Here is a 72,089-nt window from a genome sequence, read left to right as displayed (position 1 = left end):
TATGACATCATTATTAAACTACCATCATTAAACTATGACGTCATCATTAAACTACCACCGGTCTTAAACTGTCATTAAACTATGGCGTCATTATTAAACTACCATTGTCATTAAACTATGACGTCATTATTACACTACTGTCATCAAACTATGATGTCATTATTAAACTACCATTGTCATTAAATGTCATTAGACTAAGATGTCATTATTAAACTACCATCGTCATTAAACTACGACATCATTATTCAACTATGACATCATTATTAAACTACCGCCATTAAACTCCCATCAATGACCAATGTGTTGATTTATTTAGTTGGTATTTCTAGCACAGCAAAGTGGTGAGTGTTAATGAATGATGTAATGAGTGTTAATTAATGATGTAATGAGTGAGGTGAAAGTTCATTAGCTGTATTGAGTAGTTGTCTGTGAGGACGTGAAAGTCAGACATTGTGTCTTACCTCACGTTCAAACCAAGGAAGTTAGTCCAGGAGAAGATGTAGTCCCCGCCCAGGACCATCCCCACGTAGGTGACCAGAACATTCTGCAACAGGTGTTACCTGCGGTCAGTGGCAGGTCTTGAGGGGGCGGAGTCAACACCTCACCTTGACGCAGCCCACGATGGAGGTGGTGAGAGCAGAGTTGTGGTGCGTGCACGTCATCACAGACAGCATCAACACAAACCTGGACACACCAGACTGTTGGTTGCTGAAGGTGAGGACAAGATGGAGGAGACCAGGACTTACCCCATGACACACGAGAGGAAGAACTGTGTAGCAAACATCCAGTCAGACCATCCAGGGAAGTCCAGACCCTGAACACACCACACTTTTATTAGCACATTGACTCTGAAGCATTATTAGCACATTGACTCCACCATGAAGCATTATTAGCACATTGACTCCACAATGAAGCATTATTAGCACATTGACTCCACAGTGAAGCATTATTAGCACATTGACTCCACAATGAAGCATTATTAGCACATTGACTCCACAATGAAGCATTATTAGCACATTGACTCCACAATGAAGCATTATTAGCACATTGACTCCACAGTGAAGCATTATTAGCACATTGACTCCACAGTGAAGCATTATTAGCACATTGACTCCACAATGAAGCATTATTAGCACATTGACTCTGAAGCATTATTAGCACATTGACTCCACAGTGAAGCATTATTAGCACATTGACTCCACCATGAAGCATTATTAGCACATTGACTCCACAATGAAGCATTATTAGCACATTGACTCCACAATGAAGCATTATTAGCACATTGACTCCACAATGAAGCATTATTAGCACATTGACTCCACAATGAAGCATTATTAGCACATTGACTCCACAATGAAGCATTATTAGCACATTGACTCCACAATGAAGCATTATTAGCACATTGACTCCACCGTGAAGCATTATTAGCACATTGACTCCACAATGAAGCATTATTAGCACATTGACTCCACAGTGAAGCATTATTAGCAGTGATTTAGTTTGAACAGTAACACTGTGTGATTCTTAGGTGTACCACCAGATGGAGCCAGAGTTGGAGGACAACTGTGGTGTGACAAGAGCACCAACCTTGGCCAGGTCTCCTGTGTACCAGGAGTAGACCAGCGTGGGCGGGACCATGAAGACAGCGTTGTAGTACAGCAGTCCAAAGGTGTTCAAGTCCTGGGAGAGCACATGACTTTAAGAGGAGTGACTAGTGCAGGTGTGCTCACCTGTGAGTTGACTTCCTTCTTGACATAGTCAGCAGGTAGTTGTGCAGGTGTGCTCACCTGTGAGTTGAGTTTCTTCTTGACATAAACACCAGTGGCTGCAGTCAGCAGGTTGTTGATCATGATGAAGGTGTATCCTTGCGTGTCAAAGGTCAGGTCGGTGCTGCACGCACACACACACACACACACACACACACACACACACACACACACACACACACACACACACACACACACACACACACACACACACACACACACACACACACACCAGGTGAGTGCAGCAGGACATGATGATGTCATCACAGACAGGTTGACTCACCTGGCAGCAATCCCAGCTCCCAGGATCATAATCACCACGCTGACTTGGATGCACCGCGAGTACCACTTCCTGTTGGAGGTGACACAACCTGATGACTCACCATTATTACTCCATTAATATTACTTTGATATTATTACTCCATTAGTACTAGTATTACTCCATTAGTATTATTAATATATTACTCCATTAGTACTAGTATTACTCCATTAGTATTATTATTAATATATTACTCCATTAGTACTAGTATTACTCATTAGCATTATTATTAATATATTACTCCATTAGTACTAGTATTACTCCATTATTATTACTTTGATATTATTACTCCATTGGTACTAGTATTACTCCATTATTATTACTTTGATATTATTACTCCATTAGTACTAGTATTACTCCATTATTATTACTTTGATATTATTACTTTGGTATCCATTATTGGAGCACTGTGAATACCACTTCCTGTAGGAGATTTAACCTTCTGATGACTCAGCATTATTACTCCATTAGTATTAGCATTATTATTACTCCATTACATACAGTAGTAGTATTACTAGCATTACTCATTATTATTATAATTATTACTTTGATATTACTCCATTATTGCTGGCATTACTCCATTGTTATTATTATTATTATAATTACTTTGATATTACTCCATTATTACTCGCATTACCCCATTATAATTATTACTTTGATATTATTACTCCATTATTACTAGCATTACCCCATTATAATTATTACTTTGATATTATTACTCCATTATTACTAGCATTACTCCATTATTATTACTACTTTGATATTACTCCATTATTACTAGCATATCTCCATTATAATTTTTTTACTTTGATATTAATACTCCATTATTACTGTCATTACTCCATTATTATTATTATTATAATTATTACTTTATTGCTATTACGCCATTATTATTAGAATTACTCCATTGTTATTATTTTTATTACTACTTTGATATTACTCCATTATTACTAGCATTATTCGATTATTATCATTATAATTATTACTTTGATATTACGCCATTATTACTAGCATTATTCCATTATTATTACTATTGTAATTATTACTTTGATATTACTCCATTATTACTAGCATTACTCATTATAATTATTACTTTGGTATTATTACTCCATTATTACTGGCATTGCTCCATTATTATTACTTTGATATTACTCCATTATTACGGTCATTACTCCATTATTATTATTATTATTACTTTGATATTATGACTCCATTACTAGCATTACTCCATTATAATTATTACTTTGATATTATTACTCCATTATTACCAGCACTACTCCATTATAATTATTATAATCATTACTTTAATATTACTCCATTATTACCAGCATTACCCCATTATAATTATTACTTTGATATTACTCCATTATTACTAGCATTACTCCATTATAATTATTACTTTGATATTATTACTCCATTATTACTAGCATTACTCCATTATTATTATTACTTTGATATTACTCCATTATAATAATAATTATTATTACTACTACTTTGATATTGCTCCATTATTAATAGCATTACTCCATTATTATTATTACTTTGATATTACTCCATTATAATAATAATTATTATTACTACTACTTTGATATTACTCCATTATTACTAGCATTACTCCATTATTATTATTATTACTACTTTGATACTACTCCATTACTACTAGCATTATTCCATTATTATTATAATTATTACTCCATTATTACCAGCATTACTCCATTATTATTATTATTACTTTGATATTATTACTCCATTATTACTGGCATTATTCCATTATTATTATTACTTTGATATTACTCCATTATTACTAGCATTACTCCATTATTATTATTATTATTACTACTTTGATATTACTCCATTACTACTAGCATTATTCAATCATTATTATTATTATAACTTTGATATTACTCCATTACTACGAGCATTATTCAATCATTATTATTATTATAATTATTACTTTGATATTACTCCATTATTACTAGCATTACTCCATTATTATTATTATTATTACTTTGATATTATTACTCCATTATTGCTGGCATTACTCCATTATTATTATTATTATTATTATTATTATAATTATTACTTTGATATTACTCCATTATTACTAGCATTACTACATTATAATTATTATTATTACTACTTTTGATATTACTCCATATATATTAGTATTATTACTCCATTATTAGCATCATTACTCCATTATTAGTATTATTACTCCATTATTAACATTACGCCATTATTATTACTCCATTAGTATGATTACTACTACTTCATTAGTAGTATGCCGTTACTCCATTGTTATCAGTATTCGTACTGTATTATCATCGGTATCAGTATTACTTCACTAGCATTACTCCATTATCAGTATTATTACTACTACATTATATTATCATTACTCCATGATTTCTATCAATCCATTATTAGTACATTCAATCCATTTCAACTATTACTCCATTATTATTCTTACTCAATTATTTGTATTACTCCATTGTTATTATGCTCATATTTTGTCATTATTCTATTAATACTACTCCATTATTGTTACTTCTTTTTAGTGTTATTACTCCATTATTATTACTACATAATTTATATTATTAGTATTATTACTCCAATATTATTAGTCCATTTTAATTATTACGGCGTGGCGCAGTGGAAGAGTGGCTGTGCGCGACCCGAGGGTCCCTGGTTCAATCCCCACCTAGTACCAACCTCGTCATGTCCGTTGTGTCCTGAGCAAGACACTTCACCCTTGCTCCTGATGGGTGCTGGTTAGCGCCTTGCATGGCAGCTCCCTCCATCAGTGTGTGAATGTGTGTGTGAATGGGTAAATGTGGAAGTAGTGTCAAAGCGCTTTGAGTACCTTGAAGGTAGAAAAGCGCTATACAAGTACAACCCATTTATCATTTATTACTCAATTGTTATTACTCTATTTTTATTATGACTTCAGTATTGGTATTGTTACTCCATTATTGGTATTATCATAACTCCATTATTAGTATTGTTACTCCATTATTACGCCATTATTGGTATTATCATAACTCCATTATTAGTATTGTTACTCCATTATTACGCCATTATTGGTATTATCATAACTCCATTATTAGTATTGTTACTCCATTATTAGTATTATTGCTCCATTATTGGTATTATTATTATAACTCCATAATAGTATTGTCACTCCACTATTAGTATTATTAGTCCATTATTGGTATTATTATAACTCCATTAATAGTATTATGCCAATATTATTCCAGTATTACTCCATTAGTATTATTACTCCATTATTATTATTAAATTATATTACTTCATTATTATTAGTCCAGTTTAATCATTACTCAATTATTATCTTATGACGACTTCATTATTGGTTTTGTTATTACTCCATTAATAGTATTGTCACTCCATTATTAGTATTATTACTCCATTATTGGTATTATTATAACTCCATTAATAGTATTATGCCATTATTATTCCAGTATTACTCCATTAGTATTATTACTCCAATGTTAGTGTTACACCATTATACATTTTCCAGTATTTGTAGTATAACTCCATTATTATATTATTACTCCATTAATATCAGTTTTTTTACGTCATTATTATTCAATTATTACTCCATTATTAGTATGATTACACCTTCATTACTACATGATTATTATTCTATTAGTATTATTCTATTACTCAACTATTATCAGTATTTTATTCCATTATTATCATCATCAGTATTATTACTTCATTATTATACCATTAGTATTATTCTATTACTCAATTTCAGTATTCCATCATTATTATTACTCTGTTATTATTACTCCATTATTATTATTACTCTATCATCATCAGTATTATTACTACTAGTGAGTGTACTTACCTGAGCAAGATGACTTCACACACCATGGTGAACAAGATGCTGAACCTCCGCAGGACTGTGAACATAGGTAAGCTGACACACACACACACACACACACACACACACACACACACACACACACACACACACACACACACACACACACACACACACACACACACACACACACACACACACACACACACACAGACAGAGTAAACAGTTGAGTGCAAGATGTGAAAGTTTGACAACACACACACACACACACACACACACACACACACACACACACACACACACACACACACACACACACACACACACACACACACACACACACACACACACACACACACACACACACACACACACACACACACACACACACACACAGACAGAAAAGACCTACAGCATTGTTGACAAATGTGTGTTAGTGAGCATTACCACCTGCATGGTGACTAAACAGCAGGATTATTGCACACCTTGATTATTCTATGACTTAGCAGGTGTGAGGTTTAGAGTGTGTGTGCACATGATGATGATGTAGTTACTTGATTATTCTATGACTTAGCGGGTGTGACAGAAGAGAAGAGGTGTGGACAGGGTGATGTAGTTACTTGATTATTCTATGACTTAGCAGGTGTGACAGAAGAGAAGAGGTGTGGACAAGGTGATGTAGTTACTTGATTATTCTATGACTTAGCAGGTGTGACAGAAGAGAAGAGGTGTGGACAAGGTGATGTAGTTTCTTGATTATTCTATGACTTAGCAGGTGTGACAGAAGAGAAGAGGTGTGGACAAGGTGATGTAGTTACTTGATTATTCTATGACTTAGCAGGTGTGACAGAAGAGAAGAGGTGTGGACAAGGTGATGTAGTTACTTGATTATTCTATGACTTAGCAGGTGTGACAGAAGAGAAGAGGTGTGGACAAGGTGATGTAGTTACTTGATTATTCTATGACTTAGCAGGTGTGACAGAAGAGAAGAGGTGTGGACAAGGTGATGTAGTTTCTTGATTATTCTATGACTTAGCAGGTGTGACAGAAGAGAAGAGGTGTGGACAAGGTGATGTAGTTACTTGATTATTCTATGACTTAGCAGGTGTGACAGAAGAGAAGAGGTGTGGACAAGGTGATGTAGTTACTTGATTATTCTATGACTTAGCAGGTGTGACAGAAGAGAAGAGGTGTGGACAAGGTGATGTAGTTACTTGATTATTCTATGACTTAGCAGGTGTGACAGAAGAGAAGAGGTGTGGACAAGGTGATGTAGTTACTTGATTATTCTATGACTTAGCAGGTGTGACAGGTAGAGAAGAGGTGTGGACAAGGTGATGTAGTTACTTGATTATTCTATGACTTAGCAGGTGTGACAGAAGAGAAGAGGTGTGGACAAGGTGATGTAGTTACTTGAGACGTTGTGTTCCCAACAGTCCAGACATCTGATTGCCCACATGGAGCAGTGGCACTGGAAACACCTGCACAGACATAGATACACTACTACATTATCATTGTTATTACTACTACATTATTATTACTACTACATTATCATTATTACTACTACATTATTATTACTACTACATTATCATTGTTATTACTACTACAATATTATTACTACTACATTATCATTGTTATTACTACTACATTATTATTACTACTACATTATCATTGTTATTACTACTACATTATTATTACTACTACATTATCATTGTTATTACTACTACATTATTATTACTACTACATTACTAGTCTTACTCCCATTATTACTTTTATTACTACTACATTATTACTACTACATTATCATTGTTATTACTACTACATTATTATCACTACTACATTACTAGTCTTACTCCCATTATTACTTTTATTACTAATATATTATTATTACTACTACATTATCATTATTACTACTACTACATTATCATTGTTATTACTACTACATTATTATTACAACTACATTACTAGTCTTACTCCCATTATTACTTGTATTACTAATACATTATTATTACTACTACACAATTATTACTACTACATTACTAGTCTTACTCCCATTATTACTACAACATTATTATTACTACTACTACTACTACATTACTAGTCTTACTCCCACTATTACTTTTATTACTAATACATTATTATTACTACTACATTATCAGTATTAGTACTACTACATTATCATTGTTATTACTACTACATTATTATTACTACTGCATTACTAGTCTTACTCCCATTATTACTACTACATTACTAGTCTTACCCCCATTATTACTTTTATTACTACTACATTATTACTACTACTACATTATCATTGTTATTACTACTACATTATCATTACTACTACATTACTAGTCTTACTCCCATTATTACTTTTATTACTACCACATTATTATTACTCCTTTAATAGTGTTATTACTACATTATTATTACTACTCCATTATTATTGTTACTCCTTTATTACTGTTATTACTCCATTATTATAATTAGTCCATTTGAGTTATTATTCAATTGTTATCACTCCTGCATTATTGGCATTAATACTCCATTAGTATTATTACTCCACTATTGGTATGATTACTCCATTATAATTAGTCTATTTTAATTATTACTCAATTACTGGTAGTATTACTCCATTATTATTATTAAATTATTACTCCACTATTAGTATTATTACACCATTATTAGTGTTCCAGTATTTGTATTATCATTCTATTATTACTCCATTATTATAAATATTTTTTATTCCTTTATTACTACATTACTAGTATTACTACACCATTGCTAATCCAGTATTTGCAGTACTACTCCACTATTATTATTATTCTACTATTACTCCATTATTATCAGTATGTTTACTCCATTGCTATTTAATTATTACGCCATTATTATTACTCCAGTATTTGTAGTATTACGCCATGATTATTATTATTATCATCATCATTATTACTAAGCCATTATTATTATTACTCTATTAGTATTATTCTATTACTCCATTATCATCATCATCATCAGTATTACTACTCCTTTATTATCATCAGTATTATTACTCCATTATCATCATCAATATTGTTACTCCTTTATCATCATCATCAGTATTATTACTTCTTTATTATCATTATCATCATCACCAACAGTATTATTATCATCATCATCATCATCAGTATTATTACTCCTTTGTTATCATCATCATCATCATCAGTATTATTAGTGCAGCTGACCTTGCGTGGAATAGTCAGGTCCATGTCAGGAAAGGAGATGATTCCCAGCACTTTGCCAGTCCTCAGCACCACCACAGTGGCCAGCATCTGCACAACACCACAGTGGAGGTCACATGACCACACCTGGTTGACCACAGTGGAGGTCACATGACCACACCTGGTTGACCACAGTCGAGGTCACATGACCCAGCCAGGTTAAGGAGCAGGACTCACCTGGCCCAGTCCCAGGCACACGGACGAGGGGAACCTGCAGAGAACATCCATGGTCAGCATCTAACTTCAATTACAACACAAACTATCTTCATTTTTTATTTCATGGCAAAAAGCTGCCATGGAGAACGTTTTATATTCCAAATCTGTCACTGCTCACAACATAATAATGAAGCAAAAATAAATAGTATGAATTATTCACATATTCAAGACTTCAATTGTGGGGAAAATCTGGCATATTTTGTGTTTGCCATTAAAAAAAATAGAAAAAGGCCATAAAACAAACACAAAAAATAATAAAAACATAGTACCGGTAGACAGATAGATTTGAAATTGAGATAGAGATTAATGGGTAGAAAGTAACATACATGTTAAATAATGTATGATTTATTTTAGCATGTAGAAATGTTTTTTTGTTAAACTGTCGTTGCTCCAAAAATAATGAATTCAAATCCAAGATTTTGACTTATAGACCCATTTAAAGCTCCAATTTAAATTAATAACCTTATTGTGCGGTGTTCCTTGGAGACGCCCAACTTTTTATTTGTGCTCATTTTTATGGCTTTTAGCTCCCACGCGGCCACTTGAGGCCTCCAGAAAGCTCTTAAAAATCCGGCCTGCATTTATTCTGAATTGATTTTGAAGTTACGTCTCAAGAAAGTGAATCACACCTCGGGATGATGTTCGAAACCGGTTCTCCCGGTTGTTCGATAAGAAAAGAACTGATTCCATGGACAAGAATCCCTTTTTAAGAACCGGTTCCCGTTATCGAGGCCACTATAGTAAAGAAAAATAGTTGGTTCTTTATTCGAATCCCTGGGAACGAATCCCTTCCCACAGGAAATGCCCTGTGGGATGGCAATGTTATGCCCATTTGATTGTAGACTCTTACTGACACCTTGTGGCGATCTGAAAATACTACGCGTCGTTAGTTTGGGCACTTCTGGGTTGGCGACGTCAGTTCAGTTCATGAGACAATTGAGAAGTAGACAAGTTGTGTTAGCTCTTACAAGCCTTGGAAAAGATAAGTCTGTAAGTAAACTGTTAAACTTGTTTATGTAACTCAATATTCAGGTGGAAAGTGGTTAAATTTGATACTAAGATGTTTATTGAAAAACGATTTTTGTGCACTGTTTCAATGGATGTTTTGAGGACTTAAAATGGCTGCCAGTCGTGTATTTCCACCATCGAAATAGTTTCAACACTCAGAAGTATTTGTTTGATGATAGTACTGTATACTTGTGTGAAGTTAATATTTACATATTGTGTATTAAATTTCAGTATGTTAATTGAATCACATAGCTTATACATTTGTCATTGTGTGTATTTCAGTTTAAAAAAAAAAAAAATAACAGTCCAGTGCAAGACAAAAGTAAAGATAGGAAAAGACAAAGCAAGAACAACAGAGCCTAAATGGATTAATCTGCTTTGGAACTTTATTAGACGTCTTGGATTGTTTGTTAGCTGTCTGCCTGTGTGTGTAGTTAGTATGTTCCAATAGCAGCAGAAGTGCACTTTTTGGAGAGCTGTATTATTTTCAGTTTTGTGCCCAAGGGACTGATTTTATTGAACACTATATTATTATTTATACACCTATAGTGATCACAGAGACAGGTTGTTTTTGTGTTACTGTATATATTTGTTTTTTCTGAAAAATCCCACTTAATATACTTTGGGTAACAACAGTCAATATTTATTTATTTACTTAATTTTATTATTTTCTTATAAAATAAAAGCGAGCTTTTGTTAAACCAAATATTGTGTTTTTTCCCCCATATACAACAACCTATTTGTATTCGATAAGAGAATCGGTTCGATAAGAGGATTCGATAATGGGCTCGAACTCGATAATTTCTTATCAAACATCATCCCTAATCACACCCATAAAAAAAATGTTTTTGTTTTTTTTGTGCGCTTGCATCCTTTTTAAAATGTTGCAGCCTGCTGATTCATGCAAGTGTGACATTCCCCCTCCCAATCAACATACTTTTTATTTTAAAGAGGGATGCGGTTTTATTTGAAAAGATCTCTGGATGCCATGAATTGATTAACGTGGACCCCAACTTGAACAAGTTGAAAAACTTATTGGGGTGTTACCATTTAGTGGTCAATTGTACGGAATATGTACTGTACTGTGTAATCTACTAATAAAAGTTTCAATCAATCAATCAATCAATCAATCAATCAAAGCAATATGTTAGGCACGCTTTGTGTGTGCAGGTTATTGTATAGAACTGTAGTGAAATGTTTCTTGTTTTTTTTGTACAAAATTATAGGTTCAAAAAGAATTAAAGCTGCAAGCAGCATTGGTCGGGCCCGCGTATTTAGCAGGTGCTAGTCTTAACTGTCCCAATACTTTTGTCCAGTGATAGTCATAAGTGTCCCAATACTTTTGTCTACTTTTAGTCTGAAGTGTCCCAAGACTTTTGTCTACTTTTAGTCTGAAGTGTCCCAAGACTTTTGTCTAGTGTACCTACCTTGTCTGCATTGTGTGGGCACGTTGGTGCTTCCTGCTTTTAAGCAGCCATCTTAAAAAAACAGCAGCGCAGCAGCATCAGCGCAGCGGGTCTTTGAAGGGTCATAAAATCAAAACCGGAGCAGTTATAAAAAAAAAGCGCTTCTGTCATTGTAATCACAAGGGTTCAATCTCTCTCCTGTGTTAGTTTGAAGGCGAAACGACAAACGCGCTCAGAGGAGTTCGTTTTTGAAGGAAGGTGACCGGTTTTTACAAAAAATTTGTTTTGAAGGGGGAATAGCAAACTTCCTGTAGATTTTTGCTGGGGGTTGTCAATTTATGAAATGTAGGTCTAAGTGAGACCTACATAGAGGTTTTTGTTTCATGTCTCTCCAACCTTCCCAGTGGGAGTTACAGGCAGTTTTGCAATTTTTTCTTCCGAGGAGCAGTTTTTTCTGTGTTTTATTCAAAAATTGCGGTAGAGCGCAATTTCGAGAGTTGGGGTTAGGTTTTTTTATTAGATCGCAATTTCTGCTAGTCCTGATATGTGCGTTCAGTTTGGTGAGTTTTGAAGCATGTTAAGGGGGTCAAATTACAGCTCAAAGAGGCAAAAGTGACTGTTTTTAGTACTTTTTTGTCTTGAAGGGGGAATAGCCAACTTCCTGTTGATTTCTGCCCGATGATGTACAATTATGAAATGTAGGTCTAAGTCAGACCTACATAAAGAATTTTGTTTCATGTCTCTCCGACCTTCCTAGTGGGAGTTACAGGCAGTCTAGTTTTTTTTTCCCTAGGGGGCGCTAGAGCGCAATTTTGAGTTTTGGGGTTCGTTTTTTTTTAAATAAAAGACAATTTTCGCAGGTCCTGATGTGTGGGTCAAATATGGTGAGTTTTTAAGCATGTTAAGTGGGTCAAATTAGTGCTCGAAGAGGCGGCGGAATAATAATAATAATAAAACCTTAGAAAAACAATAGGTCCTTATGTCCCATTGCATAAGGACTCCCTTCGGAAGTCCTTTTGCAATGGGCCATGCGGGCCCTAATAAATTAGGTATGTTTTAGTGGGAAAAAAACAAAAACAAACAGTTCTTCTTCGGAAAGCAGACTGAGCGAGACTGCGTCACTAGCGCCCCCACTGGTTGCCTCTAGTAGTGCACGTCCACTTTGCCTCAGCTGCCTTTAATAAACAATTGGCGGGTGATTTAATTTCGCAAACGGGAGCTAAATTACTGAAGCAGACCCTGAAAAGAGGGGAAACGTTGACTTGGACGTTCATATTGTATCATATTTCATAGATATATATCACTATTACGTACAATAATTGGACTTTGTACTCTTACCTGTAGCTGCTGAGGACACTTTTGTTGACAACCACGATGAGGAAGGAACTAAGGCCGTAAAAAGCGGCCGCCAGCAGCTTGCGAAACACCGTCGACTCGTCGCTAAAAGTCTCATTTTGGGCTCCGAGAGACGCTCCTCTTTCAGGCGACGAGTTTGTGGCGCCGCGACGTTTGTATGCGTCCGTCATCGCGGGTGGAGGCTCGGACAGGAAGTGCGCCAGTGTTCGTCGTCGAAACCGGAAATGAGGAGAGAGGAGTCATCTTGCCAAAATGTGAATCGACTATAGACTTGACGGACTATCATCTTTGAGTTTATTTCAAGGGTTTACCATGGAGCAACTTTGTACCACGAAAATAAATTTTAATTATTAGATTTCAGTGAATTAAAATGTTTAATTGCATATGTATTTGTACAGTATTTACTTTTATAAAGATGTCGGTGTTCACTCTTTGCGAGCTGAGGCTGGCGGTGGTCGTTGACGAAACCGGAAATGATGAGACGGGAATCGTCTTACCAAAATGCAAATTGACAAAACATTTGACAGAATGGATTGTTATCTTTATCTTGATTTTTTTTTTTTTTTTTTTAAAGATTTATCATTTAGCAACGTTAAAACATTTTAATACAAAAACTAAAATTAAAAAAAATACAATATCAGTAAATTAAAAATATATATATTTTCACTGCTTTTTACTCACTTATTCTAAATGTAATCAAGTCAGTACATACAGTATTTTTGAATTATATATATAATATACAAAAATACAATAAATATACATGTAGATAAACATACATATAGTTTTATAATGATGCTCTGTTTAATATTTTACATGTTTTGTATGTTTAACCTGCATCTGTTTATCAACGTTATAACATTTTAGTACAAAAAATTAAATACAAAATACGATATCAGTAAATTAAAAAAAAACAAACATTTTTTCACACCGCTTTTTACTCATTAATTCATTCTAAATTTAATTAAGTATCTACATACAGTATTTTGGATTTATTTTATACAAATATATATGTAAAAAAATACAATAAATAAATATATATGAAAATAAGCATACATATGTAGCTTTATAATGCTGTTTAATCTTTTACGTTTTTATTGTATGTAAATGATTTTAACCTGCATCTACTTATCAACCTTATAACATTTTAGTACAAAAACTAAAATAAAATAAAAATACGATATCAGTGAATAAAAAAAACACACATTTTTTTTCACCGTTTTTTACTCATGTATTTATTCTAAATTTAATCAAGTCACTACATATACAGTATTATGGATTTATTTTACATATATATATATAATATAAAACAATACAATAAATAAATATATATGAAAATAAACATACATATGTAGTTTTATAATGATGCTGTTTAATCTTTTACATGTTTTTATTGTATGTAAATGATTTTAACCTGCATCTACTTATCAACGTTATAACATTTTAGTACAACAATTAAAATAAAATAAGAATACGATATCAGTAAATAAAAAAATGTTCACCGTTTTTTACTCATGTATTTATTCTAAATTTAATCAAGTCACTACATACAGTATTTTGGATTTATTTTATATATATATATATATATATATATATATATATAATATACAACAATACAATAAATAAATATATATGAAAATAAACATACATATAGTCTTATAATGAAGCTGTTTAATCTTTTACATGTTTTTATTGTATGTAAATGATTTTAACCTGCTTAACACGCCACATTAGTAACACACACTTTAATAATACAACTTCTTGAAATGTTTACTTCAAGAGATTGTGCGTTTTTATTGCAGTTTAAAATGAGAGAAGTCTAAAAGTAGTGTCATAATTGACCTTTAATATATAACAACACAGCAGGAACTCTTCTCTCACTGCATCGAGGACTTTGACCATTAGAGAGTACATGGAACACCTCTAAAGCAATTTATTAGAACAGGGATGTTTGCAGAGAGTTTTATCGTCAGGGGCCTCCAACGGCCCTAGGAGGAAAATCTGCACCGGTGCATCAGCGGCACGTCTTTTTAAAGCTTTAAAAAGTACTCTTAACTTTGTACTTGTAACTTAGTACTTAACTTTGCTACAGTCGACTCCCCGACTTCATTAAAACTGGATTCCGTAGCTCTCGGTTGCTCCGGCGGACGTTTTTTTTTTTTTTTTTAAACACCTTATGCTGCAAAAAATACAAAAAATACACAGCAAATATGAGAAATGAATGTGGAGCAGGATGATCTTTGAGATGTGCTGGACGTTACACAAGATATGCCACGAGTACATCTCAAGAAATGCTTTCAATGACTTCATCTGCCACTTGGGAGTGTTTGTAGCAGACAGTCTTCTAACACACACACACACACACACACACACACACACTCTCTCAACACATGTCTTCAGTGGTCCAGAAGTAGTCTGTTAGCGCTAAAAGGACCAGCCTAAAGATACACACCCTGCAGACCTCCATCAGGGAATACAAAGCATTACTAAAACCACTGGTCCACCAAAAAAGGCAAACTAGCCCCCCCCCCCCCCCCCCCCCCCCCCCCCCAAAAAAAAAAAAAGGAAAAGAGGCGTTTACTTTCACTGCACAACAAGCAGAAAAATACCAAGCTTTTTTTGTGTGTTTGAAGTAGGATGGCGCTCTGTGCCTCTCAAACATAACCATTGTAATGTCATAAAACATGTTCCATATGTAGTGTGGTGCTACCAAGAACCTTCCGGGGCGCCGTAATACTGAGCTGTAGGAAGAGATTGGCCTGAAACTGAAAAGCAGCACAATGAAAACATCCCTGCTTCCATGGTCCAAAATAGAAAAAAAAGGTCAGTAACAAGAAGTCCTTCCCCACCTCAGGTCAAATGTGAGTCTTGTTGGTTTTGGGATGAAGTCCTGGGTTTTGTCGTGAAAATCTTTCTTTTTGTGGGATGTTCGGAATATTGGACAAAGTAGTACGCATGCAGGCCTGGTGAAGGAGGGGGTTTAGGCCAGGGCAGGGAAGGCCTCGGGGTCGTCCACGTTGGGGACGGACACGCCGCCGACCTGATGGAAGAACATGGAGATACATTCAAGATCACTTTTTGCTGAGTCCACAAATCAGGTTATGACACTTATTATGTTAAATAATTGACTAATATGTCCCATATTATGTAACATAATTGACTAATATGTCAATTATCATGTGAACAAATGTACTAACATTATGTCAATTATGTAAAATAATAGGCTAATATGTCAATTATGTTAAATAATTGACTAACATTATGTCAAGTATTATGTAAAATAATTGACTAACATTGTCAATTATGTAAAATAATTGACTAATATTATGTCAAGTGTTATGTAAAATAATTGACTAATATTATGTCAAGTGTTATGTAAAATAATTGACTAACATTATGTCAGTTATTATGTAAGATAAGGCTGACATGTCAATTATTATGTAAACTAAATGGCTAATATGGCAATTATTATGTAAACTAATTGGCTAATATGTCAATTATTATGTAAAATACCGTATTTTCCGCACTATAAGGCGCACCTAAAAACCACAAATTTTCTCAAAAGCTGACAGTGCGCCTTATAACCCGGTGCGCTTTATATATGGATAAATATTAAGATTCATTTTCATAAAGTTTCGGTCTCGCAACTACGGTAAACAGCCGCCATCTTTTTTCCCCGTAGAAGAGGAAGTGCTTCTTCTTCTACGCAAGCAACCGCCAAGGTAAGCACCCGCCCCCATAGAACAGGAAGCGCTTCTTCTTCTACTGTAAGCAACCACCCGCCCGCGTAGAAGAAGAAAAAGCGCGTGGATATTACCGTACGTTTCATTTCCTTTGTGTGTTTACATCTGTAAAGACCACAAAATGGCTCCTACTAAGCGACAGGGATCCGGTTCATGAAAAGACGCAATCTCTCCATCCGCACACGGATTACTATTTCACAGCAACTGCCTAAAGACTTTCAAGAAAAGCTGGCTACTTTCCGTGCATATTGTAAAAACAAGATAGCTGAAAAAAAGATCCGGCCAGAGAACATTATCAACATGGACGGACGAGGTTCCACTGACTTTTGATATTCCTGTGAACCGCACTGTGGATACAACGGGAGCACGTACGGTGAATATTCGCACCACAGGGAATGAGAAGTCATCCTTCACTGTGGTTCTAGCTTGCCATGCTAATGGCCAGAAACTTCCACCCATGGTGATATTCAAAAGGAAGACCTTGCCAAAAGAGACCTTTCCAGCCGGCGTCATCATAAAAGCTAACTCGAAGGGATGGATGAAGAAAAGATGAGCGAGTGGTTAAGGTAAGTTTACGCGAAGAGGCCGGGTGGCTTTTTTCACGCAGCTCCGTCCATGTTGATATACGACTCCGTGCGCGCCCACATCACGCTGGTTTTTAATATATTATTAAAGTTTGACTGACCTATCTGACTGTTTTTTTGACATTCCTTTAGCGCAGTTAGATGCGGCTTATAACACGGGGCGTCTTATAGGTGGACAAAGTTTTGAAATATGCCGTTCATTGAAGGCGCGGCTTATAACCCAGGGCGCCTTATGGTGCGGAAAATACGGTAATTGGCTAACATGACGTCAATTATTATGTAAAATAATTGACTAACATTATGTCAGTTATTATGTAAAATAAATGGCTAATGTCAGTTTTTATGTAGAAATAATTGACTAATATTATGTCAAGTATTATGTAAAATAATTGACTAACATTATGTCAGTTATTATGTAAAATAATAGGCTAATATGTCAGTTTTAATGTAAAATAATTGACTAATATTATGTCAAGTATTATGTAAAATAATTGACTAACACATACCTGCCAACTTTTGAAATCAGAAAAACCTAGTAGCCAGGGTCCAAGCCCCCCGACGCAAAATGATTGATTGCATTCAGACAGGTTAAAATGTTGCTAAAACCATCACTTTTCTATCAGTCACAGTGACTTTTCAAAACAAAAATATTACAGCAAAAATCATATGGGTTGATTGACATGTTTATTCTGTAAGCTAACTTCAATAGTTTGAAATTATTTTGACAGTTAATGCCAGTTATCCTGTCAACCTTTCACAAGACTTCAATTTGTTAATTGAAAGTATAAACAGTATAAACACTTTTTACAGTAAACAAATGGTAAAACAGTACTAAACAATTCCATTAAGAAAAAATTGGTGTCATTATTAACTTTCTGTCCAAGCTTGTATAATCTACTGCCTTGTTCAATTGTATAAAATATTCTGTGCCTAAAATTCACATTTCTATCACAATTATCATACTGTGAACATGGTAAGCTAACTTCATTAAAATTAATAGTCCTGTCAATAGCATGGAATTACAATTCAAATGTAGTTTTTTTGTAAGCCTTTCAAAAGAATTCAAAATATGAAAAATTAATGAAAATTAATTTAAGCCATCAGACACTTGAAAAGTGGCACATCACATCTCTAATGTAATCATTTTAACTTTTCAACAGAAATAGCACTGCAAAAATATTAAGGACATACTTCTGTATTTTGGTAGTTATGCTGTCAACATTTAACAAGATTTCTTCAACTTGGACTTGAAAGCATAAATAGTATAAACACTTTTAACAGTATAACAGTACTAAACAATTCCAATAGATAACATTGGTGTCATTACCTTTTTGTGGCTAAAACGTTGAAAGTTTTCCACTTGTATCGCTAGCAACGGCATTAGACTTGTGTTTTTTTGTCCCAACGTGGTCTTTTACATCGCTAATTCCTCCGTGTCCGATCGAAAAATCTTGTCTGCACAAGGTGCAATTCGCGTAGTTTTCACCCTTTTTGGAACGGATAATTATTCCCGGATAGGCTTTTGAATATTCTTCACGGAATGACTGCAGTTTTCTTTTCGGTTTAAGACTCGTTTGCGATTTTTCTCCGGCTGATTCCATGATCGTTCGCTCGTTTGGAAACAATGGCAACTGGTGCCTCGTGCTTGGCAGCGGTGCTATAAATAGCTGCGCGCATGGCATTCGGAATGGCTCGATAGGAAGTTACGGGAAGCAGTGTCGATTGTCATTGTTGTTACGCGATTTCGTGAATAAAACTTTTTTTTTTTTTAATTGTTTTTTTAATTAATGAAAAACCATATTTTTTATCACTGCAACCGTAACCCGGAATAGGTTGATGAAAACCGTACTAATTACGGGAAAACCGGAGTAGTTGGCAGGTATGCTAACATTATGTCAAGTATTATGTAAAATAATTGACCAACATTATGTCAGTTATTATGTAACATAATTGGTTAATATGTCAGTTATTATGTAAAATAATTGGCTAACATGTCAATTATTATGTAAAATTGGCTAACATGTCAAATATTATTCAAAATAATTGACTAATATGTCAGTTATTTTGTTAATTGACTAACATTATGGCAGTTATTTAAAATAATTGGCTAATATGTCAATTATTATGTCAAATAATTGACTAACATTATGTCAGTTATTATGTCAAACAATTGGCTAATATGTCAAATATTATGTAAAATAATTGGCTACCATGTCAATTATTATGTATAATTGGCTAACATGTCAATTATTATGTAAAATAATTGACTAACATGTCAGTTATTTTGTAAAACAATTGACTAACATTATGTCAGTTTTTATGTAAAAAATAATTGACTAATATGTCAAGTATTATGTAAAATAATTGACTAATATTATGTCAGTTATTATGTAAAATAATTGGCTAATATGATGTCAATTATTAAGTAAAATAATTGGCTAACATGATGTCAATTATTAAGTAAAATAATTGGCTAACATGTCAATTATTATGTAAAATAATTGGTTAAAATTATGTGGATTATTATGTAAAACCCATCCATCCATTTCCTACCGCTTGTCCCAAAATAATTGGCTAAAATGATGTCAATTATTATGTAAAATAATTGGCTAACATGATGTCAGTTATTATGTAAAATAATTGGCTAATGTCAGTTTTTATGTAAAAATAATTGACTAATATTATGTCAAGTATTATGTAAAATAATTGACTAACATTATGTCAGTTATTATGTAAAATAATAGGCTAATATGTCAGTTTTAATGTAAAATAATTGACTACGGTAATATTATGTCAAGTATTATGTAAAATAATTGACTAACATTATGTCAGTTATTATGTAACATACTTGGTTAATTCGTCAGTTCTGATGTAAAATAATTGACTAATATGTCAAGTATTATGTAAAATAATTGACTAACATTATGTCAGTTATTATGTAACATACTTGGTTAATATGTCAGTTATTATGTAAAATAATTGGCTAACATGATGTCAATTATTATGTAAAATTGGCTAACATGTACATTATTATTCAAAATAATTGACTAATATGTCAGTTATTTTGTTAAGTAATTGACTAACATTATGGCAGTTATTTAAAATAATTGGCTAATATGTCAATTATTATGCCAAATAATTGACTAACATTATGTCAGTTATTATGTCAAACAATTGGCTAATATGTCAAATATTATGTAAAATAATTGGCTACCATGATGTCAATTATTATGTATAATTGGCTAACATGTCAATTATTATGTAAAATAATTGACTAACATGTCAGTTATTTTGTAAAACAATTGACTAACATTATGTCAGTTTTTATGTAAAAAATAATTGACTACCGTATTTTCCGCACTATAAGGCGCACCTAAAAACCACAAATTTTCTCAAAAGCTAACAGTGCGCCTTATAACCCGGTGCGCTTTATTACGATTAATTTTCATAAAGTTTCGATCTCGCAACTTCGGTAAACAGCCGCCATCTTTTTTCCCGGTAGAACAGGAAGCGCTTCTTCTTCTACGCAAGCAACCGCCAAGGAAAGCACCCGCCCCCATAGAACAGGAAGCGCTTCACCCGCCCCCGGAAGAAGAAGAAAAAACGCGCGGATATCACCGTACGTTTCATTTCCTGTTTACATCTGTAAAGACCACAAAATGGCTCCTACTACGCGACAAGGATCCGGTTCATAAAAAGACGCAATCTCTCCATCCGCACACGGATTACTACCGTATTTCACAGCAACTGATATTCCTGTGAACTGCACTGTGGAACGGGAGCACGTACGGTGAATATTCGCACCACAGGGAATGAGGAGTCATCCTTCACTGTGGTTCTAGCTTGCCATGCTAACTTCCACCCATCCAAAAGAGACCTTTCCAGCCGGCGTCATCATAAAAGCTAACTCGAAGGGATGGATGGATGAAGAAAAGACGAGCGAGTGGTTAAGGGAAGTTTACGCGAAGAGGCCGGGTGGCTTTTTTCACACAGCTCCGAAGGCGAACACACCTTCACTAAGACGGGCAGATAGCGCCGGTCGACATACGCCAACATCTGCCAGTGGATCGTAAATGCCTGGGCAGATAGTTTCGGTCACAACTGTGGTCCGAGCTTTCCGGAAGGCAGGATTCACAGAACTGCTGCACAACAACAGCGACACTGAATCCGATGACTTCGACGAGGCGGAGCCGGCCATTTTTGGATCCCACGCTTGCGCAACTTTTCAATTCGGACACCGAAGACGAAGAATTCGAAGGATTTACGAATGAAGAATAACTTCAGAAGGTGAGCGCTATGTTTATTTTGTGTGTTGTGACATTAACGTTCGAGCAACATTATGTTGCTATTTATTGCTCTACACCATTTTGAATTTTACTATGTTTGTGATTGCACATTTGCGTACATTTTGGGACAGAGTTGTTAGAACGCTGGTTTTCAATATATTATTAAAGTTTGACTGAACTATCTGACTGTTTTTTTGACATTCACTTTAGCGCAGCGTTTTTTTGACATTCACTTTAGCGCAGCGTAGGCGCGGCTTATAGTCCGGGGCGGCTTATTGGTGGACAAAATTATGAAATATGTAATTCATAGAAGGTGCGGCTAATAATCCGGTGCGCCTTATAGTGCGGAAAATACGGTAATATGTCAAGTATTATGTAAAATAATTGACTAATATTATGTCAGTTATTATGTAAAATAAGTGGCTAATATGATGTCAATTATTAAGTAAAATAATTGGCTAACATGATGTCAATTATTAAGTAAAATAATTGGCTAACATGTCAATTATTATGTAAAATAATTGGCTAAAATTATGTGGATTATTATGTAAAACCCATCCATCCATTTTCTACCGCTTGTCCCAAAATAATTGGCTAAAATGATGTCAATTATTATGTAAAATAATTGGCGAACATTATGTCAGTTATTATGTAAAATAATTGGCTAATGTCAGTTTTTATGTAGAAATAATTGACTAATATTATGTCAAGTATTATGTAAAATAATTGACTAACATTATGTCAGTTATTATGTAAAATAATAGGCTAATATGTCAGTTTTAATGTAAAATAATTGACTAATATTATGTCAAGTATTATGTAGAATAATTGACTAACATTATGTCAAGTATTATGTAAAATAATTGACCAACATTATGTCAGTTATTATGTAACATACTTGGTTAATATGTCAGTTATTATGTAAAATAATTGGCTAACATGTCAATTATTATGTAAAATTGGCTAACATGTCAAATATTATTCAAAATAATAGACTAATATGTCAGTTATTTTGTTAATTGACTAACATTATGGCAGTTATTTAAAATAATTGGCTAATATGTCAATTATTATGTCAAATAATTGACTAACATTATGTCAGTTATTATGTCAAACAATTGGCTAATATGTCAAATATTATGTAAAATAATTGGCTACCATGATGTCAATTATTATGTATAATTGGCTAACATGTCAATTATTATGTAAAATAATTGACTAACATGTCAGTTATTTTGTAAAACAATTGACTAACATTATGTCAGTTTTTATGTAAAAAATAATTGACTAATATGTCAAGTATTATGTAAAATAATTGACTAATATTATGTAAAATAATTGGCTAATATGATGTCAATTATTAAGTAAAATAATTGGCTAACATGATGTCAATTATTAAGTAAAATAATTGGCTACCATGATGTCAATTATTATGTATAATTGGCTAACATGTCAATTATTATGTAAAATAATTGACTAACATGTCAGTTATTTTGTAAAACAATTGACTAACATGTCAGTTTTTAATGTAAAAAATAATTGACTAATATGTCAAGTATTGTGTAAAATAATTGACTAATATTATGTCAGTTATTATGTAAAATAATTGGCTAATATGATGTCAATTATTAAGTAAAATAATTGGCGAACATGATGTCAATTATTAAGTAAAATAATTGGCTAACATGTCAATTATTATGTAAAATAATTGGCTAAAATTATGTGGATTATTATGTAAAACCCATCCATCCATTTTCTACCGCTTGTCCCAAAATAATTGGCTAAAATGATGTCAATTATTATGTAAAATAATTGGCTAACATGATGTCAGTTATTATGTAAAATAATTGGCTAATGTCAGTTTTTATGTAAAAATAATTGACTAGTATTATGTCAAGTATTATGTAAAATAATTGACTAACATTATGTCAGTTATTATGTAAAATAATAGGCTAATATGTCAGTTTTAATGTAAAATAATTGACTAATATTATGTCAAGTATTATGTAAAATAATTGACTAACATTATGTCAAGTATTATGTAAAATAATTGAGTAACATTATGTCAGTTATTATGTAACATACTTGGTTAATATGTCAGTTATGTAAAATAATTGGCTAACATGATGTCAATTATTATGTAAAATTGGCTAACATGTCAAATATTATTCAAAATAATTGACTAATATGTCAGTTATTTTGTTAATTGACTAACATTATGGCAGTTATTTAAAATAATTGGCTAATATGTCAATTATTATGTCAAATAATTGACTAACATTATGTCAGTTATTATGTCAAACAATTGGCTAATATGTCAAATATGTAAAATAATTGGCTACCATGATGTCAATTATTATGTATAATTGGCTAACATGTCAATTATTATGTAAAATAATTGACTAACATGTCAGTTATTTTGTAAAACAATTGACTAACATTATGTCAGTTTTTATGTAAAAAATAATTGACTAATATGTCAAGTATTATGTAAAATAATTGACTAATATTATGTCAATTATTAAGTAAAATAATTGGCTAATATGATGTCAATTATTAAGTAAAATAATTGGCTAACATGATGTCAATTATTAAGTAAAATAATTGGCTAACATGTCAATTATTATGTAAAATAATTGGCTAAAATGATGTGGATTATTATGTAAAACCCATCCATCCATTTTCTACCGCTTGTCCCAAAATAATTGGCTAAAATGATGTCAATTATTATGTAAAATAATTGGCTAACATAATGTCAATTATTATGTAAAATAATTTGCTAACATGTCAATTATGTAACATAATTGACTAACATGTCCATTATTATGCAAAATAATTGACTAACATGTCAGTTATTTTGTAAAACAATTGACTAACATTATGTCAGTTTTTATGTAAAAAATAATTGACTAATATGTCAAGTATTATGTAAAATAATTGACTAATATTATGTCAGTTATTATGTAAAATAATTGGCTAATATGTCAATTATTAAGTAAAATAATTGGCTAACATGATGTCAATTATTAAGTAAAATAATTGGCTAACATGTCAATTATTATGTAAAATAATTGGCTAAAATTATGTGGATTATTATGTAAAACCAATACATCCATTTTCTACCGCTTGTCCCAAAATAATTGGCTAAAATTATGTCAATTATTATGTAAAATAATTTGCTAACATGTCAATTATGTAACATAATCGACTAACATGTCAATTATTATGCAAAAAATTGACCAATATGTCAATGATGCAGAACAATTGGCTAATATGTCAATTATGTAAAATAAGTCCTTACAAGAAATAACATTAATTGTTGTTTACATGTTTGTATCATAATTCATGTATACATCATTCCTTACAAGAAATAATATTAATTGTTGTTTACTTGTTTGTATCATAATTCATGTATACATCATTCCCTACAAGAAATAATATTAATTGTTGTTTACTTGTTTGTATCATAATTCATGTATACATCATTCCTTACAAGAAATAATATTAATTGTTGTTTACTTGTTTGTTTGTATCATAATTCATGTATACATCATTCCTCACAAGAAATACGGTGAACGTTCATATTTTTATTGATATTTCATGAAAAAAACTACAGATGAGATATTTTTGACGCAAAAATTAATATTTAAAAACATTGATTTACACATTTATGTGGATATTTCACATGTCTGATTATGACTTTTTTTTAAATTAAACTTTTAAGAAAACTCTTTACTCATGGCAGTTTCTAGTATAGTGTGAAGCTAAATGGAATGAAATCAAAACAACATAAAAAGGTAGAAGAAATGGGTTAAAGTGAAAGAATCAAGTCAGTGGAACAACTAACTGAATCTAATGACCATACAAGTAGAATGACGTAGTAATGATGAGACTATTTATATGAATTGTTATTCATTCCCAGCACAAGCAGGGTGTCTCCTGCTCAGTGGGCCTCTGGCTGTTCCACACCACTGCGTTTGTCATTCCACTAGTGTGAGCACATTTGCACCTTTGTGTGGGCCAGTACCTTTTCAGAGCGCCCGCCGCCACGCGCCGGCCTGCTGCTGCCCCCGCCACGGCCTCCTCTCCCCCCACGGGAGCCCCCGCGTCCACGGCCCGGGCGGCCCAGGTCTCCGAAGTTGATCTCCAGCTGGGACGTGATGTCATTGGCCGGTTTGCGGAAGTGGTGGTCGGCAGACTCGTCCACGTTGGCCTACACGCGGGGGAAAGGTTGACATTGTTTATATTGCTGGGAAGAAGTGATGATTTTTGAAAAGGTGAGGCTGCAGGCACCTTGTGGAAGAGAGGGGGTGGTTCTACTTCCGTCTCTGTGGCGTCAATCAGAGCTCCCACGGGCCTCTGAACATAATAATAATAATGGATTAGATTTATATAGACACTCAAAGCGCTTCGCAGAGAAGTGAGAACCCATCATTCATTTTGACAACTCATTCATTCTCTGGTGTGAGTGGCACCGGGGGCAAGGGTGAAGTGTCCTGCCCAAGGACACAACGGCAGCAATTTTGCATGGTAAGAGGCGGGGAGCGAACCTGCAACCCTCAGGTTTCTGGCACGGCCGCTCTACCCACTACACCATGCCCCCCCGTCAACATGACATTGCTTTAAGGAAATGATTATTTGTGAACTGAAGGAGCAATAATGGAAATATGAGGAATAATTATCACTTTATAAATGTCTTTCTCTCCAGCATCAAACCAACCTACCTTTAAAGGCTTATCACTCACAATCCCTAACCCTGTTTACACTGCACACCTCATCTCATTGTTTTGCCCTATAGCAGGCGAGCTACTTTTCAATTGATCAAGTCGTGGGGATCTACCTCATTCATATATATAATTTACATTTACTTATTTATGAAATATATGTTTTTGTTAACAAGTTAAAGGTGTTTAAAGATAATGCAAGCATGTTTAACACATATAGTTAATATTGTTAAAAAATTAAAGGTGTTTAATGATAATACAAGCATGTTTAATACATATAGTTAATATTGTTAACAAGTTAAAGGTGTTTAATGATAATACAAGCATGTTTAATACATATAGTTAATATTGTTAACAAGTTAAAGGTGTTTAAAGATAATACAAGCATGTTTAACACATATAGTTAATAAGTTAAAGGTGTTTAAAGATAATACAAGCATGTTTAACACATAGTTAATATTGTTAATAAGTTAAAGGTGTTTAAAGATAATACAAGCATGTTTAACACATATAGTTAATATTGTTAATAAGTTAAAGGTGTTTAAAGATAATACAAGCATGTTTAACACATATAGATTCCTTTCTTTCATGAAGACAAGAATATAAGTTGGTGTATTACCTCATTCTGATGACGTGCATTGATTATGCAGTGGTGCCGATAAGGTTCGCATTTTCAAATGGAGGAGAAAAAAAGTCCTCCTTTCTGTCCAATACCACATGAAAGTGGTTGGTTTTTGGCATCTTATTTGTCCAGCTTCCGTACTCCTTTGTATACACTTTACAAGAAACACATTGTCGGCAAACTCCGTAGCTTGCTAGCTTGTGCACGCCAGCTTTCTGAGACTCCTATTTTGTTAGCGCAACTGTGCAGTCGGTCTTTGGAGTTTTGACGACAGGTACGGCGCCAGAGTCTGTTGAAATAAAGTGTTTCTCGCCTTCCTGTCGGTAATTTTAATGAGCTGGCAGCAGCCAGCGTCATCTCAGAAGACCCTCGGGTGCCGTGAATGTCAATCAAGTGACGTCATAGTGAAGATTTATGATCGCTCATTTTTAGGACTATTTTTTTAATGCCTGGCTGGTGATCGACTGACACACCCTCCGAGATCGACCGGTAGCTCGCGATCGACGTAATGAGCACCCCTGCCCTATAGTGACTAGGGTTGGCCCCTTACCAATATTTAGCTACCAAAATGTAATTCCATACTTTTCTAAATAAAGGGGACAACACAAAATGTCTTTATCGTAACAAAACATATTAGTGTACATGAAACATATGTTCATTATTGTCATTTAGTCCTTAAATAAAATGTTGAACATACTAGACAACTTGTCTTTTAGTAGTAAGTAAACAAACAAAGACTCCTAATTAGTCTGCTGATGTATGCAGTAACATATTGTGTCATTTATACACCTATTATTTTCTACACATTATGAGGGACAAACTGTAAAAATTTATTATTAATCTACTTGTTCATTTACTGTTAATATCTGCTTATTTTCTCTTTTAACATGTTAAGAGGAGTCAGCTTTTTTTCCAACTCACATGTAAACAAAAACATTGCAGGAGTCCTTCAACAATGGCTATTTCTTCAGAATGAAAATATATATTTATATATCACATATAGACTATTATTTGTGCACCATAGACAAGTCATGCACCCAAAATTGGGTGGTCTTAAATAAAAACCCAAAGCGGATGTTGTGATGAAGTATCCACTTCCTCTGGTCTTTCCTACGCACACCAGTGACGAAGCTCGCCCAAGGATGAGCAAAAAAAAAAAAAAAAAAAATCACATTCAGGTCGCATCGCGTTTAGACTGAAGTCACATTTGAAAAGATGAGATTCAGGACTACTTCCTGATGTGGTCTGAATCTGATGGCAAAAGAAGCACTCTGGAGCATTTAGAGTGCTAACAAAAATCACATGTGTGTCACTTGAGGGCAAAAAATAAATAAATTGGTGTGCGGTGTAAACAGTTTATACTGGAGTTTGATAAAGATCACATTTTACTGGAAAAAAATGAGATTTGTGCAGTGTAAACGTAGCCCCCATGTAAGAACAGAACACACACCTTTTCTTTCTTGAATGCATTCTAACTTGTAACACACGGCAAGTACAAGGTGGCTAACAACGGGAGTATTTATTGCGCCCAAAAATACCTGTAAAAAATCCCCCAAAAACAACAACACTTTACATTTGACCTGCATATTAACAATATTGTTATTACAAGTGCTAACGCAGAAGAACTACTTTTAACGGCGCCTTAATCCCAAAGAACAAACTAGCTTATGCTGATATATTGACACACTGAGCCGCTGCATGGCCTCTGAGTTGGTGAAAGTTAATTCTTGATGTTAAATCATGCCTCTCACCTGAATAGTAGAAGGTTGTGGACAAGTTGGTCCAATTTGGTATTCTACCGTATTTTCCGCACTATAAGGCGCACCGGATTATTAGCCGCACCTTCTATGAATTACATATTTCATAATTTTGTCCACCAATAAGCCGCCCCGGACTAAAAGCCGCGCCTACGCTGCGCTAAAGTGAATGTCAAAAAAACGCTGCGCTAAAGTGAATGTCAAAAAAACAGTCAGATAGTTCAGTCAAACTTTAATAATATATTGAAAACCAGCGTTCTAACAACTCTGTCCCAAAATGTACGCAAATGTGCAATCACAAACATAGTAAAATTCAAAATGGTGTAGAGCAATAGTAACATAATGTTGCTCGAACGTTAATGTCACAACACACAAAATAAACATAGCGCTCACCTTCTGAAGTTATTCTTCATTCGTAAATCCTTCGAATTCTTCGTCTTCGGTGTCCGAATTGAAAAGTTGCGCTAGCGTGGGATCCAAAATGGCCGGTTCCGTCTCGTAGAAGTCATCGGGAGTCAGTGTCGCTGTTGTTCTGTGAATCCTGCCTTCCGGAAAGCTCGGACCACAGTTGTGACCGAAATATCTGCCCAAGCATTTACGATCCACTGGCAGATGTTGGCGTATGTCGTCCGAGGCTGTCTGCCCGTCTTAGTGAAGGTGTGTTCGCCTTCGGAGCTGTGTGAAAAAAGCCACCCGGCCTCTTCGCGTAAACTTCCCTTAACCACTCGCTCATCTTTTCTTCATCCATCCATCCCTTCGAGTTAGCTTTTATGATGACGCCGGCTGGAAAGGTCTCTTTTGGCAAGGTCTTCCTTTTGAATATCACCATGAGTGGAAGTTAGCATGGCAAGCTAGAACCACAGTGAAGGATGACTTCTCATTCCCTGTGGAGCGAATATTCACCGTACGTGCTCCCGTTCCACAGTGCGGTTCAGTTGCTGTGAAATACGGTAGTAATCCGTGTGCGGATGGAGAGATTGCGTCTTTTTATGACCCGGATCGTTTAGTAGGAGCCATTTTGTGGTCTTTACAGATGTAAACAGGAAATGAAACGTACGGTGATATCCGCGCGTTTTTTCTTCTTCTTCCGGGGGCGGGTGAAGCGCTTCCTGTTCTATGGGGGCGGGTGAAGCGCTTCCTGTTCTATGGGGGCGGGTGCTTTCCTTGGCGGTTGCTTGCGTAGAAGAAGAAGCGCTTCCTGTTCTACCGGGAAAAAAGATGGCGGCTGTTTACCGAAGTTGCGAGACCGAAACTTTATGAAAATGAATCGTAATAAAGCGCACCGGGTTATTAGGCGCACTGTCAGCTTTTGAGAAAAATTGTGGTTTTTAGGTGCGCCTTATAGTGCGGAAAATACGGTACTTGGACTTGGTGAGAAAGACATGAAAAAAAAACGCTTGTTTGCAGCCATCTTTTTTAAAATCTTTTGTGAGGATTATGATGAATTGTTGATGTAAAGGGGAATATATCATCAGTCTTTATCCCAGTGAGAGCAGACATTGTACAGTAAGTGATTGTTTTATCATGTTTGTATATCTTGTTTGACACTAAGCAATAGTGCTACTTGCTGGATCTGCTCATCACTCAGCTTCTAAAACTTGTAGATCATCCTCCTTATATTCGGGTTCAAAAAAAGAAGTTTTTGCAAGACATTTAGGGATTTCACCATCTACGGTCCATAGTATCATCAAAAGGTTCAGAGAATCTGGAGAACTCACTCCACGTAAGCGGCATGGCCAGAAACCAACATTGAATGACCGTGACCTTCGATCACTCAGACGGCACTGTATCAAAAACAGACATCAATCTCTAAAGGATATCACCACATGGGCTCAGGAACACTTCAGAAACCCACTGTCACTAAATACAGTTGGTTGCTACATCTGTAAGTGCAAGTTATAGCTCTACTATGCAAAGCGAAAGCCATTAATCAACAACATCCAGAAACGCCGTCAGCTTCTCTGGGCCCGAGATCATCTAAGATGGGATGGACTCATGCAAAGTGGAAAAGTGTTCTGTGGTCTGACGAGTCCACATTTCAAATTGTTTTTGGAAATATTCGACATCGTGTCATCCGGACCAAAGGGGAAGCGAACCATCCAGACTGTTATCGACGCAAAGTTCAAAAGCCAGCATCTGTGATGGTATGGGGGTGCATTAGTGGCCAAGACATGAGTAACTTACACATCTGTGAAGGCACCATTAATGCTGAAAGGTACATACAGGTTTTGGAACAACATATGCTGCCATCTAAGCGCCGTCTTTTTCATGGACGCCCCTGCTTATTTCAGCAAGACAATGCCAAGCCACATTCAGCACGTGTTACAACAGCGTGGCTTCGTAAAAAAAAGAGTGCGTGTACTTTCCTGGCCCGCCTGCAGTCCAGACCTGTCTCCCATCGAAAATGTGTGGCGCATTATGAAGCGTAAAATACGACAGCAGAGACCCCGGACTGTTGAATGACTGAAGCTCTACATAAAACAAGAATGGAAAATAATTCCACTTTCAAAGCTTCAACAATTAGTTTCCTCAGTTCCCAATCGTTTATTGAGTGTTGTTAAAAGAAAAGGTGATGTAACACAGTGGTGAACATGCCCTTTCCCAACTACTTTGGCACGTGTTGCAGCCATGAAATTCTAAGTTAATTATTATTTGTAAAAAAAAGTTTATGAGTTTGAACATCAAATATGTTGTCTTTGTAGCATATTCAACTGAATATGGGTTGAAAAGGATTTGCAAATCATTGTATTCCGTTTATATTTACATCTAACACAATTTCCCAACTCATATGGAAACGGGGTTTGTATATATTACATGTTATTATGAATGTTACTGCATGACATATATACTTACATCATGTATATATTACATGTTATTATGAATGTTACTACATGACATATATACTTACATCATGTATATATTACATGTTATTATGAATGTTACTACATGACATATATACTTACATCATGTATACATTACATGTTATTATGAATGTTACTACATGACATATATACTTACATCATGTATATATTACATGTTATTATGAATGTTACTGCATGACATATATACTTACATCATGTATATATTACATGTTATTATGAATGTTACTTCATGACATATATACTTACATCATGTATATATTACATGTTATTATGAATGTTACTACATGACATATATACTTACATCATGTATATATTACATGTTATTATGAATGTTACTACATGACATATATACTTACAGCTTGGATAGAAAACGATGATAAGGGTTTTTGGATGTTTTTGGAGCGCTTTATAGGCGAAATAGAGCGAAAAACAGTACCTCCATTGTTAGCTGACTTTTGCTAGCGTTTATTCATGAGTTAGAATGCATAAAAAAAGAAAATTAGTTCTTGTCTTACATAATAGACCAAATTAAAAAGTGCAGTTAAATGTCGTGCATTAGGTGATCATGACATGTATATGTGCAGTTTGGAATACTTTGCATGCATGCATTTAACTACACCCACTTTAAATAAGTGTTACACATGTATCTTGTCTTATTTCCTTCAAGCATGAGTTATCAACTTACAACCAATGCTATTTCTAGTTAATAGTGTGGCCATACTCACATCCTCACTCTTGGACTTGTGCAGCACGTATCCTTTCTTCCACTGGCTGTCGGCGCCCTCGTTGGGCTTGCGGATGTTGAACTCCACCTTGGTGCGCTCCTTGTCCTGCATGGCCTTCCACTCGTCCAGCGTCATCTCCCGGGGGCCCTCACTCTTCACCTCCTCCACCTCGTTCTCCCTGCGGAGCCGTCACGGCAGGTTAGGCCACGGACGCGTCAAACCGCTGAGGTTTTCTACATGCTCCCTAACCTTGGCGGCCGGAAGTACACAAGACACCAGTAGTGGGAGAGACCCTTTACGATTTAGGACCACTACAACGTGGGGAACGTCAATCAAACACCCTGAGCTTCTCTGGCTGGACAGGAAGTGCACACTTACTTGTTCTCAGAGCCGGCAGGTGCAGCCTCCTCTCCCTCAGGGGTCGCCTCAACAGCAGGAGCATGCTCAGCCTCACTGTAGACACAAACATCTCTTAGATACCACAGTTCTCCTGCATCCATGGCATGTCAGTGTCAGCGAGGTGGAGAATCATAGCATCACATCAATCACAAACAAGGTGGAATGGTCACTCTTACACTGCATCCAAATCACTCCAATCAGCACACAGTCACAGGTACCATAACAACACTAAGTAGTTCAAAGTAGGGCTGTCCCCATACCAATATTTTGTATAAAATGTATTTCCATACTTTTTTAAATAAAAAGGACCACAAAAAATGTCATTATTGTCTTTATTTGAACAAAACATCTTAGGGTACGTTACTGTCATTTAGTCCTTAAATAAAATACTAGACAACTTGTCTTTTAGTAGTAAGTAAACAAATAAAGACTCCTAATTAGTCGTATGCAGTAACATATTGTGTCATTTATACACCTATTATTTTGTACACTTTATGAGGGACAAACTGTAAAAAATTGATTATTCATCTACTTGGTCATTAACTGTTAATATCTGCTTACTCTCTGTTTTAACATGTTCTATCTACACTTCTGTTAAAATGTAATAATCACTTATTCTTCTCTTCTTTGATACTTGACATTAGTTTTGGATGATACCACACATTTAGGTATGGATGTGATACCAAGTAGTTACAGGATCATACATTGGTCATATTCAAAGTCCTCGTGTGTCCAGGGACATATTTACTGACTTTATAAACATAATGTGAATCTTTTAAAAAGGAAAAAAATATATCGATGTAACCATAGTAGTATCAACTACCGTATTTTCCGCACTATAAGGCGCACCTAAAAACCACAATTTTTCTCAAAAGCTGACAGTGCGCCTTATAACCCGGTGCGCTTTATTACGATTCATTTTCATAAAGTTTCGGTCTCGCAACTTCGGTAAACAGCCGCCATCTTTTTTCCCGGTAGAACAGGAAGCGCTTCTTCTTCTACGCAAGCAACCGCCAAGGAAAGCACCCGCCCCCATAGAACAGGAAGCGCTTCACCCGCCCCCGGAAGAAGAAGAAAAAACGCGCGGATATCACCGTACGTTTCATTTCCTGTTTACATCTGTAAAGACCACAAAATGGCTCCTACTAAGCGATCCGGTTCATAAAAAGACGCAATCTCTCCATCCGCACACGGATTACTACCGTATTTCACAGCTGATATTCCTGTGAACCGCACTGTGGAACGGGAGCACGTACGGTGAATATTCGCACCACAGGGAATGAGAAGTCATCCTTCACTGTGGTTCTAGCTTGCCATGCTAACTTCCACCCATGATGATATTCAAAAGGAAGACCTTGCCAAAAGAGACCTTTCCAGCCGGCGTCATCATAAAAGCTAACTCGAAGGGATGGATGGATGAAGAAAAGACGAGCGAGTGGTTAAGGGAAGTTTACGCGAAGAGGCCGGGTGGCTTTTTTCACACAGCTCCGAAGGCGAACACACCTTCACTAAGACGGGCAGATAGCGCCGGTCGACATACGCCAACATCTGCCAGTGGATCGTAAATGCCTGGGCAGATAGTTTCGGTCACAACTGTGGTCCGAGCTTTCCGGAAGGCAGGATTCACAGAACTGCTGCACAACAACAGCGACACTGAATCCGATGACTTCGACGAGGCGGAGCCGGCCATTTTTGGATCCCACGCTTGCGCAACTTTTCAATTCGGACACCGAAGACGAAGAATTCGAAGGATTTACGAATGAAGAATAACTTCAGAAGGTGAGCGCTATGTTTATTTTGTGTGTTGTGACATTAACGTTCGAGCAACATTATGTTGCTATTTATTGCTCTACACCATTTTGAATTTTACTATGTTTGTGATTGCACATTTGCGTACATTTTGGGACAGAGTTGTTAGAACGCTGGTTTTCAATATATTATTAAAGTTTGACTGAACTATCTGACTGTTTTTTTGACATTCACTTTAGCGCAGCGTTTTTTTGACATTCACTTTAGCGCAGCGTAGGCGCGGCTTATAGTCCGGGGCGGCTTATTGGTGGACAAAATTATGAAATATGTAATTCATAGAAGGTGCGGCTAATAATCCGGTGCGCCTTATAGTGCGGAAAATACGGTAGATACACTCGTGTACTTGGTATCATTACAGTGGATGTCAGGTGTAGATCCACCCATGGCATTTGTTTACATTCAGGAATGCTATCTTTTGTTCACATTGTGACGCTGGTGAGCTATTGTATCCTCCTACGGTGTGTAGTGAAGCATGTTTAGCTATTCCTTGTCCTCCAGTGATAATAATACTTGTAAGAAACTCACTTTGTTGCCATTGAGACCAGGATTAGTGATTTAGAAGTAGCTAAAACACTGTGGATGGATGTTAGCCATGTCTTAAAGCAGCTCTTCCTGAGGGTGTTTCAGTGTTATAACTTCACCTTTATGTTGACTTTTTACACCAAAATGCGTCCATTCTCTCTTTTCTGTCTACACACTGTGTCTGCTTGTAAGTACTCTGTGTGTGTGTGCTACCCAACATGCTCCTCTGCTCCTAAAACCAGCAATGCCGCGCCGTCATGACCGTTAAAAAATGATATTAGCTTTATCTGAATAGCCATTTGTGATTGATAGCATGAAATAACAAATATCTTGCAGTCATGTTGTTTACGTTTCAAAATGATTCAACTATTCAATGTCAAAATATAAACGGTAGAAATAATGAACAGAATGTCCTCTACTGTCTAGTTGTAAAACACTAATGAAAATGAAATGTAGCATTTAGACTTGCGTCTGATTGGCTTAACCAATGGTGACTCATCATAGTAAACAACCAACCAATAATGAATGTTCTTAAAGGTAAACCAAGACATACATACAATGATGTTACCGTATATGTTGTCCCCTGCCCTTCGCTACGTAGCTTCCATCTTTAAGTTCATCATGTTTAATGGAAAAGCATAGTTTAAAGCACTGGTTTATCAAAAACCGGACTCATTACAAGAAAACTGTAGTTGTTGGCAGGTATGATCAAGATTTTAACACATTGTAGGTTGGAAAAAACAAAGAAAAACGGAAAATATTTTTACAGAAATAGACAGATTTACAAGTATAGATGAAAACATCACATGCCTACTCTTTAGAGCACAGCCACATTCACCAACAGCTATGACACTATTAAGCATTTCTTAAGTACGCTTTACATCAGACCTGGGCACATTAAGGCCCGGGGACCGCATGTGTCCCGTTAAGCTTTTCAATCTGGCCCACCAGGCATTCACAACATTTTTTATTTAGATCTTTAAGATGGAAACTGTAGCTGTTGTCTTGAACTATACAAAGTATTTCACTTGTTGGACTTTTGCATGATATACTAGTTACTATGGTCATCTAATTAGTTACTATGGCAATCTAATGAGTTACTATGGTCATCTAATGAGTTACTATGGTAATCTAATTAGTTACTATTGTAATCTAATTAGTTACTATGGTCATCTAATGAGTTACTATGGTAATCTAATGAGTTACTATGGTAATCTAATTAGTTACTATGGTGATATAATTAGTTACTATGGTAATCTAATTAGTTACTGTGGCAATCTAATTAGTTACTATTGTCATCTAATTAGTTACTATGGTCATCTAATTAGTTACTATGGTAATGTAATGAGTTACTATGGTCATCTAATTAATTACTATGGTCATCTAAGGAGTTACTATGGTCATCTAATTAGTTACTATGGTCATCTAAATAGTTACTATGGTCATCTCATTAGTTACTATAGTCATCTAATTAATTACTATGGTCATCTAATTAGTTACTATGGTCATCTAAATAGTTACTATGGTCATCTCATTAGTTACTATGGTCATCTAATGAGTTACTATGGTCATCTAAGTCAGACGAGGCACCAAGCAGTGTTTCCAGAGTGAAATGTGGGTGTCAGGGACAGACGTGGAAGGAGATTTTTACAACAAAGTTGTAAATCTTAGTGATCAGATTGTAGGTGGGTTTTTTACACTTCGTGTTCATATTTTGCTTTGTTTGTTGCGTTGTTGTTGTGTTTCGCTTGATTGTAAAATATGTGGATGGAGAGGGGGTGTGAGGTTCATATGTTGTCAATATTCAGTGTTTTATCCCTCATAGTTAATATTGTAACAGTCTTTATTTTCATGTACACTCTGGGTGTCTCACTCAAGTGAAAAAAATTGTAATATTACATTCCGTTTTTAAGGCGGTCTGTCATAACGTTTTGTTAGAATAATTATGTATAAGTTATCACACGACTCTTATGCTTAAAGGCCGTTGCTATAGTTATTATCAATTGTGCTCAAGTTGTACTTTTCTATCTGTGCAAAGGCACACAACTTGTAATCTTGCTTTGCGAGTTGTCTCGCATCAGCAGTTTGTTTCCAGACCCTGCCTGCTGACAGCCAAGGACGGACATCGAGTACCTCGACGCAGACAAAACAGAGACAGGGCGAAATCACGAGTGTCAGCACATTTCCATTCTGAAGAAGCAGCCTAAGTGATGTTAATTAGGGACCTCCCGAATAAATAGAGGAGAACGTGGGGCTGTACCTTAGAGCGTAGGGAGAAACTGTAACTGAGTGTACAGCCCAATACGTCTCTCCTCATGAGCAAAATTCAACTCTGACTCAGCTTGATTCCTTCTTCTTGTCTTGTGGAATAGGTAGTTCGCTGTTTGAACCTGACACGTTTTTAGCTTTTCAATCAATAATGACTGATAAGGACTAATATGAAAGAGTTACAATTCTGGTGTATGTTTGCGGTCATAATGGTGTGGGATTCTTCTCACCTGGCTTCCTCCTTCACGCTGCCCCAGTTGTGTGAGCCGCTGCCACCACGCTTCTCCTCGCTTCTAGGAGTCCTGGAGACAACCACAACACTGGTCAAGTGACACTCTCTCTTTCTGTGAGCCAAAGACACCACAAACTCACGATTTGTCACCGCTGCTGTGTCGGTCAAAGTCTCGTTTGCCACGGGAGTCGAAGCCGTCGCCTCTTCCCATGCCCCGCCCTCGTCCGCCGCGACCACCTCGGCCGCCGCCGCGCCCTCTTGGGGGCCGCTCGCCAGAAGGCCTGAGGAGCAGGAGTGACAAGAGGAGCTCAAATCTTGCACTTTTAGAGGAGACTTTAGTTGTTTTAGGACTGCAAAGAATCATCAGTTAGGGAAAATATGTGATGGATGTTTAATAAACATTATAAAAGCCAATGTTTTCACAAGACTGCTCCAATGAAGCACCTACAAAGATGTACTGTATGTCGCACTGCTCAAAGAAGGAGGAAAAAGAGCAAAGGGCCCAAAGAAGACGAAAGCTGTGAAAATGTTGTGCAATCATTTCAAAATGAAAATGTGAATACAGCGTTACATTGATGACGCAGCACATTACCAGAACACACCCACCAATATTTAAAGGGGAACATTATCACCAGACCTATGTAAGCGTCAATATATACCTTGATGTTGCAGAAAAAAGACCATATATTTTTTTAACCGATTTCCGAACTCTAAATAGGTGAATTTTGGCGAATTAAACGCCTTTCTAATATTCGCTCTCGGAGCCATTGGGAAGCAATCCGCCATTTTCTCACACACCGAGTCAAATCAGCTCTGTTATTTTCCGTTTTTTTCGACTGTTTTCCGTACCTTGGAGACATCATGCCTCGTCGGTGTGTTGTCGGAGGGTGTAACAACACGAACAGGGACGGATTCAAGTTGCACCAGTGGCCCAAAGATGCGAAAGTGGCAAGAAATTGGACGTTTGTTCCGCACACTTTACCGACGAAAGCTATGCTACGACAGAGATGGCAAGAATGTGTGGATATCCTGCGACACTCAAAGCAGATGCATTTCCAACCATAAAGTCAAAGAAATCTGCCGCCAGACCCCCATTGAATCTGCCGGAGTGTGTGAGCAATTCAGGGACAAAGGACCTCGCTAGCACGGCAAGCAATGGCGGCAGTTTGTTCCCGCAGACGAGTGAGCTAAACCCCCTATCGACCCTAGCTTCCCTGGCCTGCTGACATCAACTCCAAAACTGGACAGATCAGTTTCAGGAAAAGAGCGCGGATGAGGGTATGTCTACAGAATATATTAATTGATGAAAATTGGGCTGTCTGCACTCTCAAAGTGCATGTTGTTGCCAAATGTATTTCATATGCTGTAAACCTAGTTCATAGTTATTAGTTTCCTTTAATGCCAAACAAACACATACCAATCGTTGGTTAGAAGGCGATCGCCGAATTCGTCCTCGCTTTTGGCTGTCGTGTCGTTTTCGTCGGTTTCGCTTGCATACGGTTCAAACCGATATGGCTCAATAGCTTCAGTTTCTTCTTCAATTTGGTTTTCGCTACCTGCCTCCACACTACAACCATCCGTTTCAATACATGCGTAATCTGTTGAATCGCTTAAGCCGCTGAAATCTGAGTCTGAATCCGAGCTAATGTCGCTATAGCTTGCTGTTCTTTCCTCCATGTTTGTTTGTGTTGGCTTCACTATGTGACGTCACAGGAAAATGGACGGGTGTATATAACGATGGTTAAAATCAGGCACTTTGAAGCTTTTTTTAGGGATATTGCGTGATGGGTAAAATTTTGAAAAAAACTTCGAAAAATAAGCCACTGGGAACTGATTTTTAATGGTTTTAACCATTCTGAAATTGTGATAATGTTCCCCTTTAAGAAGGGCAAAGAAGCACAAACAAGGTAAAAGTCTACTTTGGTAGCTAATGGCGCATTGTAGTTGTACTCTGAGTTCCTTGTCGGAATTTCAACTGGAACGCTCCCTTGATGTGGGATTTCACACTCGGAAAATCGGAGCATTCCCACCACCCCCAAGTTGTTTTCAAAGATGGCTGCTCTGGATGTGAACAACACATCTATACTATCTGTCATTAGCACTTCTGATTCCTTTTTCTCACACTAAATCAGCCTAGTGTGCTGTGAGATACAGTCTGGTGTGACGTGGGAGATTATCTAATTTCACCTATTTGGGTTAAAAATATTCTTTGCAAAGCAGTAATTATAGTCTGCAAATGATGTGTTGTTGTTGAGTGTCGGTGCTGTCTAGAGCTCGGCAGAGTAACCGTGTAATACTCTTCCATATCAGTAGGTGGCAGCCGGGGCTAATAGCTTTGTAGATGTGGGAAACAGCGGGAGGCAGTGTGCAGGTAAAAATGTGTCTAATGCTTAAACCAAAAATAAACAAAAGGTGAGTACCCCTAAGAAAAGGCATTGAAGCTTAAGGAAGGCTATGCAGAACCAAACTAAAACTGAACTAGCTACAAAGTAAACAAACACCGAATCCTGGACGACAGCAAAGACTTACTGCGGAGCAAAGACAAAGTACATCCGAACATGACACGACAATCAACAATGTCCCCACAAAGAAGGATAAAAACAACTGGAATATTCTTGATTGCTAAAACAAAGTAGAAATATCGCTCAAAGGAAGACATGAAACTGCTACAGGAAAATACCAAAAAAAGAGGAAAAGCCACCAAAATAGGAGCGCAAGACAAGAAGTAAAACACTACACACAGGAAAACAGCAAAAAAGTCCAAATAAGTCAGGGTGTGATGTGACAGTACACCTACTTTGAGACAAGAGCTATAGTGATGCATGCTTGGTTATGGTTTAATGCAGACGTGGGCTAAATAAGGCCCAAGGGCCACATGCGGCCCGTTAAGCTTTTCAATCTGGCCCGCCGGACATTCCCAAATAATTTTTTTTTAGATGTTTAAGATGTAAAGTGTAGCTGCCATTATGATGTGCACTTATCTTTTCTAATGACCGTAAGTCTTCAACTATACTAAGTCTTTCAATGGCTGGAATCTGCGCTTTTGGATGATATACTAGTTACTATGGTCATCTTATTAGTTACTATAGTAATCTAATGAGTTACTATGGTAATCTAATTAGTTAATATAGTCATCTAATTAGTTACTATGGTAATGTAAGTCACAGCAGCTCAGACGAGGCACCAAGCAGTGTGGGTGGGGTGCGTTTCCACAGAAGCAGAAGGAAATTTTCACAACAAAGTTCTAAAGCTTAGTGATATATCAGATTGTAGGTGGGTTTATTTTGTACCCTTCGCGGTCATATTTCACTGTTTGTTGCATTTTTGTTGCGTTTCACTTGATTGTAAAATATGTCGATCGAAAGGGGGTGTGACGTTCATATTTTGTCAATATTCAGTGTTTTATGGTTCGTAGAAAAATTGAAAATTCCATTACGTTTTTGAAGGTGGTCTGTCATAACGTTTTTTAGCATTCAATCAGACATTATTGTGAGGTTTTGTACTAGTGTTCCTAAAAATAGATATACCGGCCCCCAGACACATTTGTTTCTCTAAATGTGGCCCCCGAGTCAAAATAATTGCCCAGGCCTGGTTTAAAGTCTCATACCCATCAATTGCAAGAACGACTTTTTATTGTCAATATCGGCTACTGAGTTTGAATTTTTTTAATGATTTCTGCTGGTGGTGTGCCTCTGCATTTTGTCAATGAAAAAAATGTGCCTTGACTCAAAAAATTTTTGAAAAATACTGGTCGAGACCACAAGGAAGTGTTCTCAAAGTAGAAATAAATCCTAATAGTGGTGTAGACCACAAGGAAGTGTTCTAAAAGTATAAGTAAATCCAAATAGTGGTGTAGACCACAAGGAAGTGTTTTAAAAGTAGAAGTAAATCCTAATAGTGGTGTAGACCACAAGGAAGTGTTCTAAAAGTAGAAGTAAATCCTAATAGTGGTGTAGACCACAAGGAAGTGTTCTAAAAAGTAGAAGTAAATCCTAATAGTGGTGTAGATCACAAGGAAGTGTTCTAAAAGTAGAAATAAATCCTAATAGTGGTGTAGACCAGAGGTGGGTAGTAACGCGCTACATTTACTCCGTTACATCTACTTGAGTAACTTTTTGGATAAATTGTACTTCTAAGAGTAGTTTTAATGCAACATACTTTTACTTTTACTTGAGTATATTTATAGAGAAGAAACGCTACTTTTACTCCGCTACTTTTATCTACATTCAGCTCGCTACTCGCTACTAATTTTTATCGATCTGTTAATGCACGCTTTGTTTGTTTTGGTCTGTCAGACAGACCTTCAAAGTGCCTGCCTTACTGGTGACGTTTCACTTCGTTCCACCAATCAGATGCAGTCACTGGTGACGTTGGACCAATCAAACAGAGCCAGGTGGTCACATGACCTGACTTAAACAAGTTGAAAAACTTATTGGGGTGTTACCATTTAGTGGTCAATTGTACGGAATGTGTACTTTACTGTGCAATCTAATAATAAAAGTTCCAATCAATCAATCAAAAGTATGAAGGAAAAAAGATAATTTTTTATTTCAACCGTACAGCCCGTCAAAAGCCTAAAGACTGACCGCACATGAAGACGTTCCTGTCTTCACAATAAAAGTGCCGCTCCATCGCGCCTGCGCTTTCAAAACAAGAGTCTCCGAAAGCCAGCGCAAACAAGCTAGCAAGCTACGGAGTTTGACGCCAATATATTTCTTGCAAAGTGTATAAAAACGAATATGGAAGCTGGACAAATAAGATGCCAAAAACCCACCACTTTCATGTGGTATTAGACAGAAAGGAGGAACTTTTCTTCTCCTCCATTTGAAAACGTGGACGTTATTAGCACTACTGTCTGATTCCAATCAATGCAAGTCATCAGAATCAGGTAATACACCAACTTATATTATTGTCTTCATGAAAGAAAGGAATCTATATGTTAAACATGCATGTATATTCATTAAAACATCTTTAACATGTAAACAAAAACAGCTAAATAAATACATATAAATTATATACTGTATATATCAATGTATATATATATATATATATATATACTGTATATATCAATGTATATATATATATATATATATATATATATATGATCAAGGGTGATGGGTCAAATGCAGAGAATAATTTCGCCACACCTAGTGTGTGTGTGACAATCATTGGTACTTTAACTTTAACTTTATATATATATATATGTGTGTATGTTACTCATCAGTTACTCAGTACTTGAGTAGTTTTTTCACAACATACTTTTTACTTTTACTCAAGTAAATATTTGGTTGACTACTCCTTACTTTTACTTGAGTAATGAATCTCTAAAGTAACAGTACTCTTACTTGAGTACAATTTCTGGCTACTCTACCCACCTCTGGTGTAGACCACAAGGAAGTGTTCTAAAAGTAGAAGTACATCCTAATAGTGGTGTAGACCACAAGGAAGTGTTCTAAAAGTAGAAATAAATCCTAATAGTGGTGTAGACCACAAGGAGGTGTTCTAAAAGTGTAAATAAATCCTAATATGAGCCATCGCTCCTCACTTGTCAGAGGAGAAGTCCATGGTACTTCCTTCGGGCTTCTCCTCCGCGGGCTTCTCGAAGCGGCGCTCCCGAGGAGGTCTCCGGTCCGGCCTCTTGTCTGCCGGCCGCCCGTCACCTTGGCCCCCCGGGTGTTGTGGACCCTGCTGCTCGGGCCTCCGACCCACTCTCCGGATACCTGTCGGGAGCACAGCGGCAGGTGCACACTCAGTCGCCGGTGTCGGAAGCTCCAATTAATCCCTCCCCCGTCGGCGCTGACGTTCCAACGGCAAGACAACCTCCAGGCGTCCTCTAACAACCAGCCGAGAAGGTCCATGTTGACCTCCCGCCAAGTGACGCCTTCCAGCGGCAACTAGCAGCTAGCAGCGGAGCATCATTCCGACTAAAAAGGAAGCGTGTTTACCTTCTTTTTTCAGGGGCACCGGAGGCTGGGACTCCTCCTTCTTGTCCGGCACGGGATTCTTCCTGTCCTTCTGCGACTCCTTCCTGGGCTGCTTGGCGGCTTGAGCTGCGGTCTTCGCGGAGCCAGCCGCGGCCCCCTCCTTCTTCTTGTTTTCCGCAGCTTTTAGGATCTCCGACGGGTCGGACTCGTCGTCCGGTAACTGGTCGAAGCGGTTGGTTACGACGCAGCCGAAGCCTTCTTGCAGGTGCCCGGGCATGATGGCGCCCCTTCAGCTGGATATCACCTCCGAGTCGACGAGGCGCGATGCGAAGTGTTCGCTGGATGGCGCCACAAGATGGCCGGGGAGAGCGGCCCCTTCTCTTCCGGTGGAAGGCAACATCCGGGACATGCGGAGGCGCGCGCCAATCTAATGTTTTTGTTGACGTTATATAATGACGTGCTTTCATGTCCTCGGAGAATAATCGGCTTTTTTCTCAAAGATGTCCCCAAATACTTTAATCGGTATAACTTCAACTGCACTTAAAAAAAAATCTACATTGATGTCAAAGTCAAGGCTCGGGGGCCAGATGTGGCCCACCACCTCAACGTGTGGCCCGTGACAGCCTGGATAATAAGCCTTAATAATGTCTTACTAAATGTATTTGTTCTTTACATTTTGACACTAAAAACACATTTACTGCGTATCGTTTAAACTTTAATATCTACTAATATTCATACCCATAGCCATCAGACTGTATAATGCATATGTTCCTTTTTGACTGGACTTAATGTATAATGTATTTATGTTATTTACATGTGAATAATGCTGTATAATAGATTGTATTTATGTTATTCACATGTGAATAATGCTGTATAATAGACTGTATTTATATTATTCACATGTAAATAATGCTGTATAATAGACTGTATTTATGTTATTCACATGTGAATAATGCTGTATAATAGACTGTATTTATGTTATTCACATGTGAATGAAGCTGTATAATAGACTGTATTTATGTTATTCTCATGTGAATGATGCTGTATAATAGACTGTATTTATATTATTCACATGTAAATAATGCTGCCTAATAGACTGTATTTATATTATTCACATGTGAATAATGCTGTATAATAGACTGTATTTATGTTATTCACATGTGAAAAATGCTGTATAGTAGACTGTATTTATGTTATTCACATGTGAATAATGCTGTATAATAGACTGTATTTATGTTATTCACATGTGAATAATGCTGTTTAATAGACTGTATTTATGTTATTCACATGTGAATAATGCTGTATAACAGACTGTATTTATGTTATTCACATGTGAATAATGCTGTATAATAGACTGTATTTATGTTATTCACATGTGAATAATGCTGTATAATAGATTGTATTTATGTTATTCACATGTGAATAATGCTGTATAATAGACTGTATTTATATTATTCACATGTAAATAATGCTGCCTAATAGACTGTATTTATATTATTCACATGTGAATAATGCTGTATAATAGACTGTATTTATGTTATTCACATGTGAAAAATGCTGTATAGTAGACTGTATTTATGTTATTCACATGTGAATGATGCTGTATAATAGACTGTATTTATGTTATTCACATGTGAATAATGCTGTATAATAGACTGTATTTATGTTATTCACATGTAAATAATGCTGTATAATAGACTGTATTTATGTTATTCACATGTGAATAATGCTATATAATAGACTGTATTTATGTTATTCACATGTGAATAATGCTGTATAATAGACTGTATTTATGTTATTCACATGTGAATAATGCTGTATAATAGACTGTATTTATGTTATTCACATGTGAATAATGCTGTATAATAGACTGTATTTATATTATTCACATGTAAATAATGCTGCCTAATAGACTGTATTTATATTATTCACATGTGAATAATGCTGTATAATAGACTGTATTTATGTTATTCACATGTGAAAAATGCTGTATAGTAGACTGTATTTATGTTATTCACATGTGAATGATGCTGTATAATAGACTGTATTTATGTTATTCACATGTGAATAATGCTGTATAATAGACTGTATTTATATTATTCACATGTAAATAATGCTGTATATTATACAGTCTATTATACAGTGTATAATAGACTGTATTTATGTTATTCACATGTGAATAATGCTGTATAATAGACTGTATTTATGTTATTCACATGTGAATGAAGCTGTATAATAGACTGTATTTATGTTATTCTCATGTGAATGATGCTGTATAATAGACTGTATTTATGTTATTCACATGTGAATAATGCTGTATAATAGACTGTATTTATGTTATTCACATGTGAATAATGCTGTATAATAGACTGTATTTATGTTATTCACATGTGAATAATGCTGTATAGTAGACTGTATTTATGTTATTCACATGTGAAAAATGCTGTATAATAGACTGTATTTATGTTATTCACATGTGAATAATGCTTTATAACAGACTGTATTTATGTTATTCACATGCGAATAATGCTGTATAATAGACTGTATTTATGTTATTCACATGTGAATAATGCTGTATAATAGACTGTATTTACATTATTCACATGTGAATAATGCTGTATAATAGACTGTATTTATGTTATTCACATGTGAATAATGCTGTATAATAGACTCTATTTGTTATTCACATGTGAATAATGCTGTATAATAGACTGTATTTATGTTATTCACATGTGAATAATGCTGTATAATAGACTGTATTTATGTTATTCACATGTGAATAATGCTGTATAATAGACTGTATTTATGTTATTCACATGTGAATAAAGCTGTATAATAGACTGTATTTATGTTATTCACATGTGAATAATGCTGCATAATAGACTGTATTTATATTATTCACATGTAAATAATGCTGCATAATAGACTGTATTTATATTATTCACATGTAAATAATGCTGTATAATAGACTGTATTTATGTTATTCACATGTGAATAATGCTGTATAATAGACTGTATTTATGTTATTCACATGTGAATGAAGCTGTATAATAGACTGTATTTATGTTATTCTCATGTGAATGATGCTGTATAATAGACTGTATTTATGTTATTCACATGTGAATAATGCTGTATAATAGACTGTATTTATGTTATTCACATGTGAATAATGCTGTATAATAGACTGTATTTATGTTATTCACATGTGAATAATGCTGTACAATAGACTGTATTTATGTTATTCACATGTGAATAATGCCGTATAATAGACTGTATTTATGTTATTCACATGTGAATAATGCTGTATTATAGACTGTATTTACATTATTCACATGTGAATAATGCTGTATAAGAGACTGTATTTATATTATTCACATGTGAATAATGCTGTATAATAGACTGTATTTATGTTATTCACATGTGAATAATGCTGTATAATAGACTGTATTTATGTTATTCACATGTGAATGATGCTGTATGATAGACTGTATTTATGTTATTCACATGTGAATAATGCTGTATAATAGACTGTATTTATGTTATTCACATGTGAATAATGCTGTATAATAGACTGTATTTATATTATTCACATGTGAATAATGCTGTATTTATATTATTCACATGTAAATAATGCTGTTTAATAGACTGTATTTATGTTATTCACATGTGAATAATGCTGTATTTATATTATTCACATGTAAATAATGCTGTATAATAAACTGTATTAATATTATTCACATGTAAATAATGCTGTTTAATATACTGTATTTATGTTATTTACATGTGAATAATGCTGTATAATAGACTGTATTTATATTATTCACATGTAAATAATGCTGTATAATAGACTGTATTTATGTTATTCACATGTGAATGATGCTGTATAATAGACTGTATTTATGTTATTCACATGTGAATAATGCTGTATAATAGACTGTATTTATGTTATTCTCATGTGAATGATGCTGTATAATAGACTGTATTTATGTTATTCACATGTGAATAATGCTGTATAATAGACTGTATTTATTATATTCACATGTAAATAATGATGTATATTAGACTGTATTTATATTATTCACATGTGAATAATGCTGTATTTATATTATTCATTTGTAAATAATGTTGTATAATAGACTGTATTTATATTATTCACATGTGAATAATGCTGTATAATAGATTGTATTTATATTATTCACATGTGAATAATGCTGTATTTATATTATTCATATGTAAATAATGTTGTATAATAGACTGTATTTATGTTATTCACATGTGAATAATGCTGTATTTATATTATTCATATGTAAATAATGTTGTATAATAGACTGTATTTATGTTATTCACATGTGAATAATGCTGTATATTAGACTGTATTTATATTATTCACATGTGAATAATGCTGTATTTATATTATTCATATGTAAATAATGTTGTATAATAGACTGTATTTATGTTATTCACATGTGAATAATGCTGTATAATAGACTGTATTTATGTTATTCACATGCAAATAATGCTGTATAATAGACTGTATTTATGTTATTCACATGTGAATAATGCTGTATAATAGACTGTATTTATTATTCACATGTGAATAATGCTGTATAATAGACTGTATTTATATTATTCACATGTGAATAACATAAATACAGTCTATTATACAGCAATATTCACATGTGAATAATGCTGTATAATAGACTGTATTTATATTATTCACATGTGAATATTGCTGTATAATAGACTGTATTTATGTTATTCACATGTGAATATTGCTGTATAATAGACTGTATTTATGTTATTCACATGTGAATAATGCTGTATAATAGACTGTATTTATTATTATTCACATGTGAATAATGCTGTATAATAGACTATATTTATATTATTCACAAATAAAAAATACCTAAGTGTTTATTGTCTATTGTGAGTGAACTGTGGTGCTTCCTCCAGGGATCAATAAAGTACTTTCTATTCTATTGTAATAACACCTACTCAGTGGCCTAGTGGTTAGAGTGTCTGTCCTGAGATGGGTAGGTTGTGAGTTCAAACCCCGGCCGAGTCATACCAAAGACTATAAAAATGGGAGCCATTACCTCCCTGCTTGGCACTCAGCATCAAAGGTTGGAATTGGGGGTTATATCACCAAAATGATTCCCGGGCGTGGCCACCGCTGCTGCTCACTGCTCCCCTCACCTCCCAGGGGGTGATCAAGGGTGATGGGTCAAATGCAGAGGACACATTTCACCACACCTAGTGTGTGTGTGACAATCATTGCTACTTTAACTTATTGTAATATTTTAAGTTAACTTTAACTTAACTTAAAACATTACAATACATCCCAAAACCGTTTTTGTTAGCATATACTTGAATGTTTGTTTTATTTTGTTTGACTTATGATTTCAAAGAAAGTTATCCATCAAATTGTACACTGTAAAAATGACAATAGATTTTAGGATAAAATTCTGTTGTTGTTTTTTTTTACTGTAAAAACAACTTTGGTACTGTTTTTTCAATTTACACGAATACATCATAAAAACAACAACCATATATTTTAGGGTAAAAAAAAAGTTGCATGAATTTTTACCATAAAAAACTGGTCCTTTCACAGTAATGTGCTGTAAATAACACCGGATATTTCACGATAAAATTCCAGTGACTGAGCTGGCAGGTTTTTCTTAAGTATTTTTTTACAGCTTATGTAAAAAAAATCGAAATAAATGCATAGGAAATCATGTAAGATCTTTTACATTTATATTCATATGTTACTCACTGTTACAAGCGGCCCTCTGAGGGCCACCATAACTGCCATGTGGCCCTTAACAAAAACAAGTTTGACACGCCTGATCTACAGGTAAAAGCCAGTAAATTAGAATATTTTGAAAAACTTGATTTATTTCAGTAATTGCATTCAAAAGGTGTAACTTGTACATTATATTTATTCATTGCACACAGACTGATGCATTCAAATGTTTATTTCATTTAATTTTGATGATTTGAAGTGGCAACAAATGAAAATCCAAAATTCCGTGTGTCACAAAATTAGAATATTACTTAAGGCTAATACAAAAAAGGGATTTTTAGAAATGTTGGCCAACTGAAAAGTATGAAAATGAAAAATATGAGCATGTACAATACTCAATACTTGGTTGGAGCTCCTTTTGCCTCAATTACTGCGTTAATGCGGCGTGGCATGGAGTCGATGAGTTTCTGGCACTGCTCAGGTGTTATGAGAGCCCAGGTTGCTCTGATAGTGGCCTTCAACTCTTCTGCGTTTTTGGGTCTGGCATTCTGCATCTTCCTTTTCACAATACCCCACAGATTTTCTATGGGGCTAAGGTCAGGGGAGTTGGCGGGCCAATTTAGAACAGAAATACCATAGTCCGTAAACCAGGCACGGGTAGATTTTGCGCTGTGTGCAGGCGCCAAGTCCTGTTGGAACTTGAAATCTCCATCTCCATAGAGCAGGTCAGCAGCAGGAAGCATGAAGTGCTCTAAAACTTGCTGGTAGACGGCTGCGTTGACCCTGGATCTCAGGAAACAGAGTGGACCGACACCAGCAGATGACATGGCACCCCAAACCATCACCCAACCATGCAAATTTTGCATTTCCTTTGGAAATCGAGGTCCCAGAGTCTGGAGGAAGACAGGAGAGGCACAGGATCCACGTTGCCTGAAGTCTAGTGTAAAGTTTCCACCATCAGTGATGGTTTGGGGTGCCATGTCATCTGCTGGTGTCGGTCCACTCTGTTTCCTGAGATCCAGGGTCAACGCAGCCGTCTACCAGCAAGTTTTAGAGCACTTCATGCTTCCTGCTGCTGACCTGCTCTATGGAGATGGAGATTTCAAGTTCCAACAGGACTTGGCGCCTGCACACAGCGCAAAATCTACCCGTGCCTGGTTTACGGACTATGGTATTTCTGTTCTAAATTGGCCCGCCAACTCCCCTGACCTTAGCCCCATAGAAAATCTGTGGGGTATTGTGAAAAGGAAGATGCAGAATGCCAGACCCAAAAACGCAGAAGAGTTGAAGGCCACTATCAGAGCAACCTGGGCTCTCATAACACCTGAGAAGTGCCAGAAACTCATTGACTCCATGCCACGCCGCATTAACGCAGTAATTGAGGCAAAAGGAGCTCCAACCAAGTATTGAGTATTGTACATGCTCATATTTTTCATTTTCATACTTTTCAGTTGGCCAACATTTCTAAAAATCCCTTTTTTGTATTAGCCTTAAGTAATATTCTAATTTTGTGACACACGGAATTTTGGATTTTCATTTGTTGCCACTTCAAATCATCAAAATTAAATGAAATAAACATTTGAATGCATCAGTCTGTGTGCAATGAATAAATATAATGTACAAGTTACACCTTTTGAATGCAATTACTGAAATAAATCAAGTTTTTCAAAATATTCTAATTTACTGGCTTTTACCTGTAAATAGCAGGCTACCTCTAATAACTGCCCTCTATGCCAGGGTTCTTCACCTTTTTACAGAGGGGCCCACTCAAATATTAACACTGAATGAGTAATCTTACTCTTGATTTGAGTCATATTCAATATATATTTATGTAACACATAGGTTACATAAATAGATATTCAATTATTAGAACAAATATTACTAATTGAATATAATGCCTAAGAAGGGACTCATAAATAACTGACAAAAAATACATTTACACGTAATTACGTTCACCACTTTAGTCATAATTTTTGCGCTTATAAGACTTCTGTTGTCATTACTGCCACAAGTGGTGGAAAAGTGTATTACAACAGCTGAGAAACATGTTTTTGGCGGCCCTCTAGAGGGCGTTTGCGAACCAACAATGGTTAAGAAACACTTACAGGCTCTTACGTTTGTAAAAAAAGAAGTAAGCCCACTCTGAAACATCAGCATCTGCTGCTGGATTAAATGAGAGTTGGACATTTCAAGGCTGGGAGTAGAATCAGCTCCTCCTCATGCACTTATGATGAGGACACTAATGGACCTCTCCTTGATGTTTTAATCCTCTCACATTTGGAAGAAAAAGCTTTTAAAAAAAACAGCCCAGACTATTTTCTTTAGCCAAAACCAAATAATGACATGTCCATCAGAATGCATACAAACATTAAGTATGTTCATTTAATTGAATAAATCCCAAAGCAGTACTTTGTAAATGCATTCTGCAAATCATTCTAATAACTTCAAAGCAGAATTAAGTAAAGGGAATCCTGTTTCATGCTGACTTTACATGCAGTGTCCAAGGTCAAGTACAAACCCCGTTTCCATATGAGTTGGGAAATTGTGTTAGATGTAAATATAAACGGAATACAATGATTTGCAAATAATTTTCAACCCATATTCAGTTGAATATGCTACAAAGACAACATATTTGATGTTCAAACTGATAAACATTTTTTTTTTTTTGCAAATAATCAATAACTCTAGAATTTGATGCCAGCAACACGTGCCAAAGAAGTTGGGAAAGGTGGCAATAAATACTGATAAAGTTGAGGAATGCTCATCAAACACTTATTTGGAACATCCCACAGGTGTGCAGGCTAATTGGGAACAGGTGGGTGCCATTATTGGGTATAAAAGTAGATTCCATGAAATGCTCAGTGTTTCACAAGAAAGGATGGGGCGAGGTACACCACTTTGTCCACAACTGCGTGAGCAAATTGTTGAACAGTTTAAGAACAACGTTTCTCAAAGTGCAATTGCAAGAAATGTAGGGATTTCAACATCTACGGTCCATAATATCATCAAAAGGTTCAGAGAATCTGGAGAAATCACTCCACGTAAGCGGCATGGCCGGAAACCAACATTGAATGACCGTGACCTTCGATCCCTCAAACGGCACTGTATCAAAAACCGACATCAATCTCTAAAGGATATCACCACATGGGCCCAGGATCACTTCGGAAAACCACTGTCACTAAATACAATTGGTCGCTACATCTGTAAGTGCAAGTTAAAGCTCTACTATGCAAAGCGAAAGCCATTTATCAACAACACCCAGAAACGCCGCCGGCTTCTCTGGGCCCGAGATCATCTAAGATGGACTCATGCAAAGTGGAAAAGTGTTCTGTGGTCTGACGAGTCCACATTTCAAATTGTTTTTGGAAATATTCGACATCGTGTCATTCGGACCAAAGAGGAAGCGAACCATCCAGACTGTTATCGACGCAAAGTTCAAAAGCCAGCATGTGTGATGGTATGGGGGTGTATTAGTGCCCAAGGCATGGGTAACTTACACATCTGTGAAGGCACCATTAATGCTGAAAGGTACATACAGGTTTTGGAACAACATATGCTGCCATCTAAGCTCCGTCTTTTTCATGGACGCCCCTGCTTATTTCAGCAAGACAATGCCAAGCCACATTCAGCACGCGTTACAACAGCGTGGATTCGTAAAAAAAAGAGTGCGGGTACTTTCCTGGCCCGCTTGCAGTCCAGACCTGTCTCCCATCGAAAATGTGTGGCGCATTATGAAGCGTAAAATACGACAGCAGAGACCCCGGACTGTTGAACGACTGAAGCTCTACATAAAACAAGAATGGGAAAGAATTCCACTTTCAAAGCTTCAACAATTAGTTTCCTCAGTTCCCAATCGTTTATTGAGTGTTGTTAAAAGAAAAGGTGATGTAACACAGTGGTGAACATGCCCTTTCCCAACTACTTTGGCACGTGTTGCAGCCATGAAATTCTAAGTTAATTATTATTTGCAACAAAAAAAAAAAAGTTTATGAGTTTGAACATCAAATATGTTGTCTTTGTAGCATATTCAACTGAATATGGGTTGAAAAGGATTTGCAAATCATTGTATTCCGTTTATATTTACATCTAACACAATTTCCCAACTCATATGGAAACGGGGTTTGTACTAAGGTACAGTAGTGATGGAGTCTGACATTACCTGCAGTGTCCAAGGTCAAGTACAAAGGTACAGTAGTGAAGGTGTGCAGTGGGTGGGAGGTGTAGAGTGAAAAGGTGGTGGACCACTCTGGGTCAGTCTGCATTCCCAGTGAAGGTCTCACATCTGTGGAACTCTTTGCCACTGGAGTTAAAGTCACAGTTAAACTTTTCACCACAAAACTGAAAAAGTGGCTTAAGGAAAGTTCATGTAGATATGATTTAGGTGTAAATCCTGAATTACACTTGACTTCTGTCACAGTCTTGAGAGTAACCAGAGGACTACTGTGCACGTACATGATAACCATACAACTTCGAAGTTGTGTACAACGTTAGAGGGACTGTTTCTCACTAAGACCCTGAAATCATTGTTTATATCAGAGAGACCAACATCACATGGACAAAGATAAGACCTTCTGGAGGAAAGTTCTGTGGTGTAAGAGTGTATAAGTGAATTGACAGAGTGTGTGTACCTTCAGTGCGGAGTGCCTCGTTAAAATCCAGCCGCTGTTGCTTAGGAGGTGAAGTGTGTCTCTCTTTACTCGCTTCGTCGAAGCATGTTGATTTTGTAGCTGTTTCAGTGGATTTGAATTGCTAGGATAGGATCTTTGATCCAAGACACAACTTACATTGAACTAAAATGTTCTTTTCTTTGTGGTCGACAAAAGAAAAGTAGTGAGAATATCTCCATGTTAAGAAACTCGACTTTGGGCTTCGCTATGTCTTGTTAGTAAACACAGACACGCCCCCTCCCACACACACACAGCGGGCGGCGCGCCTCTTCCTTGTCGCCTCTTCTGCAGTGCTCCAATAAAACACACTCAGATCTTCTCAGTTTGTAGCCGATACTACATAAAAAATAAGGTAAAATAACGCAGTAACGCATCATGTAGAAACGGTAACTGAGTTACTGAATATAAAAAATAACGTGTTAGATTACTATTTACCGCAATAGTCCCAACACTGGTAAAAACCACGATATGACATGAATGAAGACACAGGTCAGGACATACACGGCCAGGTAAATAAGAGCATTTATCAGTGGGTCCAGAGGTAAACGCAGCCTTAACGTACAGTGGATGTCATTACACTCCAGTTAATGAACTCTTTTCTAACGACATCTTCTCCTGACTTCCTTCTCCAGCTGAAGGAGTTCCTCATAAAGCACTTGGCACATGCTGTCGTCAACGTCCATCTGACACAAGACAAAAAGCAGCTGGTTAAAGGTGGAATGACCACTCAAAGAACGATGCTGAGTCATCGGGGAAATGCACAATCTTTATGAAAGACATGACGGTGGATGGTTTTTAAAAAAAATGCATTCTAACTTGTAAATAAACATTAATAAAAGTCAGCTTAAATAAAGGTCCTCTATACCAGCCATAAAATTAAATAAAAACAATCGTTTCCTTGCTCCTTGTAAGTTTATTCCAGGTCATAAATCATGCCTCTCACTTGGATAGTAGAAGGACGAGTAGGTATTCCGACAAGATGGGACACTTTGACAGCCCATTTAGACGTGGGGAATGGCGAGAACGACACGGAAAGGCGCTTGGTTCCACCCCCCGTTTCTTCGTGAGGATTATGAGTTATTTTTCACCTAAATCCTAGCAGTCGGCATCCACAATGACAGCAGACCTTGTGCAGTAAGTGATGTTTTATTACGTTTGTTGAAAAAGCAAACGTTTTGATGCGTTTTTTGGAAATTAATGATCAAAATACGTAAATGCTACATGTTGTTATGAATGTTACTACATGACATATATATTTACATCATGTATATATTACATGTTATTATGAATGTTACTACATGACATATATACTTACATCATGTATATATTACATGTTATTATGAATGTTACTACATGACATATATACTTACATCATGTATATATTACATGTTATTATGAATGTTACTACATGACATATATACTTACATCATGTATATATTACATGTTATTATGAATGTTACTACATGACATATATACTTACATCATGTATATATTACATGTTATTATGAATGTTACTACATGACATATATACTTACATCATGTACATATTACATGTTATTATGAATGTTACTACATGACATATATACTTACATCATGTTTATATTACATGTTATTATGAATGTTACTACATGACACATATACTTACATCATGTATATATTACATGTTATTATGAATGTTACTACATGACATATATACTTACATCATGTATATATTACATGTTATTATGAATGTTACTACATGACATATATACTTACATCATGTATATATTACATGTTATTATGAATGTTGCTACATGACATATATACTTACATCATGTATATATTACATGTTATTATGAATGTTACTACATGACATATATACTTACATCATGTATATATTACATGTTATTATGAATGTTACTACATGACATATATACTTACATCATGTATATATTACATGTTATTATGAATGTTACTACATGACATATATACTTACATCATGTATATATTACATGTTATTATGAATGTTACTACATGACATATATATTTACATCATGTATATATTACATGTTATTATGAATGTTACTAGATACTACATATATACTTACATCATGTATATATTACATGTTATTATGAATGTTACTACATGACATATATACTCACATGTATATATTACATGTTATTATGAATGTTACTACATGACATATATACTTACATCATGTATATATTACATGTTATTATGAATGTTACTACATGACATATATACTTACATCATGTATATATTACATGTTATTATGAATGTTACTACATGACATATATACTTACATCATGTATATATGACATAATATTATGAATGTTACTACATGACATATATACTTACATCATGTATATATTACATGTTATTATGAATGTTACTACATGACATATATACTTACATCATGTATATATTACATGTTATTATGAATGTTACTACATGACATATATACTTACATCATGTATATATGACATAATATTATGAATGTTACTACATGACATATATACTTACATCAGGTATATATTACATGTTATTATGAATGTTACTACATGACACATATACTTACATCATGTATATATTACATGTTATTATGAATGTTACTACATGACATATATACTTACATCATGTATATATTACATGTTATTATGAATGTTACTACATGACATATATACTTACATCATGTATATATTACATGTTATTATGAATGTTACTACATGACATATATACTTACATCATGTTTATATTACATGTTATTATGAATGTTACTACATGATATATACTTACATCATGTATATATTACATGTTATTATGAATGTTACTACATGACATATATACTTACATCATGTATATATTACATGTTATTAGGAATGTTACTGCATGACATATATACTTACATCATGTATATATTACATGTTATTATGAATGTTACTAGATACTACATATATACTTACATCATGTATATATGACATGTTATTATGAATGTTACTAGATACTACATATATACTTACATCATGTATATATTACATGTTATTATAAATGTTACTTACATCATGTATACAAAACCTTAATAGATGTTTTTAAGGGCTTTATAGGCAGAATAGAGCAACTTTCAAAGGCTCCAGTGTGAGGGACTTTTGATCGCATTTATTAATATCTAGAATGCATAAAAAAAAAAAAAAATCCTGTCATCATGTCTCTCATATTGATTGTGAACAATAGGCAAAATTCCCCCCCAAAACCGTGTACTTCCCCTTTAAGTGATGTAAATGCACAATGATCCGTTTCATTTGGCATTTCTATTTATTTCACACGTTTTTGCATGTAAAACTACAATTATTCTCTCTAAAATGTGTTTTTGTTACTATTTCTGGTGGTTGGAACAGACTAATTGGATGAACAGGACAAAAATGTGGGTATAATTTGGTCTTTGGCTGAATACTAAGGCAAAAGAGGTACCATAATGCATTTAAAAACATCATCAGGTGCATCCACAGGTGTAGCTAACGAAGAGAGACACTTACCTGCCGTGGTTCCGTGTAGTTTGTCCCAAATCCCGACGTTAAGCTGTGATACTTTGCCCGGGGGTCCAGAGACTCGGGGCTTTGAAGGAACAGCCAGTGCTGTGAACGTCCAGACAATTCTCTTATTGGGTCACAACATTCACGGTTTTGTTGGGTATTTTGTGGCGGTGACGTACCAGAGACTCTGCTCCGTTGTAGGGTGTGAGAGTGAAGGTGTGGGTGAAGATCCTGATCTACTCAACACACAACACGGGGACATGATGAGGCCACAGAAACTTCAAGTATTGTCAACCACTCACACGTCAGCAAACTTTCCCCCAGTCGGGGACAATACTATTGAACTGAAACTTGGCTCTATTGTACATATTTGTACTAATTCAGCGTTATTATTGACACTAATTCAGCGTTATAGTGACACTAATTCAGCGTTATTATTGACACTAATTCAGCGTTATAGTGACACTAATTCAGCTTTATTATTGACACTAATTCAGCGTTATCGTGACACTAATTCAGCGTTATTATTGACACTAATTCAGCGTTATAGTGACACTAATTCAGCTTTATTATTGACACTAATTCAGCGTTATCGTGACACTAATTCAGCGTTATTATTGACACTAATTCAGCGTTATAGTGACACTAATTCAGCGTTATTAGTGACACTAATTCAGCGCTATAGTGACACTAATTCAGCATTATAGTGACACTAATTCAGCGTTATTAGTGACACTAATTCAGCATTATTATTGACACTAATTCAGCGTTATTAGTGACACTAATTCAGCGTTATAGTGACACTAATTCAGCGTTATTATTGACACTAATTCAGCGTTATTATTGACACTAATTCAGCGTTATTATTGACACTAATTCAGCGTTATTATTGACACTAATTCAGCGTTATAGTGACACTAATTCAGCGTTATAGTGACACTAATTCAGCGTTATTAGTGACACTAATTCAGCGTTATTATTGACACTAATTTAGCGTTATAGTGACACTAATTCAGCGTTATTATTGACACTAATTCAGCGTTATAGTGACACTAATTCAGCGTTATTATTGACACAAATTCAGCGTTATTATTGACACTAATTCAGCGTTATTATTGACACTAATTCAGCGTTATTATTGACACTAATTCAGCGTTATAGTGACACTAATTCAGCGTTATTATTGACACTAATTCAGCGTTATAGTGACACTAATTCAGCGTTATAGTGACACTAATTCAGCGTTATAGTGACACTAATTCAGCGTTATAGTGACACTAATTCAGCGTTATTATTGACACTAATTCAGCGTTATTATTGACACTAATTCAGCGTTATAGTGACACTAATTCAGCGTTATTATTGACACTAATTCAGCGTTATAGTGACACTAATTCAGCGTTATTATTGACACTAATTCAGCGTTATAGTGACACTAATTCAGCGTTATAGTGACACTAATTCAGCGTTATAGTGACACTAATTCAGCGTTATAGTGACACTAATTCAGCGTTATAGTGACACTAATTCAGCGTTATTATTGACACTAATTCAGCGTTATTATTGACACTAATTCAGCGTTATAGTGACACTAATTCAGCGTTATTATTGACACTAATTCAGCGTTATAGTGACACTAATTCAGCGTTATAGTGACACTAATTCAGCGTTATAGTGACACTAATTCAGCGTTATTATTGACACTAATTCAGCGTTATAGTGACACTAATTCAGCGTTATAGTGACACTAATTCAGCGTTATTATTGACACTAATTCAGCGTTATAGTGACACTAATTCAGCGTTATTATTGACACTAATTCAGCGTTATAGTGACACTAATTCAGCGTTATTAGTGACACTAATTCAGCGTTATTATTGACACTAATTTAGCGTTATAGTGACACTAATTCAGCGTTATTATTGACACTAATTCAGCGTTATAGTGACACTAATTCAGCGTTATTATTGACACAAATTCAGCGTTATTATTGACACTAATTCAGCGTTATTATTGACACTAATTCAGCGTTATTATTGACACTAATTCAGCGTTATAGTGACACTAATTCAGCGTTATTATTGACACTAATTCAGCGTTATAGTGACACTAATTCAGCGTTATTATTGACACTAATTCAGCGTTATAGTGACACTAATTCAGCGTTATTATTGACACTAATTCAGCGTTATTATTGACACTAATTCAGCGTTATAGTGACACTAATTCAGCGTTATTATTGACACTAATTCAGCGTTATTATTGACACTAATTCAGCGTTATAGTGACACTAATTCAGCGTTATTATTGACACTAATTCAGCGTTATAGTGACACTAATTCAGCGTTATTATTGACACTAATTCAGCGTTATAGTGACACTAATTCAGCGTTATTAGTGACACTAATTCAGCGTTATAGTGACACTAATTCAGCGTTATAGTGACACTAATTCAGCGTTATTATTGACACTAATTCAGCGTTATAGTGACACTAATTCAGCGTTATAGTGACACTAATTCAGCGTTATTATTGACACTAATTCAGCGTTATAGTGACACTAATTCAGCGTTATTGACACTAATTCAGCGTTATTATTGACACTAATTCAGCGTTATAGTGACACTAATTCAGCGTTATTATTGACACTAATTCAGCGTTATAGTGACACTAATTCAGCGTTATAGTGACACTAATTCAGCGTTATAGTGACACTAATTCAGCGTTATAGTGACACTAATTCAGCGTTATTATTGACACTAATTCAGCGTTATTATTGACACTAATTCAGCGTTATTATTGACACTAATTCAGCGTTATAGTGACACTAATTCAGCGTTATAGTGACACTAATTCAGCGTTATTATTGACACTAATTCAGCGTTATTATTGACACTAATTCAGCGTTATAGTGACACTAATTCAGCGTTATTATTGACACTAATTCAGCGTTATAGTGACACTAATTCAGCGTTATTATTGACACTAATTCAGCGTTATTATTGACACTAATTCAGCGTTATAGTGACACTAATTCAGCGTTATTATTGACACTAATTCAGCGTTATAGTGACACTAATTCAGCGTTATTAGTGACACTAATTCAGCGTTATTATTGACACTAATTCAGCGTTATAGTGACACTAATTCAGCGTTATAGTGACACTAATTCAGCGTTATTATTGAAACTAATTCAGCGTTATAGTGACACTAATTCAGCGTTATTATTGACACTAATTCAGCGTTATTGACACTAATTCAGCGTTATTATTGACACTAATTCAGCGTTATTATTGACACTAATTCAGCGTTATTAGTGACACTAATTCAGCGTTATTATTGACACTAATTCAGCGTTATAGTGACACTAATTCAGCGTTATTATTGACACTAATTCAGCGTTATAGTGACACTAATTCAGCGTTATAGTGACACTAATTCAGCGTTATTAGTGACACTAATTCAGCGTTATTATTGACACTAATTCAGCGTTATTAGTGACACTAATTCAGCGTTATTATTGACACTAATTCAGCGTTATTATTGACACTAATTCAGCGTTATTATTGACACTAATTCAGCGTTATAGTGACACTAATTCAGCGTTATAGTGACACTAATTCAGCGTTATTATTGACACTAATTCAGCGTTATAGTGACACTAATTCAGCGTTATTGACACTAATTCAGCGTTATTATTGACACTAATTCAGCGTTATAGTGACACTAATTCAGCGTTATTATTGACACTAATTCAGCGTTATAGTGACACTAATTCAGCGTTATAGTGACACTAATTCAGCGTTATAGTGACACTAATTCAGCGTTATTATTGACACTAATTCAGCGTTATTATTGACACTAATTCAGCGTTATTATTGACACTAATTCAGCGTTATAGTGACACTAATTCAGCGTTATAGTGACACTAATTCAGCGTTATTATTGACACTAATTCAGCGTTATTATTGACACTAATTCAGCGTTATAGTGACACTAATTCAGCGTTATTATTGACACTAATTCAGCGTTATAGTGACACTAATTCAGCGTTATTATTGACACTAATTCAGCGTTATTATTGACACTAATTCAGCGTTATAGTGACACTAATTCAGCGTTATTATTGACACTAATTCAGCGTTATAGTGACACTAATTCAGCGTTATTAGTGACACTAATTCAGCGTTATTATTGACACTAATTCAGCGTTATAGTGACACTAATTCAGCGTTATAGTGACACTAATTCAGCGTTATTATTGAAACTAATTCAGCGTTATAGTGACACTAATTCAGCGTTATTATTGACACTAATTCAGCGTTATTGACACTAATTCAGCGTTATTATTGACACTAATTCAGCGTTATTATTGACACTAATTCAGCGTTATTAGTGACACTAATTCAGCGTTATTATTGACACTAATTCAGCGTTATAGTGACACTAATTCAGCGTTATTATTGACACTAATTCAGCGTTATAGTGACACTAATTCAGCGTTATTATTGACACTAATTCAGCGTTATAGTGACACTAATTCAGCGTTATTATTGACACTAATTCAGCGTTATAGTGACACTAATTCAGCGTTATTATTGACACTAATTCAGCGTTATAGTGACACTAATTCAGCGTTATAGTGACACTAATTCAGCGTTATTAGTGACACTAATTCAGCGTTATAGTGACACTAATTCAGCGTTATAGTGACACTAATTCAGCGTTATTATTGACACTAATTCAGCGTTATAGAGACACTAATTCAGCGTTATTATTGACACTAATTTAGCGTTATTATTGACACTAATTCAGCGTTATTATTGACACTAATTCAGCGTTATTAGTGACACTAATTCAGCGTTATAGTGACACTAATTCAGCGTTATAGTGACACTAATTCAGCGTTATTATTGACACTAATTCAGCGTTATTAGTGACACTAATTCAGCGTTATAGTGACACTAATTCAGCGTTATAGTGACACTAATTCAGCGTTATTAGTGACACTAATTCAGCGTTATTATTGACACTAATTCAGCGTTATAGTGACACTAATTCAGCGTTATAGTGACACTAATTCAGCGTTATTATTGAAACTAATTCAGCGTTATAGTGACACTAATTCAGCGTTATTATTGACACTAATTCAGCGTTATTGACACTAATTCAGCGTTATTATTGACACTAATTCAGCGTTATTATTGACACTAATTCAGCGTTATTAGTGACACTAATTCAGCGTTATTATTGACACTAATTCAGCGTTATAGTGACACTAATTCAGCGTTATTATTGACACTAATTCAGCGTTATAGTGACACTAATTCAGCGTTATAGTGACACTAATTCAGCGTTATTAGTGACACTAATTCAGCGTTATTATTGACACTAATTCAGCGTTATTAGTGACACTAATTCAGCGTTATTATTGACACTAATTCAGCGTTATTATTGACACTAATTCAGCGTTATTATTGACACTAATTCAGCGTTATAGTGACACTAATTCAGCGTTATAGTGACACTAATTCAGCGTTATTATTGACACTAATTCAGCGTTATAGTGACACTAATTCAGCGTTATTGACACTAATTCAGCGTTATTATTGACACTAATTCAGCGTTATAGTGACACTAATTCAGCGTTATTATTGACACTAATTCAGCGTTATAGTGACACTAATTCAGCGTTATAGTGACACTAATTCAGCGTTATAGTGACACTAATTCAGCGTTATTATTGACACTAATTCAGCGTTATTATTGACACTAATTCAGCGTTATTATTGACACTAATTCAGCGTTATAGTGACACTAATTCAGCGTTATAGTGACACTAATTCAGCGTTATTATTGACACTAATTCAGCGTTATTATTGACACTAATTCAGCGTTATAGTGACACTAATTCAGCGTTATTATTGACACTAATTCAGCGTTATAGTGACACTAATTCAGCGTTATTATTGACACTAATTCAGCGTTATTATTGACACTAATTCAGCGTTATAGTGACACTAATTCAGCGTTATTATTGACACTAATTCAGCGTTATAGTGACACTAATTCAGCGTTATTAGTGACACTAATTCAGCGTTATTATTGACACTAATTCAGCGTTATAGTGACACTAATTCAGCGTTATAGTGACACTAATTCAGCGTTATTATTGAAACTAATTCAGCGTTATAGTGACACTAATTCAGCGTTATTATTGACACTAATTCAGCGTTATTGACACTAATTCAGCGTTATTATTGACACTAATTCAGCGTTATTATTGACACTAATTCAGCGTTATTAGTGACACTAATTCAGCGTTATTATTGACACTAATTCAGCGTTATAGTGACACTAATTCAGCGTTATTATTGACACTAATTCAGCGTTATAGTGACACTAATTCAGCGTTATTATTGACACTAATTCAGCGTTATAGTGACACTAATTCAGCGTTATTATTGACACTAATTCAGCGTTATAGTGACACTAATTCAGCGTTATTATTGACACTAATTCAGCGTTATAGTGACACTAATTCAGCGTTATAGTGACACTAATTCAGCGTTATTAGTGACACTAATTCAGCGTTATAGTGACACTAATTCAGCGTTATAGTGACACTAATTCAGCGTTATTATTGACACTAATTCAGCGTTATAGAGACACTAATTCAGCGTTATTATTGACACTAATTTAGCGTTATTATTGACACTAATTCAGCGTTATTATTGACACTAATTCAGCGTTATTAGTGACACTAATTCAGCGTTATAGTGACACTAATTCAGCGTTATAGTGACACTAATTCAGCGTTATTATTGACACTAATTCAGCGTTATTAGTGACACTAATTCAGCGTTATAGTGACACTAATTCAGCGTTATAGTGACACTAATTCAGCGTTATTAGTGACACTAATTCAGCGTTATTATTGACACTAATTCAGCGTTATAGTGACACTAATTCAGCGTTATTATTGACACTAATTCAGCTTTATAGTGACACTAATTCAGCGTTATTAGTGACACTAATTCAGCGTTATTAGTGACACTAATTCAGCGTTATTATTGACACTAATTCAGCGTTATAGTGACACTAATTCAGCGTTATTATTGACACTAATTCAGCGTTATTATTGACACTAATTCAGCGTTATTATTGACACTAATTCAGCGTTATTATTGACACTAATTCAGCGTTATAGTGACACTAATTCAGCGTTATAGTGACACTAATTCAGCATTATTAGTGACACTAATTCAGCGTTATTATTGACACTAATTCAGCGTTATAGTGACACTAATTCAGCGTTATTATTGACACTAATTCAGCGTTATAGTGACACTAATTCATCGTTATTATTGACACTAATTCAGCGTTATAGTGACACTAATTCAGCGTTATTATTGACACTAATTCAGCGTTATAGTGACACTAATTCAGTGTTATTATTGACACTAATTCAGCGTTATTATTGACACTAATTCAGCGTTATAGTGACACTAATTCAGCGTTATTATTGACACTAATTCAGCGTTATTATTGACACTAATTCAGCATTATAGTGACACTAATTCAGCGTTATTATTGACACTAATTCAGCGTTATAGTGACACTAATTCAGCGTTATTATTGACACTAATTCAGCGTTATAGTGACACTAATTCAGCGTTATAGTGACACTAATTCAGCGTTATAGTGACACTAATTCAGCGTTATTAGTGACACTAATTCAGCGTTATAGTGACACTAATTCATCGTTATTATTGACACTAATTCAGCGTTATAGTGACACTAATTCAGCGTTATTATTGACACTAATTCAGCGTTATAGTGACACTAATTCAGTGTTATTATTGACACTAATTCAGCGTTATTATTGACACTAATTCAGCGTTATAGTGACACTAATTCAGCGTTATTATTGACACTAATTCAGCGTTATTATTGACACTAATTCAGCATTATAGTGACACTAATTCAGCGTTATTATTGACACTAATTCAGCGTTATAGTGACACTAATTCAGCGTTATTATTGACACTAATTCAGCGTTATAGTGACACTAATTCAGCGTTATAGTGACACTAATTCAGCGTTATAGTGACACTAATTCAGCGTTATTAGTGACACTAATTCAGCGTTATTATTGACACTAATTCAGCGTTATTAGTGACACTAATTCAGCGTTATAGTGACACTAATTCAGCGTTATTATTGACACTAATTCAGCGTTATAGTGACACTAATTCAGCGTTATTATTGACACTAATTCAGCGTTATTAGTGACACTAATTCAGCGTTATAGTGACACTAATTCAGCGTTATAGTGACACTAATTCAGCGTTATTAGTGACACTAATTCAGCATTATTATTGACACTAATTCAGCGTTATTATTGACACTAATTCAGCGTTATAGTGACACTAATTCAGCGTTATTATTGACACTAATTCAGCGTTATTATTGACACTAATTCAGCGTTATTATTGACACTAATTCAGCGTTATAGTGACACTAATTCAGCGTTATTATTGACACTAATTCAGCGTTATTATTGACACTAATTCAGCGTTATTAGTGACACTAATTCAGCGTTATTATTGACACTAATTCAGCGTTATAGTGACACTAATTCAGCGTTATTATTGACACTAATTCAGCGTTATTAGTGACACTAATTCAGCGTTATTATTGACACTAATTCAGCGTTATTATTGACACTAATTCAGCGTTATAGTGACACTAATTCAGCGTTATAGTGACACTAATTCAGCGTTATTATTGACACTAATTCAGCGTTATTAGTGACACTAATTCAGCGTTATTATTGACACTAATTCAGCGTTATAGTGACACTAATTCAGCGTTATTATTGACACTAATTCAGCGTTATTAGTGACACTAATTCAGCGTTATTATTGACACTAATTCAGCGTTATAGTGACACTAATTCAGCGTTATTATTGACACTAATTCAGCGTTATTATTGACACTAATTCAGCGTTAGTATTGACACTAATTCAGCGTTATAGTGACACTAATTCAGCGTTATTATTGACACTAATTCAGCGTTATAGTGACACTAATTCAGCGTTATAGTGACACTAATTCAGCGTTATTAGTGACACTAATTCAGCGTTATAGTGACACTAATTCAGCGTTATTATTGACACTAATTCAGCGTTATTATTGACACTAATTCAGCGTTATTATTGACACTAATTCAGCGTTATTATTGACACTAATTCAGCGTTATAGTGACACTAATTCAGCGTTATTATTGACACTAATTCAGCGTTATAGTGACACTAATTCAGCGTTATAGTGACACTAATTCAGCGTTATTAGTGACACTAATTCAGCGTTATTATTGACGCTAATTCAGCGTTATAGTGACACTAATTCAGCGTTATTATTGACACTAATTCAGCGTTATTATTGACACTAATTCAGCGTTATTATTGACACTAATTCAGCGTTATTATTGACACTAATTCAGCGTTATAGTGACACTAATTCAGCGTTATTATTGACACTAATTCAGCGTTATAGTGACACTAATTCAGCGTTATTATTGACACTAATTCAGCGTTATTATTGACACTAATTCAGCGTTATAGTGACACTAATTCAGCGTTATTATTGACACTAATTCAGCGTTATAGTGACACTAATTCAGCGTTATTATTGACACTAATTCAGCGTTATAGTGACACTAATTCAGCGTTATTATTGACACTAATTCAGCGTTATAGTGACACTAATTCAGCGTTATAGTGACACTAATTCAGCGTTATTAGTGACACTAATTCAGCGTTATAGTGACACTAATTCAGCGTTATAGTGACACTAATTCAGCGTTATTATTGACACTAATTCAGCGTTATAGAGACACTAATTCAGCGTTATTATTGACACTAATTTAGCGTTATTATTGACACTAATTCAGCGTTATTATTGACACTAATTCAGCGTTATTAGTGACACTAATTCAGCGTTATAGTGACACTAATTCAGCGTTATAGTGACACTAATTCAGCGTTATTATTGACACTAATTCAGCGTTATTAGTGACACTAATTCAGCGTTATAGTGACACTAATTCAGCGTTATAGTGACACTAATTCAGCGTTATTAGTGACACTAATTCAGCGTTATTATTGACACTAATTCAGCGTTATAGTGACACTAATTCAGCGTTATTATTGACACTAATTCAGCTTTATAGTGACACTAATTCAGCGTTATTAGTGACACTAATTCAGCGTTATTAGTGACACTAATTCAGCGTTATTATTGACACTAATTCAGCGTTATAGTTGACACTAATTCAGCGTTATTATTGACACTAATTCAGCGTTATTATTGACACTAATTCAGCGTTATTATTGACACTAATTCAGCGTTATTATTGACACTAATTCAGCGTTATAGTGACACTAATCAGCGTTATAGTGACACTAATTCAGCATTATTAGTGACACTAATTCAGCGTTATTATTGACACTAATTCAGCGTTATAGTGACACTAATTCAGCGTTATTATTGACACTAATTCAGCGTTATAGTGACACTAATTCATCGTTATTATTGACACTAATTCAGCGTTATAGTGACACTAATTCAGCGTTATTATTGACACTAATTCAGCGTTATAGTGACACTAATTCAGTGTTATTATTGACACTAATTCAGCGTTATTATTGACACTAATTCAGCGTTATAGTGACACTAATTCAGCGTTATTATTGACACTAATTCAGCGTTATTATTGACACTAATTCAGCATTATAGTGACACTAATTCAGCGTTATTATTGACACTAATTCAGCGTTATAGTGACACTAATTCAGCGTTATTATTGACACTAATTCAGCGTTATAGTGACACTAATTCAGCGTTATAGTGACACTAATTCAGCGTTATAGTGACACTAATTCAGCGTTATTAGTGACACTAATTCAGCGTTATTATTGACACTAATTCAGCGTTATTAGTGACACTAATTCAGCGTTATAGTGACACTAATTCAGCGTTATTATTGACACTAATTCAGCGTTATAGTGACACTAATTCAGCGTTATTATTGACACTAATTCAGCGTTATTAGTGACACTAATTCAGCGTTATAGTGACACTAATTCAGCGTTATAGTGACACTAATTCAGCGTTATTAGTGACACTAATTCAGCATTATTATTGACACTAATTCAGCGTTATTAGTGACACTAATTCAGCGTTATAGTGACACTAATTCAGCGTTATTATTGACACTAATTCAGCGTTATTATTGACACTAATTCAGCGTTATTATTGACACTAATTCAGCGTTATAGTGACACTAATTCAGCGTTATAGTGACACTAATTCAGCGTTATTAGTGACACTAATTCAGCGTTATTATTGACACTAATTTAGCGTTATAGTGACACTAATTCAGCGTTATAGTGACACTAATTCAGCGTTATTAGTGACACTAATTCAGCGTTATTATTGACACTAATTTAGTAGCGTTATAGTGACACTAATTCAGCGTTATTATTGACACTAATTCAGCGTTATAGTGACACTAATTCAGCGTTATTATTGACACAAATTCAGCGTTATTATTGACACTAATTCAGCGTTATTATTGACACTAATTCAGCGTTATAGTGACACTAATTCAGCGTTATAGTGACACTAATTCAGCGTTATTATTGACACTAATTCAGCGTTATAGTGACACTAATTCAGCGTTATAGTGACACTAATTCAGCGTTATTAGTGACACTAATTCAGCGTTATAGTGACACTAATTCAGCGTTATTATTGACACTAATTCAGCGTTATAGTGACACTAATTCAGCGTTATTATTGACACTAATTCAGCGTTATAGTGACACTAATTCAGCGTTATTATTGACACTAATTCAGCGTTATAGTGACACTAATTCAGCGTTATAGTGACACTAATTCAGCGTTATTAGTGACACTAAATTCAGCGTTATAGTGACACTAATTCAGCGTTATTATTGACACTAATTCAGCGTTATTATTGACACTAATTCAGCGTTATTATTGACACTAATTCAGCGTTATTATTGACACTATTCAGCGTTATTATTGACACTAATTCAGCGTTATAGTGACACTAATTCAGCGTTATTATTGACACTAATTCAGCGTTATTATTGACACTAATTCAGCGTTATTATTGACACTAATTCAGCGTTATAGTGACACTAATTCAGCGTTATAGTGACACTAATTCAGCGTTATTAGTGACACTAATTCAGCGTTATTATTGACGCTAATTCAGCGTTATAGTGACACTAATTCAGCGTTATTATTGACACTAATTCAGCGTTATAGTGACACTAATTCAGCGTTATAGTGACACTAATTCAGCGTTATTAGTGACACTAATTCAGCGTTATTATTGACGCTAATTCAGCGATATAGTGACACTAATTCAGCGTTATTATTGACACTAATTCAGCGTTATTATTGACACTAATTCAGCGTTATTAGTGACACTAATTCAGCGTTATTATTGACACTAATTCAGCGTTATAGTGACACTAATTCAGCGTTATTATTGACACTAATTCAGCGTTATTAGTGACACTAATTCAGCGTTATTATTGACACTAATTCAGCGTTATTATTGACACTAATTCAGCGTTATAGTGACACTAATTCAGCGTTATAGTGACACTAATTCAGCGTTATTATTGACACTAATTCAGCGTTATTAGTGACACTAATTCAGCGTTATTATTGACACTAATTCAGCGTTATAGTGACACTAATTCAGCGTTATTATTGACACTAATTCAGCGTTATTAGTGACACTAATTCAGCGTTATTATTGACACTAATTCAGCGTTATAGTGACACTAATTCAGCGTTATTATTGACACTAATTCAGCGTTATTATTGACACTAATTCAGCGTTAGTATTGACACTAATTCAGCGTTATAGTGACACTAATTCAGCGTTATTATTGACACTAATTCAGCGTTATAGTGACACTAATTCAGCGTTATAGTGACACTAATTCAGCGTTATTAGTGACACTAATTCAGCGTTATAGTGACACTAATTCAGCGTTATTATTGACACTAATTCAGCGTTATTATTGACACTAATTCAGCGTTATTATTGACACTAATTCAGCGTTATTATTGACACTAATTCAGCGTTATAGTGACACTAATTCAGCGTTATTATTGACACTAATTCAGCGTTATAGTGACACTAATTCAGCGTTATAGTGACACTAATTCAGCGTTATTAGTGACACTAATTCAGCGTTATTATTGACGCTAATTCAGCGTTATAGTGACACTAATTCAGCGTTATTATTGACACTAATTCAGCGTTATTATTGACACTAATTCAGCGTTATTATTGACACTAATTCAGCGTTATTATTGACACTAATTCAGCGTTATAGTGACACTAATTCAGCGTTATTATTGACACTAATTCAGCGTTATAGTGACACTAATTCAGCGTTATTATTGACACTAATTCAGCGTTATTATTGACACTAATTCAGCGTTATAGTGACACTAATTCAGCGTTATTATTGACACTAATTCAGCGTTATAGTGACACTAATTCAGCGTTATTATTGACACTAATTCAGCGTTATAGTGACACTAATTCAGCGTTATTATTGACACTAATTCAGCGTTATAGTGACACTAATTCAGCGTTATAGTGACACTAATTCAGCGTTATTAGTGACACTAATTCAGCGTTATAGTGACACTAATTCAGCGTATAGTGACACTAATTCAGCGTTATTATTGACACTAATTCAGCGTTATAGAGACACTAATTCAGCGTTATTATTGACACTAATTCAGCGTTATTATTGACACTAATTCAGCGTTATTAGTGACACTAATTCAGCGTTATAGTGACACTAATTCAGCGTTATAGTGACACTAATTCAGCGTTATTATTGACACTAATTCAGCGTTATTAGTGACACTAATTCAGCGTTATAGTGACACTAATTCAGCGTTATAGTGACACTAATTCAGCGTTATTAGTGACACTAATTCAGCGTTATTATTGACACTAATTCAGCGTTATAGTGACACTAATTCAGCGTTATTATTGACACTAATTCAGCTTTATAGTGACACTAATTCAGCGTTATTAGTGACACTAATTCAGCGTTATTAGTGACACTAATTCAGCGTTATTATTGACACTAATTCAGCGTTATAGTGACACTAATTCAGCGTTATTATTGACACTAATTCAGCGTTATTATTGACACTAATTCAGCGTTATTATTGACACTAATTCAGCGTTATTATTGACACTAATTCAGCGTTATAGTGACACTAATTCAGCGTTATAGTGACACTAATTCAGCATTATTAGTGACACTAATTCAGCGTTATTATTGACACTAATTCAGCGTTATAGTGACACTAATCAGCGTTATTATTGACACTAATTCAGCGTTATAGTGACACTAATTCATCGTTA

General features: G+C 35.1%; 3 protein-coding genes across 4 annotated transcripts in view; all 3 read right to left on the bottom strand.

The window, feature by feature from the left end:
* The window catches only part of LOC133577583 (nucleotide sugar transporter SLC35D2-like), a 15,018-nt gene extending 1,608 nt beyond the window's left edge, over positions 1-13,410 (bottom strand). Inside the window, exons 1-11 of the mRNA XM_072912617.1 lie at positions 13,152-13,410; positions 9,361-9,394; positions 9,148-9,234; positions 7,343-7,410; positions 5,954-6,025; positions 2,050-2,118; positions 1,788-1,890; positions 1,588-1,680; positions 747-814; positions 606-684; positions 462-544 (exon numbers count right to left, since the gene is read on the bottom strand). Coding sequence (XP_072768718.1) covers positions 462-544; positions 606-684; positions 747-814; positions 1,588-1,680; positions 1,788-1,890; positions 2,050-2,118; positions 5,954-6,025; positions 7,343-7,410; positions 9,148-9,234; positions 9,361-9,394; positions 13,152-13,339 — 944 coding nt within the window. The 5' untranslated portion in view covers positions 13,340-13,410. The remainder of the gene's footprint in view (positions 1-461; positions 545-605; positions 685-746; positions 815-1,587; positions 1,681-1,787; positions 1,891-2,049; positions 2,119-5,953; positions 6,026-7,342; positions 7,411-9,147; positions 9,235-9,360; positions 9,395-13,151) is intronic.
* A 2,297-nt stretch (positions 13,411-15,707) lies between these two features.
* LOC133577182 (SERPINE1 mRNA-binding protein 1-like) lies at positions 15,708-44,042 on the bottom strand. Of its 2 annotated transcripts, XR_012049389.1 has the most exons (10): positions 43,665-44,042; positions 43,265-43,439; positions 37,860-38,000; positions 37,718-37,789; positions 32,868-32,942; positions 32,490-32,667; positions 26,073-26,138; positions 25,807-25,992; positions 16,016-16,206; positions 15,708-15,931 (listed from the first exon to the last, which is right to left on the bottom strand). XR_012049389.1 is itself a non-coding variant. In XM_061930815.2 (9 exons), the coding sequence occupies exons 1-9, from the start codon at positions 43,918-43,920 to the stop codon at positions 16,147-16,149; spliced, it is 1,209 nt and encodes a 402-aa protein (XP_061786799.2). In that variant the 5' UTR covers positions 43,921-44,042; the 3' UTR covers positions 15,709-16,146. The 2 variants fall into 2 exon arrangements, 1 of the variants encoding a protein (XP_061786799.2); XM_061930815.2 differs by having other exon boundaries at positions 15,709-16,206.
* Positions 44,043-54,557: 10,515 nt separating this feature from the next.
* Positions 54,558-72,089, bottom strand: part of hsd17b7 (hydroxysteroid (17-beta) dehydrogenase 7) — a 31,653-nt gene continuing 14,121 nt past the window's right edge. The window contains exons 7-9 of the mRNA XM_061931296.2: positions 57,764-57,820; positions 57,588-57,686; positions 54,558-54,736 (exon numbers count right to left, since the gene is read on the bottom strand). Of these exons, the coding sequence (XP_061787280.2) occupies positions 54,653-54,736; positions 57,588-57,686; positions 57,764-57,820 (240 nt within the window). The 3' untranslated portion in view covers positions 54,558-54,652. The remainder of the gene's footprint in view (positions 54,737-57,587; positions 57,687-57,763; positions 57,821-72,089) is intronic.

The sequence above is a fragment of the Nerophis lumbriciformis genome, linkage group LG37 (assembly GCF_033978685.3).
Source record: "Nerophis lumbriciformis linkage group LG37, RoL_Nlum_v2.1, whole genome shotgun sequence".
Taxonomy (NCBI): Eukaryota; Metazoa; Chordata; class Actinopteri; order Syngnathiformes; family Syngnathidae; genus Nerophis; species Nerophis lumbriciformis.
This window is presented reverse-complemented; position numbering and strand designations above follow the sequence as displayed.

Coding starts and splice junctions, on each gene's coding strand:
- LOC133577182 (XM_061930815.2), bottom strand. CDS start 43,920: ATGCCCGGGCACCTGCAAGAAGGCTTCGGCTGCGTCGTAACCAACCGC. Junction 43,440..43,664: donor GGTGCCCCTGAAAAAAGAAG/GTAAACACGCTT, acceptor TGCTCCCGACAG/GTATCCGGAGAGTGGGTCGG. Junction 26,139..32,489: donor ACAAGTCCAAGAGTGAGGAT/GTGAGTATGGCC, acceptor TATTATGTTCAG/AGGCCCGTGGGAGCTCTGAT.